The 70,045-nt window shown below is 41.8% G+C and overlaps 6 protein-coding genes, 2 long non-coding RNA genes and 1 other non-coding gene across 9 annotated transcripts; 6 read left to right on the forward strand and 3 right to left on the reverse strand.

The window, feature by feature from the left end:
- Window positions 1-9,498: 9,498 nt before the first annotated feature.
- LOC133893501 (uncharacterized) lies at window positions 9,499-13,956 on the reverse strand. Its single transcript, XR_009904523.1, has 5 exons — window positions 13,501-13,956; window positions 11,249-11,315; window positions 10,496-10,562; window positions 9,675-10,423; window positions 9,499-9,604 (listed from the first exon to the last, which is right to left on the reverse strand). It is a non-coding gene; the product is annotated as an uncharacterized LOC133893501 (long non-coding RNA).
- Window positions 13,957-14,219: 263 nt separating this feature from the next.
- On the forward strand, window positions 14,220-16,362 carry LOC133891947 (uncharacterized). Its single transcript, XM_062332668.1, has 3 exons — window positions 14,220-14,409; window positions 15,739-15,830; window positions 15,935-16,362. Exons 1-3 carry the CDS (start codon window positions 14,329-14,331, stop codon window positions 16,062-16,064), a joined length of 303 nt encoding a protein of 100 aa, XP_062188652.1. The 5' UTR covers window positions 14,220-14,328; the 3' UTR covers window positions 16,065-16,362.
- Window positions 16,363-26,654: 10,292 nt separating this feature from the next.
- Window positions 26,655-31,002, forward strand: LOC133892327 (CSC1-like protein ERD4). The gene is made up of 6 exons (XM_062333026.1): window positions 26,655-27,224; window positions 27,629-27,786; window positions 28,439-28,714; window positions 28,868-29,712; window positions 29,821-30,076; window positions 30,265-31,002. The coding sequence occupies exons 1-6, from the start codon at window positions 26,951-26,953 to the stop codon at window positions 30,643-30,645; spliced, it is 2,190 nt and encodes a 729-aa protein (XP_062189010.1). The 5' UTR covers window positions 26,655-26,950; the 3' UTR covers window positions 30,646-31,002.
- A 145-nt stretch (window positions 31,003-31,147) lies between these two features.
- Window positions 31,148-34,042, forward strand: LOC133892328 (pentatricopeptide repeat-containing protein At4g21065-like). Its single transcript, XM_062333027.1, has one exon. It carries the CDS (start codon window positions 31,417-31,419, stop codon window positions 33,193-33,195), a length of 1,779 nt encoding a protein of 592 aa, XP_062189011.1. The 5' UTR covers window positions 31,148-31,416; the 3' UTR covers window positions 33,196-34,042.
- A 786-nt stretch (window positions 34,043-34,828) lies between these two features.
- On the forward strand, window positions 34,829-36,461 carry LOC133892329 (glucan endo-1,3-beta-glucosidase 12-like). The gene is made up of 4 exons (XM_062333028.1): window positions 34,829-35,174; window positions 35,441-35,779; window positions 35,880-35,910; window positions 36,001-36,461. The coding sequence occupies exons 1-4, from the start codon at window positions 35,120-35,122 to the stop codon at window positions 36,092-36,094; spliced, it is 519 nt and encodes a 172-aa protein (XP_062189012.1). The 5' UTR covers window positions 34,829-35,119; the 3' UTR covers window positions 36,095-36,461.
- Window positions 36,462-36,670: 209 nt separating this feature from the next.
- Window positions 36,671-36,773, forward strand: LOC133894195 (U6 spliceosomal RNA). Its single transcript, XR_009905006.1, has one exon. It is a non-coding gene; the product is annotated as a U6 spliceosomal RNA (small nuclear RNA).
- A 927-nt stretch (window positions 36,774-37,700) lies between these two features.
- LOC133893476 (uncharacterized) lies at window positions 37,701-38,171 on the forward strand. The gene is made up of 2 exons (XR_009904518.1): window positions 37,701-37,784; window positions 37,840-38,171. It is a non-coding gene; the product is annotated as an uncharacterized LOC133893476 (long non-coding RNA).
- LOC133893475 (photosystem I reaction center subunit psaK, chloroplastic-like) lies at window positions 37,816-38,649 on the reverse strand. The gene is made up of 2 exons (XM_062334504.1): window positions 38,398-38,649; window positions 37,816-38,250 (listed from the first exon to the last, which is right to left on the reverse strand). The coding sequence occupies exons 1-2, from the start codon at window positions 38,563-38,565 to the stop codon at window positions 38,008-38,010; spliced, it is 411 nt and encodes a 136-aa protein (XP_062190488.1). The 5' UTR covers window positions 38,566-38,649; the 3' UTR covers window positions 37,816-38,007.
- A 609-nt stretch (window positions 38,650-39,258) lies between these two features.
- LOC133892898 (187-kDa microtubule-associated protein AIR9-like) lies at window positions 39,259-54,280 on the reverse strand. Its single transcript, XM_062333888.1, has 38 exons — window positions 54,119-54,280; window positions 52,658-53,433; window positions 52,499-52,564; window positions 52,239-52,304; window positions 52,035-52,106; window positions 51,888-51,953; window positions 51,733-51,795; window positions 51,589-51,654; window positions 50,977-51,076; window positions 50,430-50,531; window positions 49,785-50,008; window positions 49,075-49,189; window positions 48,627-48,747; window positions 48,320-48,495; window positions 47,646-47,778; window positions 46,864-46,964; window positions 46,719-46,766; window positions 46,426-46,610; window positions 46,177-46,294; window positions 45,525-45,652; window positions 45,177-45,345; window positions 44,664-44,782; window positions 44,377-44,545; window positions 44,123-44,207; window positions 43,961-44,034; window positions 43,738-43,857; window positions 43,217-43,403; window positions 43,005-43,126; window positions 42,711-42,918; window positions 42,179-42,252; window positions 41,951-42,089; window positions 41,696-41,877; window positions 40,992-41,147; window positions 40,702-40,833; window positions 40,477-40,535; window positions 40,106-40,138; window positions 39,877-40,008; window positions 39,259-39,779 (listed from the first exon to the last, which is right to left on the reverse strand). The coding sequence occupies exons 2-38, from the start codon at window positions 53,339-53,341 to the stop codon at window positions 39,603-39,605; spliced, it is 4,971 nt and encodes a 1,656-aa protein (XP_062189872.1). The 5' UTR covers window positions 53,342-53,433; window positions 54,119-54,280; the 3' UTR covers window positions 39,259-39,602.
- Between the last annotated feature and the right edge of the window lie 15,765 nt (window positions 54,281-70,045).

Below are 70,045 nucleotides of genomic sequence, written 5' to 3' on the forward strand. Positions count from 1 at the left end.
TTTGGCCAATATTTAGGTCCTGCTGCCACCTAGAACTGGTGGAGTTGTTCAATATATATCGTGGATCGAGATTTACATGATAGGTTGTCACTTTAAATTTTGGCCAACTTTTGGTGCACGACAATATGTCATTAGCATTGTATGTTTGCTGAAATAGACAAGGAGAATGACTTCTTGTTTTTAGCACACATTTTTGGCCTTCTACCACCACGAACTGGTGGAAGTGTTCATTATATGTTGTGGACAAAGAATTACATGATGTTTGGTGTCACATTATTTTTTGGTCAGTTTTTGGTGGGTGAAGCCTTGCCAGTAGCGTTAGATATGCGATGAAACAAGTGGTGCAAGATGTCTTGATGTATTCGGCCAACATTTAGGTCCTGCTGCCAGCCAGAACTGGTGGAGTTGTTCAATATATATCGTGGATCCTGATTTACATGATAGGTTGTGTCACCTTACATTTTGGCCAACTTTTGGTGCACGACAACATGTCGGTTGCCTTGTATATTCGCTAAAATAGACAAGTACGACGTCTTCTTGTTTTCGGTCGACATTTTTGGCCTTCTACCACCACGAATGGGTGGAAGTTTTCATTATATGTTGTGGATATAGAATTACATGATGGCTGCTGTCACCGTCTTTTTTGGCCAATTTTTGGTGGGTGAAGCTATGCTGGTAGCCTTGGATATGCGATGAAATAGGTGGTGCAAGATGTCTTGATATATTCGGCTAGCATTTAGGTCCTACTGCCACCAAAAACTGGTGGAGTTGTTCACTATATATCGTGGATCGAGATTTACGCGATAGGTTGTTACACCTTACATTTTAGCTAACTTTTAGTGAACGACAATATGTCGTTAGCCTTGTATATTCGCTGAAATAGACAAGCACGATGTCTTCTTATTTTCAGCAGACATTTTTGGCCTTCTACCACAACGAACCGGTGCAAGATGTCTTGATGTATTCGGCCAACATTTAGGTCCTGCTGCCACCCAGAACTGGTGGAGTTGTCCAATATATATCGTGGATCAAGATTTACATGTTAGGTTATGTCACATTACATTTTAGCCAACTTTTGGTGCACTACAACATGTCGGTTGCCTTGTATATTCGTTGAAATTGACAAGCACGACGTCTTCTTGTTTCCGGTAGACATTTTTGGCCTTCTACCACCACGAACTGGTGGATTGTTCATTATATGTTGTGGACATAGAATTCCTTGATGGTTGGTGTCACCTTATTTTTTTGGCTAGTTTTTTGAGGGTGAAGCCATGCCGGTAGCCTTGGATATGCGAGGAAACAGGTGGTGCAAGATGTCTTGATGTATTCGGCCAACATTTGGGTCCTGCTGCCACCAAGAACTGGTGGAGTTGTTCAATGTATATCGCGGATCAAGATTTACATGATAGGTTATGTCACCTTACATTTTGGCCAACTTTTGGTGCACGACAACATGTCATTAGCGTTGTATGTTCGCTGAAATAGACAAGGACAATGACTTCTTGTTTTTGGCAGGCATTTTTGGCCTTCTACCACCACGAACTGGTGGAAGTGTTCATTATATGTTGTAGACATAGAATTACATGATGGTTGGCGTTACCTTATTTTTTGGCCAGTTTTTAGTGGGTGAAGCAATGCCAGTAGCGTTAGATATGCGATGAAACAGGTGGTGCAAGATGTCTTGATGTACTTGGCCAAAATTTAGGTCATGCTGCCACCCAGAACTGGTGGAGTTGTTCAATACATATCGTGGATCGAGATTTACACCATAGGTTGTGTCACCTTACATTTTGGACAACTTTTGGTGCACGACAACATGTCGGTTGCCATGTATATTCGCTGAAATAGACAAGCACGACGTCTTCTTATTTTCGGCAAACATTCTTGGCCTTCTACCACCATGAACATGTGGAAGTGTTCATTATATGTTGTGACATAGAATTACATGATGGCTGCTGTTATCGTATTTTTTGGCCAATTTTTAGTGGGTGAAGCCATACCGGTAGCCTTGGATATGTGATGAAACAGGTGGTTCAAGATGTCTTGATATATTCGGCCAGCATTTAGGTCCTGCTACCACCCAGAACTGGTGGAGTTGTTCAATATATATTGTGGATCGAGATTTACACAATAGGTTGTGTCACCTTACATTTTAGCCAACTTTTGTTGCACGACAACGTGCCGTTAGCCTTGTATATTCGATGAAATAGACAAGCACGATGTCTTCTTATTTTCGGCAGACATTTTTGGCCTTCTACCACAATGAACTGGTTGAACTGTTTATTATATGCTGTGGACATAGAATTACATGATGGTTGGTGTCACTTATTTTTTGGGCAGTTTTTAGAGGGTGAAGCCATGCCGGTAGCCTTGGATATGCGATAAAACAGGTGGTGCATGATGTCTTGATATATTTAGCCAACATTTAGGTCTTGCTACCTCCCAGAATTGGTGGAGTTGTTCAATATATTTCGTGGATCGAGATTTACATGATATGTTGATACCCAACACCAGCTTGCTGATATCTTTACCAAGCCTCTTGATGCAACCAAATTTGTCTTTCTGAGTAGAGAGCTTGGAGTGTATCGTCCATATGGCATTATGTGAGGGGGAGTTGCCATCGTACATACTCTATCTTATTTTTGTTGCATTTGCATTACATAGCATCATGTAAGATAATCATAGTAGTTGAGCTTTGACTTGTATATCTTTAGCATTTCCTTTTGCTAGTCCTGAATTTGGATCAAGTTGAGTAGTTGTGCGGAGCAAACTCTTAAACTTAGGCTCCTCTTGATGCTTTGACATGAAATATTTCAAGCAAGCTAGCTTTTCTAAAGATAAAATTTGGCAATTTTATGAATCATGTAAACTATAAAATGCTATATTCTTGATCACCATGTTCGTAATTACTTTAGCTTAGTCAATGCTTGTGTTAAGTCTAGTTTGATGAATAATTTGCTCTAGGCTTCTTGGTTCAAGATAGTGGATTAGAGAACATTGCATTATATTTTTTGTCTTTGTCAAATGTTTAGCTCATGATAGAATCTTAGAGGAACATGTGTTCCTTGTGTCACAAAGACACTACTTGACTTGACCTAAGTGAAAACTTGATAATTTGTGCAATTTAAATTCTATTGAGCAATCAAGTGTCTTGTGCTAAATGTGATCCAATACGGTTGTCTTGATACTTCATGTGGTTTGCCAAAAAAAAGTAAACACATGGTTGCTAAAGTCAACTTGAGGATAAAATGAATTACAAACAAATGTGCATAAATGATCAATTTTGTTTTAATCACTTGATCTAACTAAGTCTTAGTTTCATATGTGAGCGTTTGCAAAGCCTACTGTCATGAATGCTTGTTTGCCTAATTTGAGATTGAAATTTGCTAGATCTTATTGCTTGTATTGCCTCGACACGAGTAGATGCTTATGTGGTGGTCACATTTAATATGATTCGGCTATGTGAATCTAAATACGCTAACAATTCTTCAGGTTTAGCTTGTGTAGTATCATGTTCTTATGACACTGTATCTTTTTGAGTCTTTGTACCATTGTGAGCTTCATATTCTACTCTTCCTTAACCCTTCGATACTTTTAGCTTTTGCAAATGCTTTATGGTATACTTGTGAAAGCTCACTAGGGTTGCATGTTCATGCATTGCATGATGCTTTATCCTTGATGTTTGCATTGCCAAAGGGGGAGAACACATGTATTATATCACAAAGATGAAGAATCTTGAAACCTATGCATTCTTCAAGTGGGAGTTTTTGCATTTGTGGCTTGTCTTTGCTTTGCTTCTCCTCGGGCTTATGCAATCTTCTTATGCCAAGTGACCTCGGTTTGCTCTTTCATTTGCTTTTGGTCACTTGGAAGAGCTTCTCTTGTTGTATTTCTTTAATCCATCATCTTTGTGCTTTAAGAGTTATCAATGCACTCATCAAGGGAGAGATTGAAAAACCAAGTTGAAATGTGCCTTAGTTTATATGTGATGAGTGATTGACTAAGTTGTTGTGTTGGTTTGATGATTTTAGGATTGCATAAGCATGTATATGTTTTGCAATTATGATCATGATTAACAAAAGTTGCAAAGAAAATGGAGTTAGCGTTTTTGTCTCTGAGTCCAGAAAAATTGTACACGCCGGATGGTCCAACATTGAAGAATTTGTACACGCTAGATGGTCCGACGATGAGACATTGTGAACGTCGGAGTATTTCAAGCCAGAAGCAAAAGATTGAAGTACACGCCAGATGGTCTAGCGTTGGGCATAATGAACACTGGAGCATTTCTTGTAGAGAGGTTGCAAATCGACTCTGGTAGACTTACATGCGCCGGATGGTCTGGAAATGCAAGATGTGAACGCTGGAGAGTTCACTGAAGCATTTCTTGCCAAGAGGTTGTAATCTGGCTGGTCTAGTGACTTGAACATGCCGGATGGTCCGACGCTTAGGAGGAGCGTACACCGGATCATCCGATGTTTACATTTTGTACTGAGTTGAGCCTTTTAACATGGATTTTGATTTTTACTAACTTGTGATGAAGTTATAGATGGTTTGGAGATACATGTTTGCTTCTCTTATATTGTGCAGGTGATAGATGCAACTTGGCGGTCGATGGCGGGATGATCGGGGCGATGCCGGACGATCGAGGAGGCTGGGTGGAGTCAGGGTGATTCTAGCTGTACATGTGGAGGACAAGCAAAGCGTGTGAAGGTGGATGAAGATGGTGTGTTGATAAAATCAAGCAAAGGGGATACCGGTGCAAATGACAAGACGGCCTAAAGGATCGGGAGCGGGAGAGACTTGTCGGCGGTCAAGATTGCAAGACGGAGTACATGTGTCGACATCGGAGCGTTTGTGTATGGTGTAAGCAAGTGGCGGTTTTCATAGTTTGACATCAAAACCGTAGAATGATAGAGTGCACGTGGTATCATCGTGAAGCTTACATTGAGGCGAAACTAAGTCATGAAGGCTCTACAGCCATCCGATGGACGAGAAAAAAGATGGACGAAAATACCCTCGACGGTATATAGGAGTGTATTGGAAAAGATGGGTTTTTTGGGAACAATCTAGGAAACTTAAGGGTCAAAAAACCTAGGTTATAAATAGAGGGTGAGGGCTGATTGAGGCCTTTGAGCCATCCATTTGAGAGCTTTGTGCTAGGGTTTTAGAGGAGGTGAAGATGGGATGTTTGCATATGTATTAGGTGAGTGTTTTGTGTGGAAAAACACTTTTTAATGCGCTGAAAATAGGACTATCCTTTGGAAGCAATGAGGTTTATGTTTTTCTCTATGCTTGTGCTCATTTCATTATAGTTTTTCTTTATTTGCTTCCTTACTTTGTTGTGAATTTTTTCTTTTTGGATGAGATTTTCATTTTGAGTTTTGAGCTGAATTTTCCCTACCTTGTGAAGTTGTTCTCCTTGTTGCTAGAGGTATAAAATTCACATACAAATATATATAAGTGGATCTTGAATTCTCTTATCTCTAGATCATCAACTTGGGGAGTTTCTTCTTCCGGTTATCTTCTTTGGATCAAAGCACTTCTTTCATCCAGTTGCAATCTTTTTATGGCGATGACTCGTAGTTTGAGTTTCAATGGAACCTAGAGTTTACATACAATCATGAGAGCCATGATTTTTTGTGCTATTTTGACTGCAACTTTTTTCTCTCTAGAGTTTGCTTTCACGTGAGTTTTTAACTGCATTGGGTGAAACGAAAGAGCAGACCATCCAATTCGAAAGAATTTGGTAAGATGCATATTCACTTCCTCTAGTCGCCATTTTCAGTCCGAAGTAATTAACATCAATTGATCCCACGAGTGCAGAATATTAGTGCAATACCTCTGCTCTCAGAAGTTCAAGCTTTTGTGGTACATGGGATCCTTTTTGGACCGCTCGTGGAACTCACAGAACCATCGGTCCAGGATGTCCATAGGAACCACCAGCTTGCCGCCGTCGACAACAGAAAGACAGCTTGCCACATTGTGTCAAACACATTGTGGGCATGTAACCCCTATCAGTGAAGATATGAATTGAACCAAGGTAGGTGTAGATGAGCAGCAGCACAAAGGCTAGATGTTGGGATTAAGCAGAGGTGGAGTGCACAACACATGGAGCAAGAGTGTGACCATGAAAAGCTGGTAGGAGGTAGATTATAGATTGTATAATGAAAGGAGGTTAGATTTTAAAAGGCAGATTGTACAATCTAATTATTTGTTGTAGCTTTGAATCCTGAAAAGTTGCCTCCCACACAAACTTTTTATCACAATCTATAAGCTGTCTCCCACCAACTTTTTACATATTATGACTATAGAAAAAATAGAAGTGTCTACACAAGCATTCTGTAATTACCCATCAATACTATCATTTTTCCCGAAATGTTTTTTTGGCGAGACCTACTTCCGCAAGTTCGAGCGGGGTCTGAGCGAGGACGACGCAAACGGCGGTGACGACGATGACAATGTGGTCGAGGAGGTCCCGCTGCCACCGGCGAGGTTTGTCTTCGGCGCCGTGACCAAGCGGCACCGGGGGTTGCCCGTCGCATCGTAGGTGAGAACCGCATCAAAATTGTCTCTTTTTCCTTTTTTTTTTCTTTTGTTTGTGTATCACGCTCTGTTTAGAAGGGCGAAAGATGCCTATTTTGGTCTGTTTCTTGAATCTCTTGTGGTGTTGTGGAGAGAATAGGGGTTCCATGAAGTTGCCACCAAATGGGGCATCCGGTACACTGCAACGAGGATCGATGGCTAGCTTGGAATTGCGTCTTAGCTTATGTTTTTTTCTTTGTTTGCACTTATCTTGACTGCTGCTGTCTCCTGACATGCAATATCTTGCGAATTTTAGGTACTATTGGTTGGTTGACTATGAAACCATATTTTCTGGTCTTTTAACAACCATATTATCATATATATGGTCTCTAGCATGTTAATTCTTCTGTAGTTAATTACGATATGCTCATGCAATTATTATTTATATTGCACAAAACTTTCAGTTTCCTATTCTGAATGTTTTGTTGAGATGAATTAATCGACAACCCTTGATGCAAATGGTGTGATTACTCCAAAGTCTGCTCAACGTGATGGACCTGCTGCCACCTCGGCAAAGCGCAGCCAGAAGAATCAGCAGGGGATCCACCAACGTCCCTAGGGCAAATGGGCAGCTGAAATCCGAGACCCTAGTAAGGGTGTCCCTGTTTGGCTTGGAACTTACAACACCGTTGAGGAGATGAAATGGAGATATGAATATTTTTCGTGATAATATTGTTGATGTTTTGTCTTTTATCAGATAGTAGATTGATAATTCGTATTGTACATGAGAAAATACGAGAGTAGATTACTCATTTGCTACTTTAAATTTTTTTATTATAAAATTTTGTATTTCTTATCTTGCTACAAGTTCAAAATATTATAGTTACAAATACATACATACCGCACAACTCAATTATCGTATAATTAGAATCAAATATGAAAAACAATGAAAGAAAATGTTAAATAGATATAAATATACACTCAAAAAAACTAAAGGTATCATGAACATTACGCAATCAAGACAAACATCTAATTCACCTTAGAATCCAGGATGTCAAACAACTCTCAATTTTTCAACTCTTAATTTTTTTACAATCTACTCTTTAAAATCTACAATTTAAAAATTACTTTTCAAAATCTAAAACAAAAACAAACATACCTTGATTAGAGTGCAATCCAACGGTCCTGACCAACGTGGCTCCACCACCGTACCGAGAACGCGACAGCATTTAGCCATTTAGGTATACTAGTTTTCTGCCCGTGCGCTGTAACGGGAGAAATAACAAAGGAAGAAAGAAAGCACAAGACGAGAACTTGAGGCGCGCGGCGAGGTGCGCCTGGCGGCGGCGAGGTGCACCTGAGAGGCTCCAAAGGCACACGAGCTCCTGCTGCAGGTCCTCCCAGTGGACACAGACGATGAGCGGACGAAGGAGCAAGTAGAACAAAAGGCTAACGATACATCTATTAGGGATTTTTTAAGTATGAGCAAAGAAAAGCTTTGAAATTCATGCGTGGATGTAGTGATTCCTTGTTACAGGTGTAGGATCTTATCACATCGCTGCATTTGTATCCACAAGTACTGAGGAGCAATCTAAGTCCAAAACGGCTGAAGCTTGGTACATGAGGTGCATCAGCGGTTTCGTCCGTATGCAATCCATGACCAATTTATAACTTCTCAATTGCGGAATGAAGCAAACATGTTATAGCATGATAACCTATTCTTGAAATTCAACTGGAGGTGGTCTTTTTTCAGTAAGTTTGCAAACAACACCAACTGACACAAAGTTGGCAAAGAATATTATCACTCGACGTGCAAAGATATACTTTTTCTAGTTCTTCTCAAATTGATACAACACAAGGGATTGTATTATTCTGAGACTGCTCAACTCAGGCCCCAATTGACAAGGCTCCGGATCCTAACTTTTACTCCTCCGAAATCCATTTCTCAGAAAAAGCAACTACACTAATAGATCGACATAGAAGAGAGTAATATGCAGTAGGTACGAGGAAAACAAAAATGATATTTTTCTGCTTTACCTAATGAGGAGCATGAGATATTGTATTATTGAGACTAATATGATGATGTGGTGAATAACAAAAAAGGGAAAAATCCAGAGAAGTACTATATTAAGGTAAACAGCATCCGAGATAACGTTTAACAAACGGTACAATAGTCATAATAAATAAAATAAACAGTAAACGGTATAATAGTCATAAGCAAAAAATAATAGCACAACTAATCTCTCATTTCGAAATGATACACTATCTGATGCGTTTAACAAATTCTCGTACAACTTCAGGGATGTTGTCTTTAGATTCATTCCCATTGTATGTCAGCAGGTCAACTAGGAATTTATTCCTTAGTTTGTCCACATCCTGTAAGCGCATTATATTTCATTGTACTTGTCAAAAGAAGTGCATAACCAGATGACCAATTGCTTAATGTGAACCACAATGCTGTTGAGAACACTCACAGTGCAAATCGGTGGCTTTAGTTGTTTACCATTCCACGCGCGCATGAAGTTAATAACAAAAAACCCCAATCAAACCTGCAGAAGAATAAATTGTTACATCTACGTGGATAATCTAATTGATAGAACCGATGTTGTAAGAAATTTACCAATCTTTTATCTTTGGAACACAATTTGGTAGTATACGACGCCAATCACATACGTCGTCAATCCACGGGGGGTTTGCTACTTCCAGAGCTAGATTCAATTTATTGGAAATTTTGAGAGTTTTCAACAGATAAAAGCATATGGGTTCATGTCCTTTAAACCAATCCGGTATAGGCAATGGGTCCAATATTGATACACTTCTAGCCATCATGTCGAATGCAAATAGTATGAAATGTCTGTGCTGACATGTCGGTAATAGAATCTGCAAACAATAGTCACTACTATTAGGAGAAACTAAACCACGACACAAATAAACAACGAAACAAAATATACCAACTTACACGTACCAACTTGCACTGTGAAATATTGTACTTCATCCCAGGCCACGTATCAAACGTTTTTGCCAATAATTAGACATCAAGCTTCCTTTTATATTTTGGATGTCATCCAAAGTCACACAACAACTATGATAATAAAGAGAGCTCGTAAGATTATGTGCAAACAGAATGATTACATGAATATAATTTATTGTACCTAGAACTGAAGGTCCATGCAGTGATATTGTTCGTCCATTAACAGGTTGATCTCGTCGCAAGTGAACATCCTCACACCCATATTGAAACAATCCTTGTCTATAGGCTTTTGCACATCTATTATTTCTTGGACCTTTTTTAGGCTTAAGCTAATCGGTTGAGGCTTAGAGCTCCGAATCCATTCTTTCCTATAAAACAATATATTGCATTAGGTTCAATAATAAATTAGAATAATGTATATAAACAATACATATTATATGGAATTAGATAGACATACTCCAAAATCTCAGCATGTTCTATAGATATGATAAATTCTAAAACAATCAAACAGATATCATATTGATTAGGGAAGTCATAGCAAAACAAATATATCCAATGCACTCAACAAAAGGAACAAAATAATGGTAGCTGATAACTATTCACAGTAACTAGCAATTGAATAATTGAATAGAGAAATTTGTAGCCTGAGTACTGGTCATGGCACTATCTTGACCCTGATTTGGCACAGGGATTTTTTGCCTCTCGTACATATCACTTATGTGCAACCAACCAGAATTTTCATCTGGGGCCATGTTTTCCTTGTTGGGCATTGTAGTTCAACATTTACAAGGGCGGCTTCAGCTTTTTTCCTGTGATACGCTTCACAACGCCTTTTTAGTAATTCATCTTTTTCTTCGACAGACATTTGCGCATACCGGACCCTTGCCATTTGCCTCTTACGTTCTCTAGGATCTATACTGTTTAGCCCATCTGAAAAAGTACAACTGTATTTAATTATGGAGGATCAAACGAGACCTTTAGACAAAAGTTGATTTGAATTACTTGTGCTGGTGGTGTTGGATATGTCTCTGAATGGAGTACGATCGTCATTCTGATTCAAAGATGACATCTGCGAGGAAGACAATCAATGATAAGTCCACATGATAATCATTTAAATGCCCAACTTTGACTTCAACGAACAGACCAATAGTGTCCAGAGTTGTAATCTCAGGGAATAGAGACTGAAAACAGGAACCATCACTAAAATGCACAGCGCACATAAGTATATTGCATGAGCTCAAGATAGAATGGAGACACATCAACATTTTGAAAAGTATCATTCACCCAACAAACTCTGATTCAAATGCATACAACAGGACCTTAACGATAGCACCTTGTATGTTCAACTTTTCATGCATACAACTAACTCTGAAGATGGAGAAGGAACTGTACAAAACAATGCTATGAAATCAGTGCATCAGTGAGCATGGGCTGATTTGGAATTATACAGCTGATTTTTCTTTTACTCTCAAAGTATGACAGGTTTTGCTGGAAGAGACTATGAGTGAAGAGCTTTGGCCTTTTAAAATTGATTTTCTTTTCTTTGCACTCTCAGAGTATAAAAAATTTCAGAGTTTAGGTAAGACCTATGATATTGAAATCTAACATGCCATTCAAGAAACTTACCTTTTTATTTGGTTGTTGGCCAAACTATTTATTTAGCACACATCACATCATAGAGAATAGTAGAACAGAAGAATCGCCCAAACATATATTAATCTGAACTGCCACTCAGTCACAATTTCAGAAGATTACCTTTTCCTTTGGTGGTTGCTGCAATATTCCCTCTTTGTAAAATTCGAACCTTTTACTATTATCTAGTCTGCATTATGGGAGAACATAAGGCATCATCAGGCAAATGGAACTTGACAGCACATTCTAAATTTTGAACTGCTCAATCAAAAGAAATGTCACTGTGATATAAATAAAGCATAGATCATTAGTGTTTTAGCTGTTCTGTTATAACCCATATTGTTCTTTATGTCTAAACGCAATTGAGTCTAAAAGTTTAGAGTAGATTCTATCTTTAAAGCCAAGTTTATCCTCTTCTTAATTTCTTCTAGTGTCCTATATTGAGATCTCTGGTCTCTTTCTCTGAAAGTTGTGATGCAAATATGGGCAGATCAATGCAGTAAATACAGACTGGCCCAATTATGTTTGCTTGCTCGAACGTTTACCAGGTTTGCTCCATAGTCCTTTTGTTCATTCTACAGGTCTTGTTGGTGATACATTACCTGATTCCAACCTCTTTAATTTGTGTTTTGTTCTTTTTCATTATCATACAGAATTGCCATGTAACCCCAATGTGAAAAACAAAGGGACGAAAGCTTATGAGCAGGTCACATTTTTCCGATTCTTTGTTACAGAAATATCTTTAATTGGTCATCATAGAATTCATATAGATATCAAGAAGAAATTTGACATTTATGTGATTTCATTTAAGCAGATGGTCAGACTGCTACTTTTCTGTTTATGGAACTACGAACATGTAATCTGGGAAAAGTACACTCTTCTTATTTCTATCTCTGCAGAACACCTGATTCTTGCATGATTCCTAATGCCAAAGACTAACGTCGACGGAAAAGTATGCTATCTAAACTAACAGTAGCATATCATGTTACTCAAGAATTCACTAAGGAACTCATGAATCTAGACATGGGCATTCTTCGCCTAGGTTTCAATTAACAACTCAACAAGAATAGAAACATCGGCGCGCTCAGCTTATAGGAGAATGTTTGAAGGATGCACTCGCTTCCGGGGTTTCACGCTACTTCGAAAAGCTTGGGCCCCACCTAAGGTTAAGTTCTTCATGTGGCTCACCCTTCATGGTAGGCTTTGGACCGCTGTCAGAAGGTTTCGGCATGGCTTACAGAACAATGATGCTTGTGCTCACTGCTTGCAAGAGGCGGAGACAATTGATCATCTGTTTCTGCACTGCTCCTTTGCCAGACAGGTATGGTGGCGCCTGTTGGCCACCTCCCCCCCCCCCCCCTCCTGCGGGTCTGTCCATCCTCGATTGGGGGTATCATCTCTACGCCCAGGAGGCAGGTCTGCGCACTAAAGGCATTGCCTCTCTCTTACTGCTGGTCTACTGGAGGATCTGGTTATCTCGGAACCGCTTGGTGTTCGACAATGGCCAAATCTCTTTGGAAGCTGTTATAAATGCCATTAAGGAAGACATCAGGTTGTGGTGCAACGCAGGTGCAACACATCTGGCAGCGCTCAGAGCGTGTAGGCATTCCCTTATGTGAGCTTGGGCTTCAGCGGCTTGGCTACTTTATGGTTGCTCCATCATGTAATTGATTTGTCTATTTTTTTGTTTCTTCTCCTTTTTTCCTTTGTAGGCAGCGGATTCGCTCCGACTGCTGTTGTACCGGATTATTTTTTTCTATCTTAATTCAAAATGCGCAGCTCTCCTGCGTATTCGAGAAAAAAAAAAGAATAGAAACATCGGTAAAAGTGTCTCAACGGTACCTTGCTATCTAGATGCTTGCTGCTTTTTCATTTAGATAGGAAGAGGTAAAACTGGATGGAGTATTTATTTTTGGGATTACTGTAGTGATACAATATTTAATCTATTTCTAACAAATTGCAAGCTCGAAATTCTCCCAAAAGGAAGAATTGTTTGTGTGCTTGGATTTCAACTATTATGTGCCCTCTCCACCAGAGAACTTTCAGATTAAAACTGCATGCTGCTTTCCCAAGGCTGAAGGAAGTGTCCTAGCTATCATCAGCATCCTCACATGGTTTTCAGGCCATAATAACTTCATATGCAAATTTTATCAGGCTAATTTTATCAACCCAATATATACATAAATTCCAAGCTATCATTATCCCAACAAATCAGAATGACAATCATAACAACAATGAGACAGTAATGAGCGAACCAAAAGATTATAATTCACAGCACGAAATCAATTAGAACTCCACGCTGTACATTTGAACCATATAATTTATCCTAAATGGCAATTGAACAAACAATGGGTGTGCATAAAGAGGCCACATACCTTGCTGATTTGGAGGAGGTCGCCGTCGGCAGAAGATCGCAGCCCTAGGCACGGGATGATTTCAGCAGCGCGACTACGGTGAGGTAATACCGCAATCCTCGTGATGGCCGAGGAGTCCTCCGCCTGTGGAGGCGCTCGCTATGTGGCAGCGACCAGCGGGGGAGACAGACGTCAGTGCGGACGTGAGAAGTTACGGCGCAGGTGCGTGCGGCCGGCGATGAAGCAGACGCGGCAGTGGGGAGGATGTGGCTGCGGTCCGAGCCAGGGAGCCAGCGGCGTAGACGAGGTTGTCGTGCGTCGATCGCGGCGCAGGTGCGGCAGGCAAACAACAGCACGGACGAGGCGACGCTGGGGAGGACGGGGTCGCGCGCTAAGCCAGAGAGAACCGAGCAGGGAAGGCCTGCCTATGCAGAAGACGAGGAAGAGTGGGAGGGGAGGAGAGAGCCCAGGGGAAGGCCGGGGGGACGGGGGAGGCAGCCGGGCTTGAGGGAAGGGACGGTGCCAGCGGCGGCCGGCCATGTGGAGGAGCGGGAGTGGGCTGCCGGGGGAGGGAGACAGGGGGACGGTGCGGGGAGGAGGAAGAGGGGGAGGGGAGGAAAGAGCCAGGGGATGGCCGGGGAGGCAGCAGCCGTGCGTGAGGGAAGGGGGCGGACGAACGAATTCCTTGCGAACATATATATATATATATATATATATATATATATATATTATAGAAAGGATCTCTCCGTTGCGGAGCAAAGGCAAAACCCAAGAAAGAAGCCAGACGAAGGCAAACCCTAGCCGCCGCGTACGCCGTCCTCCCCCAGATCCGGCCCATCCGTCGGTCCCATGGCGCTGCGCGCTCTGGTCGGCAAGCTGAGGGTCCTCCCTGGGCGGGCGGGGGCCTCTCGCGCCTTCACCTCCAAGATGGTTCGTTCGCAGTCTCGCTCCCTCCCTCAGTTGTAATAAGCTCGCAGGACATAGATCTAAGATCTGTGTGCATACATGTGTGTTTTTATTTGATGGTCATTCAATCAATTATTCTCCTGTTTGAATCGCCATCCTGCGTGTAATCAGGCTAATTTTCTTGGTGGTAGCAATTGCCTCTAGTGTTTCCTTAGGGTTTGTCTGGATGAGTGGGGATTAGGCTCAATTTCTCCAGGTTGCGACGGAAAATGAAGTAATTCCTTCATCAATCCCTGCCCTATCCAAATTATGCCCTTTCTATAATTTGAGCGTCCATACTATTACAAACTTAGCACTTAAACCATCCGAGCCGATAATTCTTTTCCAAGAAGCACAAACTAATTAAAGATGACGGCTATTCATGGTCATGCTCCCTTCAAATGCTTATTAGTTTGATACTTTTGCATATTGTTTCGGTGATACTTCATTGCATTTATATTTGTTTCCTTGTTTTCAGTTAATATTTCAAACTGGAACTTTAGTTTAGTTTATAACAGGCTACCACTTCCTTAACAGACGAATTCAGATATTGATTTCTCTGTTCTATCTTTCTCTCTTCACATCCCTGATGTAATGTGATACTGTTTATACTTGAAAGATACAGCTTTCAAGCTTGAGCTTCTTCTAACATACCTCAAAGATGAGTGTTCAGAAACTTTCCATGAGTCTCACATTCAGCTGCTCCTTGTACATGGTTGCTCTATCTTTGGCACCTCAAAATCGCGTCCTTGTACTTCATAGAAAATTAGAAACAGAAATTTGCACCTTTGTTTAGCTCGGGGATCATTTTGTTAAATAGAAAACAATCTGTCAACCTTGGTAGAATAGGTAATGACGGAACTATGTGGCAAGTTACATAACATATACTGTGTCAGTACTCTTTATTCGTCAAAGCGAAAGGGGAAAAGATTGAAGATGCCATTATCAATCCTACTTGCACATGGACACGGATCAGCAGTGGTGCTCTATAACAGCAGCAGCCATGTTTTCCTTGCTCAACTATATGCGAATCTTTCCCATGTCAATGGTTTCACATTTCGCACGACCACACTGGGAACCACAGTGGGTAAAATCAACAGGCTTGCATGCTTTGCTCTTTTTTGCCTGTCTCAATGAAGTAATTTGTTTAGTAACATGTTTATTTATGAAGCTAGCTAGCGCCCGATGAATATAATTACTAAAATTGCACATGCAAAGTTTAGTGAGACTATAAGACAGGTTAACATCTGTGTGGTCGGTTTACGTTCATGATGAGAACGGGACCTGTTCTTCTCTTTAACTTTCAATTTGTAGGATAAGCAATGCAGCGATACGTCTTCAGGGTTAGCAAGTTCTCTTGAAGAGAAGGTTCGAGCCATCGTGGAAAGCATGGAAGAACGCGTGCGGTAGAAGCCCTAAGATTCTTACTTAGCATCTGATATTCTGATTCTTCCAACTCGAGGTAAAACTAGCATGCATCCAGTGCCTTTTCCTTGTCTTTTTTCTGAAGGCTTGCTGAGCTAGAGTCTAAGAGGTACAGGAGGAAGAACTACATCGTTGCAGCGCTGACTGCTTCTACTGGTGTTGGCTTTGTGGCATACCTTGTGTCATCTTTTGTTGAAGTTCTTGCAGATGCCTAGGGGATGGGAGCACTGCAGCAGTAAATACTCCTATCAAGTTTGACTATCTCAGCCTATATATTACTGGTGATATGTTGAAGCACTCTATTTATGGTGTATTTTCCAAGCGTATGCTATGTCAATTTGTGTGCGGTGTGTCGTGTTGGATGTCATGTTTTGAGAAAGCAAGTGAAAAGTATCTATTATGTCTTGTGTTAGATCGGTTAGAATGATTTGGAACTTTGGAAGTTATGATCACCATTTGGATGCTTTTTAAAATTTTCTTACTGAGTCTATATGAAAGTATGGTTGTGGTCAATGGGCAATGTGTATTTCTTGATGAGGTACAATATGCTATTTTTTAGAAATGATGCCAGGGGTTCTCCTGTTTCACTTGAGAAGTAGGTGGGTGCCCAGGTTCGGACCCAGTCTTGTGTTGTGCTCGACGGCAACAGCATACTCTGCCAACCGAACAAGCGCTAGTGTTCTTTTTCGTACGTGGGCTTGCGTACATGTGCACAGCTAGATCAAGAAGTATCTGAATAGTTTAAGCAGAAATGGCAGAGCCGGAAAGGCGTACCCAAAGCAGGGAAGATTGGGCCACGTTCTGGGGATTCAGATGATGTTGTTTACTGTGTTGCAATGATAGTTCTGCCATGAGTTGTCTCCAAATCAAGGAGCATCCAGCATTGGCTAATTTGTTCGTCCATATTCCCTAATCAACTCATGGGTGATCTTTTCATCTGATTTGTTTAAGATCATTTGTTTTGAGTTTTATCTTTTTCCTTCTGAGACGTTCTCGAAGTTGGTTGTCTTTGACTTGAGCCATTTTTGTTTTGTTGGAGGCTCATGTACCGTTTTCATTTTTATCTGAATGCAATGATATGCAATCCTCGCACACTTAAAAAAAAAAAAAGCAGATGCCCTCTCATTTGGTTCGCCTGTATGAGCCACTTGAGCACGCCGACTTTTTAATTAAAAAAACCGTCATGATGTAATGTAGAAGGAGAAGAGAAAAGATTGCTTGATCAGTTAATTCACCGAATAACAATTTTGACATTTGAAATTGTGCCTCCAGGCTAGGTGACTGAGATTTTGCTTTAGTCTCATTCACTTTTCATAACCGCTGTAACATCTATGAAAAACTACTACAGCATAAAAATACTTATTGCAACATGTAAGAAAACATATCGGCTTCTCTAATGTTGCAACAAGGACTAAGAAACTGCAACAAACTAAGTAATCATTGCGACAAATAAGAACTATTACAACATATAAAAATACCTATCGCAGCAAATACAAAAATAAGAAAAACTATTGCAACATACAAAAATAACTATTGCGCCATAAACAAATTCGACTGGGAGATAAGTACAATCTTAAGCGATTGAGAACTAGCAAATCTGTTTGAAATTTTCCCAGATGCGTAATTGCAACTCCATACTTGAGAGGAAGCCAGTTTGCCAGTGCATTTGTTTTCCACAAGACATTTTCAACTAACCTGTAAGGATGATACTAACAAGCAATAACTCGATCCGTCGCAAGCTCGCAATACTTAACCGCGACGAGGAGAGGAAGATGAGAGGCAGCTGTAGGCTGTAGCCAGGGTTAACACATGGTTGGGCTTGAGCGTAAGTTTGGAAGGGAAAATATTGAGTGGAAACCACATCTTCGGTGGAATCATAAAAATCCCTCCCAAACATATATGCAGTGATTTTGAAAAACTCTAAAAAAGAATTGCACATGTAGATTACGTGATCTTTAAAGAAGAGTTTAAAAATCATAATGCTCTCATCCAAGGGTCCAATCGGATGTTTCGTGTCGGACGGGTGAAGCACCGTCGTTCACAAATCCAACAACTTGAAGTATATTTGATCCCATCGCCATCTAAAATGACGGGACCCGAAATCCCTTTCCACCACAACTCCACAGTCTGTCACAAGCTCACATCTCACCTCTCCCTCGAGTCACTTGCTCTCGTTTTCATCCCCTTGTATCTCTCTCCGCCTACCTCCTTCCATCTTCTCAGGCAATGAGAATCTTTTCCTCCACCACAACGGAGCTCTAGCGAGCCATCACCGGCTGAAATAAGGTGTCTGATGGTAGCGTTTGGATCGGATATCCAGACGCTAGCAATCATTACTACAGAAAATATTATCATCGTCAGTTCTAAAACTGATAGTGATTAGTCGGCAGTGATACTTGGTAGCATCACTACCAGTTTTAGAACTAAAAGGTTTATTTATTTATTTATTTGCACTCAATGAACCCCGTGACTATTGTGAGAGTCTAACATATGAATATATATAGAAAATTAAATGCACACGCAATTTGTCAGAGTTGAACTCGCGACATCAACTCTCACGTGAAGTTTTCTTATCATCTCACCTTACAATTTTAATTGATGGATATAGAGTAATTTATTCTTTTAATTTTTCCTATCCAAATATTTGGATAATTATTTGGGTATTTATATTTCTTCAAATGAAAACATTATCAATAACAAAGTTGTAGATCTCGTCAAGAGATACAATTTTTATATAAAATTTGTTTCTATCTGATTCTGTATAAAAAAAAGTTATAAATTTCCGAAGATGAAATATCTATCATTATCATTATCGGTTCATAATAAAAACTACCAGTGATACTCCCTCCACTGTTACTGCAGGTTCATAATATGAACTGGTAGTAAAAAATTTATTTTCACTATTGATTTTTGATATAAACCGACAATAATAATATTAGTGTTAGTTCTTAACATGAACTTTTTTTTTAAGTTCCTTTTGCAAAAAATTGTTCTTTAGTTCCTAACATGAACTGACAATAATAATTATTTTTATTGTCGGTTCTTCGTTGGATGGACATTTAAGTACCGATTGGCAGTTCTTGATAAAAACCGATAGGAATACAATATTATTGTTAATTATATCTGAACCCGTAGCGATAGGAGGGAAAGAAGAGTGTTTTTTGGAATGAGTGCCCATATGGATACCCCTAATTGTAAAAGCATCAGAAATAATAAAGTAGCGTCCCACCTACATCGTGTAGCTGTTCGTGTGGTTTTATCTACTATTCTTATTGTGTTGACAGATACTGTAGCATATATAATGTGATTTGTAACATCTGACACGAATGCCATGGTTTTTTTGTGACACCAGCAGTCCTGTTTTCCTTGCTCAAGTACGTGCAAAATATATTCTAAAAAACCAGCATGCCCTATTTCCTCTCTTCTCCTTGTGTCAAAGGAGTGCTTTGTTAGAAACGTGTATAGTTTATTGAGACGTTAAAAAAGACAGGGTAGCACCAGCGTTGGATCCATTTAATTTCACGATATATATGAGAAAGGCATATGATCATTTGTTTAACTTTGAGCTGCAGGATACGTCAGGGAGCGAACGATATAGACGTCTTATAGATCCTACCAAATATAAGAATATCGAAGAGCTGAGTCGAGCCATCAGGCCACTGATGGAACGAGAAATGAAGACCTGAGTCGAGCCATCGAGCCCTACTATCCTTTCTTGGCATCTGACAATCTGAATTTCCTATTCATCAACCATCCTAACATGCATCCATGCCCTTTCCTTGATCCTTTTTTGAAGGCGTGACTGGGAGGAGTTTCAGAAGCAGATGAAAGTCTACAGGAGGAATAATACGGTGCTGATCGCTATTACTAGCTTAGGTTCCCTGGGGTTCCTTGCTACACGCTGTGTTGTTTATCTTGTTGAAGAGTAGGGAAGGAGGGGAGCAACAAATACTCCTAACCAGTTTGACTGTCTAAGGCATATATAATGTGACTCTTATGTAAAAGAACTCTATATATGGTTTGTTTTCCAAGAGTATGTAGTGCTGACTGTCAGTTTATGTGCTATGCAATATTTATTTAATATGTTTTCCAAGGGTATGTAGTGCTGACTGTCAGTTTATGTGTTGTGCAATATTTATTTAATTTGTCTGTACTGGTTTGTGTTGAACGGTAAGAATGAATGAATCGGCTGTTATGATCGTCATATCGATGTTTTTCTCTGTTTTCTCCCTGAGTCTATATGAAAGTGTAGCTTAATTTGGTCAATGGGCATGCTTGTTGCTTCACTGGTTTGTGTTTAAAAATGGACAGGTTAGGCAGACCGAAAGAGTCGATGAGCACGATGTGCTTCAATTTCTTGCAATGGAGGTGAACATCCTGCATGCATGCCATGGCTGTCCTTTTGCCTGCTTAAGCCGCTCTTCTTTTCTATGGCCTTTGTGTGTGCAAAGCTAGATCGCAAGTGCTGATTAATCTGAACATGTGAAAGGGACAAGTTGACAACGCAAATTGAGAAATGGCAAAGGCAGCTGAAGATCCAAACAGATCGTTGACGGTTCCTTGAAGAGGAAAGGAAAATGGGGCCAGGTCTACTACACATTTGCAAAGATATTTTTCCTGCCGCCGCGAGTGGCCCTCAAATCAAGAAGCATTCGGCCATTGGCCAATTTAATTATTTGAACCTCGTGGTCCGGCGGTCCAAGCACGCCTTCAAATCAAGGGGCTTCCTGGCGAGGTGTCGGCAGCTGTGCTAGGCTCCGACAACCTGCCGGCGAGGTTCGAGCACTGCAGGTGGTTGCTGGCTGGGCTCATGTCCTCCAGGCGAAGGCGCTCGCTGCCGCTGCCGGGTTACGCACCGGCTGGTGCTCCTGTCGTCGCCCTGGTGGATTGTGTGCTCGTGCCTTCATGCACGTTTTGCAGGTGGATTGGCAGTGCGCGCGTTGCGGCACATCACACAGGTTTTCAGCGCGGAGGCGGTCGATGCTGGACAAGCTGTTTGCTGGCCTGTTCTACGCGCCAAGCATCCCAGTGGCACTACGTAGTGGCCCGGTGGCTGCCTCGGCAGCGTGGTAAGGCATATCGACGGCACGGTGGCGGGTCGGCACTGTGGTGGTGCTCTCTGTTGTGTTGGTCGGGACATCATCATTGCTTATGGTGCTATGTTGTGCATAACTTCGTGTGCTCCCCGTTTTGCAGTTGGAGGGTTCGCCGGCTGCTCCTCTCCAGTGCCCCATGGGATTGCAGTCGTCAGTCATCCCTGTCTCGCGGTGGCCACATCTGGGCCTCCCACTGCTACTTGCGCTTCTCCTTTTATTGGATTTATCTCCTTCCCCCAGATTCGTCCCGTGGGGAGCCCAATGTCGTGGTGATAGCTCAGGTGCGACGCTTGCAGGTGGGGATGGCGGCCGCTTTCTCGGTGGTTGGGTGGGGGGCTTCGGACGAAAGCCCTGCTCGGCTTTCTACCGACACCGATGACGGTGACGCCTTCAGGCGCCACTCTCCCTCCCTGGAGGCATTGTCAAGAACCCATCTGCCCTCCCACACTCGCACTCGAGGATTTGGACTCTCTGGGTGAAAACCCAGCTTCAAGCATATGGAGCGACGATGGTGGTGTCCTCGGACGTCATGCCCTCCTTGGTGACTTCGCTTTGGAGGTCGCTTCCTTAGTTCCGAGCGGTATTTCGGTTTTGGCGTGGACCTGGTCACTCTCGACGGCGGACTTCTAATGCTTGGAGTTTTTCTTTCTTCAATGAGTTGTTGCCTCAAACTGTATTGCTCTCCACCTCTAGGCACTCGGCTAATGTGTGTTAGGCTAGCTGTGTAGTGGTGAAGTTGGAGCTGTTGTGTCACCGATTCTACAGAGCTCGGCAACAATGACATGACGCACGGTTATCCCTGCGGAGGTATCAGTGGTGGCCTTTGGGGCATGGGTATGGCGAGTTTGAGATAGTTGTGATGATTTCGCTGTAGAAAGTCGGAGCTGCTCTTGCTTGGCAATGATAACCTATGGCGGACCCAAACAGTTGTCATCCTAACGTTTTGTCGTTTTCTCGATTTTCCCTCTAATTAACCAAGCAATTGTATAGCTTTTGGATCCGATTTTCCTCATAAACTAAGTCAATTCTCTTCTTCTAATATAATTTCAATAATACTACTGTCCTTTTGAAAAAATATGCCCAGCAAAGCACAACCTTGAGATTTGAAGTGTTGGCATAATTGCGAGTCCCTAAGCTACTTGAAAGCTAGGAAGACAATTAGCAGCTGGTGTGCCTTGCTTTATTCTCCATAAATTCTATATTTTCTCAACTTGCATGAAAGGAGGATGCATGCATGATTCCTAGTAGTGCTTTGCTTTCTTTTGTTGACAAGGGAGGAAGGAAAATATATCTCAGCTTGCATAGTTCATTATACACTGTATTCACTTATGATCAACTAAATTTAACAAATATTTTCATATGTGTCGCAAAATTTAAATCCATGCGAATTCTGCAATCATTCTCTAGCTGGCTCGTGTTCCAGCGGTACCGTTTCTTTAATTTTTGCCTGATCCGTCAGTAGTTGATTAATTAGTGGGTCGCACACAAGTAGCAATCGATCCTCTACTGATCCGACATTGAAGAAGCATCGATCCTATTCGCCAAATTAACGCTGCTGGCCTCGTCCGGCAAACTGCATACGGCAGGCAATGTGCCGATTCCTGAAATCCGGCCACTTGAAGGCAGACCAGCCCTCAACTGGCAGGAATGGAACATCTCGTGACGGAGCGAGTGGCACTACTATAAAAACTATTTCTTGACATATTTAGAGTAATTTTTTACAGACGGTTTATTTAAAAAACCGTTTGAACCATTGGCGAGGACCTCCTGCCATTACGGACCGCCTGTGAAAATATATTTTTACAGTCGATTTCTTATGTGAACCGCCTATGATAATAGATTATTATCACAGACAGTTCATATAAGAAACCGTCTGTAAAAATAGTCATTTTCATTCATTAAAAAATTTATAACTTTTGTATATGAAGTCGGATGATGAAAAAATCTATATGAAAATTGTAGCTCTCGATGAGATCTACAATTTTGTAGTTGATATTTTTTTTATTTGAAGTCATTTAGATATACAAATAATCATTTGAAGTTTCAAATGATTATTTAAATATTTAAATGACTTCAAATGAAAAAAAATTCACTGCAAAGTTGTACATCTCGTCGAAGGCTACAATTTTCATTAAACTTTATCCTCATCTAACTTCGTATAAAAAAGTTATGAATTTTTGAAGATAAATTATCATCTATTTATACAGGCGGTTTCTTATGTAAGGTCCGTTTAAGGAATCGCATGTGGAAATAAGTGATAGTTTATCTTTAAAAATTCATAACTTTTTCATACGAAGTTGGATGAGAATAAAATTTATATGAAAATTGTAGCTCTCGACGAGATCTACAACTTTGTAGTTGATTTTTTTTTATTTGAAGTCATTTAGATGCCCAAATAATCATTTAAAGTTTCGGATTGCAGATATCAAAAGAATTACATATGCTCATATGTTCAGTAGTCGTTCTCTGGTGTGATGGTGGGGAGGTTTCGCGCGACCCGATAGGTTTCGAGTTCGAGTGCCAAAAACCGCGTAGCGTGCGTATTTCGCGCGAAAGAACACGTGACTTGTGACTTGCGACTTCACGACCATGTGGGGTTCCTGGTCGGTCAAAAAAAATTGTTTTTTTTCGGTTCAAAAAATATCGATTGAGGAACCGATTATCGCAGGCGATCCGCTTAAAGAACCGCCTGTGGAAACCTATTTTCACAGGCGGTTCCTTAAGTGAACCGCCTGTGGTAATAGATTTCCACAGACGGTCACTTTTGCGCCTGTAGAAATCATTCATTTCTATAGACCTTCGATCGCAGGCGGGTGCACTAAACGCCTGTGAAAACGAGTTATCACCCGCCTCTATAAATAATTTTTGTAGTAGCGTGGCGTCGCGCCACATGTCAGCATGCTAGCAGCTGACAAAAGGATTTGTTCATATTTTTTATGGTCATTTATAAAAAATGTGATGATCATTTATGTTGATTTAAGTTTTAAAAATAAAGTGACAGAAGAAAATATAGTACGCTGCAATCAAGAAAGATGATCAAAGCTAATTTTTTCATATTATAGGAGAGAGGAAGGAACAGGGGATCAACTTTGATTATAGATTGGTTGATCGTGTAAGATGTACGGTGGAGATCATTTGAATTTATCATAACTCATCTATTTTATAGGAGTATAGATAAATAATAACTCGTGTGTATATATATAGAAGTCCAATACTCTCTCTCTTTGTCTCCTTTCACTTAATTTCTCTCTTCTTTCCTATATTATTCATGTGTATTCTTCCTACAACCATACACCACACCCCTAGCGACATATCATGTATGTTGATATCTTGTGAAAATTCAAATTCACATTGCATGTGATAGTATAAAACCACTAACAAAACTACTCTCTCTGATCCCAAATATATTCATTTAGATTGATGTAAGTCAAACTTTTTTATCGTTAACCTTCAATAGCTTAAAAATCACAGAGATTGGTACTATTAGGTTTATGTTGCTAGATTTATTATGAATGATGTATTCATAATATATAACTCCATATTTAAAATAAATAGTTTTATAGATATTATTAGTCAAAATAACATATTAGAGACTATATCGTTGTCTTAATAAACTTATATCTGGGATCGAAGGGAATAGCACTTAAATTAAATGAGGTATTCGTATAAAAAAAAACTAGCACCTGTGATTGATTTCCTTAAAGAAAAACACTAATGAAATGAAAACGATATCCGCACAAGTTGACAAAAAAGATTGAAGCAACCCATGAAACCATCAGTGAGGCCGCGCGACGGGCCCACCAACGACGGCGACGGACTTGGTGGTCGCTCTTGCGCGGCGCGCCCGGCGTGGTGTCCTCTCCGGCGCAGCCGCAGCGTCGAAACCGTTTCGCCCTCGTCGTCGCCACGTCGGCATGCAGCGGGGAGAGACACACGCGGGCTGTCGGCAGCAGAGGGCGTCCCCTCCACGTGGCGTGCAGCGAAAGCGGAAGCAGTACCATACCCGGGCCCACACGCCAGCGCCTTATCCACCGGGCCGTTTCAACCTCTCTCTCCGAAAATTGTTGGACAGAAATGCCCCTGCTCTCCTGCCACGTGGCCCGGCAGCCTAGGTTTCATCTCCTTCTGTTCCTCCCGTTTCTTTTTTGACGCATGAGTGCGACAAATCTTAGCTTTTTTAAAAAAACAGGCGTCTGGATTACGATACGAGCAAAGACACACGCTTATTAGAATGGGGAGAAATACTATAGTTAAAATTGAACGCATAAGTTGAAGGGGTAGCCAAATTGTTTCGCAGCAATTTTAAATTTGGTGCAATCTGAAACAAGGTGAATTTTGACCGAAATTTAGTTGTTCCCCGGGGGGGAAAGGAGACAAAGAAAGGTAGTTGTTTTTAGAAAAGCCCAATATACGCGATCATCAAATCGTCGGCTGAGTGCTACGCAATGGTCGAATTACCATGGTTGCTATTCATCACCGGCCGAAAATAAATAATATTGTTCAAATCCATCATGCAGCATTTAATGTGTAGCTAAAGTACTTGAGAGGGAATTATATTGATCAATTTTTTAAGTTGTACTACCGCTCTACGTCTATGTTAGTTATATCATGTTTTCAATGGTGTTCCTGTAAAGCATGCCAACATTACATGCCGCCAAAACCTGAAGTTATGCTCTCAGCTATCAGAATACTATAGAATTCTTTGCTTTCCGGCTGAAGCTACCTTCCAACTTTCAACTTAGGGATGGCAACGGATCTGATCGGATATGAGCGAAGCAGATCTATACTTAACTCGAGATCTAAACTTGGTTACCTGATTTGTACCGCAAAGCGTGACGGGTTTAATATTGTACTCGTGCCAATGCTTGCTGAGTACCCGATACGCGTGGGTTGTCACGAGTATTTTTTTTTGGAAGAAATTAACATAGTTTGAGCTAATCGAGAGATCATGCCTTGAAATTCTTTAGTTTTGTACATAGAAGTTGCAGATTCTTCTCGTCATCATTCGTTCACAGAACCTCAACCAAGTGTGTCATGAGAAGCTTTTTCTCAACAATATGACAAGCAAAAAGACAATATAAAATACTATTGACGGTTCTGAACAATGAATTGTTTTAAGTTCATAGTCTAATAGGAGGCAAAATCATAATACTATCTTAGATCAAATAAACATTATAATTAGAACTTGTCTTACGAAAAATTAGACAGTCATACATACAAGAAAAAAATTAAAGAGAAAAAATAGGATGTTAGGGGTGTGCTTCACCGGATACCCGTGGTCGGATTGTAAAACCCACATTCGACCCACGATTTTCACGAGTACCTGAATCGTTGTATCCATAGGTAAAATCTCAAACCCGTGTCTATACCCATAAGTACCCAAACCCATTGATAAAATTGCCATCCATGTTCCAAACAAATCTTACTCTCAACTTTTCAAGTTCTCGGTGCTTCATGTGGACATGCAAAAAAAAAAAAAAAAGCTCTAGTAAGTTGTAAACCCATCACGGATTGGAGGATAAATTTTTCACTCGATTAGGAAGTCAAAAGAGGATCCCGTTCCCCTTGCAAAAGCAAAAGTCTAATAAAAGCAACAATGCCTAAAACTAAAAAAGAAAAAGAAAAAAAAGAAAGACAGCGAAGCTTTGAACTCAAAAGAGAGGCATAAGGGCAATCTAGACATTTACACATCTCAACCCATTCTTCTTCTCCTTGTATCCTCCATCTAACGTAACGTCAGTGACATTTGTCGGAGGAACCGATTCCGTTCCTCCATTTGGCAACCTCCAAAGCTCATCACCGCGCCGCACCACGGCATCCAATGCTTTCCCTCCCTGCCTCCCTCCTTAATGCCCCTCGCTAATTACTCCCGCCACCACTAAACCCCCTTCCTAACCCTGCCGCAATCATAGTCCCCAGGGGTTTAAAGCCCAGAGCTCGCCGCTTGGAGAAGCAGCCGCAGGAGGGTAAGGAGGAGAGACCTCGTCGTCGTTGGCGGCGGCGAGATGGACCTCGCATCGCTCCTGACGTCGCTGGTGACGTCGTTCGTGATCTTCCTCGTGCTGGTGCTGGTGTTCACCTGGCTGTCGCGCTGCCCCGGGAACGCGCCGGTGTACTACCCGAGCCTCCTGCTCCGGGGGCTCGACCCGTGGGAGGGGCGGCGGCGCGGGACCCGGAGCCCCGTGGGGTGGGTCCGCGACGCGGTCACCGCGTCCGAGGCCGACGTCGTTGCTGCCGGAGGGGTCGACGCCGCCGTCTACCTCGTCTTCCTCTCCTCCGGTACGGCACCACCTACCGGCTGCTCAATTTCTTTTTCTTTTTACAGGAATTTCTTCTTTGCTCCCCATTACTTGGGGCCTTTTTTTCGTAAAAGACTTGGCAGTGGTTGTTTGGTTTTACAGTTCGTTAATTTGTCGGGTATGTAGGTGTTTTAGCTTTTTTGTTGTGGTGTTTTTTCTCCAAAAAGAACTTTTTTTTGGCAAAATTTGCTCCTTTTTTTCAAGTTGTTTCTTCTTATGTGGTTTTATCTTGTGATATGCCCCTATCCTAAATCTTGTTCTGTTTCAAAGATGCCGTTGCTTTCCCCAATTTTGTAAAGTTTTTGTAAAAAATTGTGTGTGTGTGTGTGTGTGTGTGTTGTCCCTATACTGAATCTTGTTCTTTTTTTGCGCTTGGTGTTCCAGTGTTGTCCATCTTGGTGTACTCTGGGATCGTGCTGCTTCCGGTTCTCCTCCCGGTTGCTGGAACTGATCATGCCCTGGAAACTGCTGCTGGCTTACCCAAAAACGAATCAGCTCAGGACTTCTCGCCGATTGAAAGACTAGCAATGGGCAATGTTCAAGTAGGTATTCATTTAATGATTTGCCTTTGTTGCATAAATGAGTAACACGGCATTAGTATTCTGGGAGATGGGCCCTTCCAAATCACCTACGGAAGCATTTCCTTCAAATTCAAAGCATGATCCAGACCATATAATCGGTAGGTTCATAATCATGTATATCGTAGCTATAATTATCAATACTAACAAATGCATTGTTCGATGGAACACCCTAATTATTGTCGTAGTAGAATCCTCTTGCTACTTACTCTTCTGTCAGGCCTATCACTTTTAAAGTTTTGTCGAGATGAATTCGAGCTGTGTGATTAGTTTTCCTCAAATCAGTACCAGATCAGTTTCAGCTTGATGTGTTTTAATCCTCTACTTCTTAAATGGCAGAGCTCCTTCCCTTTGTTAAAAAAAAGAAGTTATGTTTGCTCGAAAAAGAAGTTACAGCTTGATGGTCAATTCGCTTGTATCATTTTTTAAAAGCTTTTCACAAATTAACATTGTGGATTACTGATATGTGGAAACTCAAACAAAAAACTGGTGTTTTTTATTAAAAATGTCAATAAATGCCGTCTTTCCATGTTCTGGTTAAGGGTATCATTAGGTGTCTTGAATGTCATATATTCACAATACAACTGAACTATGCATGTCTTTACACTCTGTGCAGCAAGGAAGTATGAGGCTGTGGGCATTTCTGTTATCAGTCTATTGGGTTTCCTTTGTCACCTATTTCGTACTATGGAAATCCTACAAGCATGTGTCGAATTTGAGAGCTACTGTAAGATCAACACCAGATGTTAAACCCGAGGAGTTTGCGGTGTTGGTGAGAGATGTCCCTAGTCCGCCTCCAGATCAAACTATAAAGGATTCTGTAGACTCATATTTCCGAGCACTTCACCCTAACACCTTCTACAAATCAATGGTTGTGACAGATCACACAAAGGTACTTCTACTCTTGATGTCTATAGAGGAATGGTTGCCCCTTCGCTATGTTCTCCATCTGCTTGTGAGACATGTCTATAATAATCTAGAGAGAGATAGAGAAGAAAAAAGAGAAAGCTCTCTTCTGTTCTGATCACATCTCATTGCTTTGCAGGCTGATAAAATTTACCAAGAGATTGAAGGTCACAAAAAGAAAATTGCTCGGGCTGAAGTTGTCTATGCAGAGTCGAAAACAGCAAACAAACCTGAGGGCACTAAGCCTACTCATAGGACTGGATTCCTTGGTCTTATTGGTAAAAAGGTTGACACAATTGAATACTGTAGTGAGCAGATTAAGGAATTACTGCCCAAACTGGAGGCCGAACAGAAGATTACCCTTCGTGAGAAACAGCAGCGGGCTGCTATTGTCTTCTTCAATAGAAGATCTGCCGCAGCTTCTGCATCTCAGACTCTCCATGCTCAGGTGTTTGATAAGTGGAGAGTTATGGAAGCTCCTGAACCACGTCAGATAATATGGCCCAATCTTCCGATGAAAATATATGACAGGCAAATCAGACAGGCTGTGGTCTATTTCATTGCCTTTCTCATTGTGCTTTTCTATATTATTCCTATTACCGCTATCTCTGCTGTTACGACTCTGGAAAACCTGAGGGAGAAGCTGCCCTTTCTGAAGGTGTTGGTGGACCAAAAAGAAATCAAGACTGTCTTGGAGGCTTACCTGCCACAGATTGCACTCATTGTGTTCCTCGCCTTGCTGCCTACTCTTCTTATGTTTCTCTCAAAATCAGAGGGGATCCCTTCGCAGAGCCATGTAGTTAGGGCGGCATCGGGAAAATATTTCTACTTCATTGTCTTCAACGTCTTCCTTGGCTATACAATTGGAAACACATTGCTCAGCTCTTTGACAACCATTATCAATCACCCTGCTGAGATTGTGGATATGCTTGCCAAGAGCCTGCCTAAAAGTGCAACATTCTTCCTCACATTCGTTGCACTGAAGTAATTCCTCTGTCACACTTTTGAAATTACCTCCATTTTTCTAATCTGCACATGTCTGAGTTTTGTTGCATGTATAAAATATAACTCTTTGATTGTTGATCTTGACAGATTCTTTGTTGGATATGGGCTTGAGCTCTCTCGCTTGGTTCCTCTCATCATTTTCCACCTGAAAAGGAAGTACCTATGCAAGACTGAGGATGAAGTGAAAGCTGCATGGGCTCCAGGAGACCTGGGATATAACACCAGGGTTCCAAATGACATGCTCATCGCAACAGTTGTGTTTTGCTACTCGGTCATTGCACCTTTGATTATTCCATTCGGCGTTGCATACTTTGCTCTTGGATGGCTTATAGCGAAAAATCAGGTGAGCCAAGTGTTATATAGTTTAACCGAAGTATAGCATATCGGTGTTGCATACTTTGCTACTTGGTTAATGCTGTAATTTTCTGTGCTAATTTGGGGAAAAAATTCTTCTACTAGGGGGTCTCATTTTGTTAAGCGGTTGTCTGGTGAAGTTGGTCATTGATTTATCCTACTTTTCTTCCTATGCAGATTATGAGAGTTTATGTTCCTAGCTACGAGAGCAACGGGCGAATGTGGCCACACATGCACACAAGGATCGTGGGAGCTCTGCTGGTTTACCAGATCACCATGATCGGCGTCATCCCCCTGAAAAAGTTCTATTATGCGCCTATCCTTGTGCCCCTCATCCCAATGAGCTTCATCTTCGCCTACATCTGTCAGATGCGCTTTTACCCTGCATTCGCCAAGACTCCTCTAGAGGTGACGCAGCATGAGCTGAAGGAAATGCCGAACATGGATACCATCTACAGCGCATACATTCCTCCTTGCTTGAAGCCCGATAAGCTCGAGGATTTGGGTGTCTTTGAAGATGCTCAGTCGCACGCCACCTCCAGAACCCCGTCCATTTAGTCCCGGATTCCCATCCATCGCAAAAGCACCGAAGATCTCTGTACACTTATTGTCTAATTCATGCAGAATTTCCGATGAATTTCCACGCTTCCACGTGAACCCTCTGAAGTTGATGTGTTTCAGGATAGGAAACCGACGTGAAATGTACATACATACTCGCCCTATTGCCTGCTGAACATGTGTGATTTATTTTAGGTAGCTGCTGTGGATATTTGGGTCTTTTAAGTTTCTCTTGGTTGTTATCCATGTGTGTGTGATTAATGTAGACTCTATGTGAATCTGTGAGTCAGTTTGCTTGATGCTCTGTAACTCCATTTAACAAAACCACTCCTCTGTTATTGTTGTCTGTTGCTGAAAGTTTATGCTGTCGAATGGGCTATCTTGGTTGACTCCTTGGTTCCAGATTTCGAGTGCAAGAGTGTCCTGTTAGTCAGTGTTGGCTCTTGGATTGTTTGATGCTTTGGTGTCCATGAGAGTTAAAAAATTTGCACCACCAAAACGCTGGAAATGTCAGCTAGATTTTGCCATTATTTGGTTGAATGCTGAAATATTTTCGGGAGCAAATTGTGTTTAACTAGATTTTTTCTAGGTTTACTTTTTAAGCGGTCTAAAAAAAGGTGCACTTTTTAAGCCAAATTTGGTCAAATTTTGATCAACCAAATCGGGTTTGAACACAGCAATTTGAAGTACAAACGTGAAAACACGGAGCAACGACTCGCGCCTTTGTCTCCGCAACCGCACGGAGCCCGAGCGGCGCGGCGCCACCGCCCCATGCTCGACGCGGCCGGCCGGACGCCTTCCACGCACCCGGCGCTGCGGCATTGCGTCGCGCTCCTCCGCCTCCACCTCGCGTCGCCCTCCCTCCCCGCGGCCAAGCAGATCCACGGGCGAGCGCTCCGCGCCGGGGTGCCGCCCGCCCACCCGCTGCTTGCCAAGCACCTCCTCTTCCACCTCGCCTCCCTCCGCGCCCCGCCGCTCCGCTACGCCGTCGCCGTCCTCTCCCGCATCCTCCCCAACCCGGACCCCTTCTCGCTCAACACCGTCCTCCGCATCGCCGCGTCCTCGCCCCGCCCGCGCCTCGCGCTGGCGCTCCACCGCCGCGGCCTCGCGCCGCCCGACACGCACACCTACCCGCCGCTGCTCCAGGCGTGCGCGCGCCTCCTCGCGCTCCGCGACGGGGAGCGCCTCCACGCCGAGGCCGCCAAGAACGGGCTCGCCGCGCTCGTCTACGTCAAGAACTCGCTCGTCCACCTCTACGGCGCGTGCGGCCTGTTCGAGAGCGCGCACAGGGTGTTCGACGAAATACCCGTGCGCGAGCGCAACCTCGTCTCCTGGAACTCGATGCTCAACGGGTTCGCTGCCAATGGCCGCCCCAACGAGGTGCTCACCGTCTTCCGGGAGATGTTGGATGTCGACTTCAAGCCGGATGGATTCACTATGGTGAGTGTGTTGACAGCATGCGCTGAGATCGGGGCACTCACTCTTGGAAGGAGGTTGCACGTGTACCTGTCAAAGGTTGGATTGGTGGGGAACTCTCATGTTGGCAACGCCTTGATTGATTTGTACGCCAAATGCGGTGGCGTCGAGGATGCAAGGAGGTTGTTTGAGGAGATGGGGATAGAGCGGACCATCGTCTCATGGACGTCATTGATTGTGGGCTTGGCAGTGAATGGTTTTGGGAAGGAGGCACTTGAGTTGTTCAGTGTGATGGAGAGGGAGAAGCTTGTGCCAACTGAAATCACGATGGTAGGAGTGTTGTATGCTTGCAGCCACTGCGGGCTGGTTGATGATGGGTTTATGTATTTTGATAGGATGAAGGAATACGGCATTGCACCGAGGATTGAGCATTTGGGATGTATGGTGGATCTATTGGGTAGAGCTGGTAAAGTCGAGGAAGCTTACGACTATATCATCACCATGCCGCTGGAGCCCAATGCTGTCGTGTGGAGAACCTTGCTGGGTGCTTGTGCAATGCACAAGAAGTTAGAACTTGGGGTGGCTGCTTGGTCACGCCTGGTTGAGCTTGACCCTGGACATAGCGGAGACTATGTTCTCCTCTCGAACCTTTACGCTGCTGTTGGAAGGTGGGCGGATGTTCATGTGCTTAGGAAAACAATGGTTAAGGATGGAGTGAGGAAGAATCCTGGGCGCAGCTTTGTGGAGCTCCGCAACTCTGTGTATGAGTTTGTTATGGGTGATAGGTCGCATCCTGAGAGTGAACAGATATACCAAATACTTGCCGAGATAGCTGAGAGATTGAGACGTGAAGGTTACATCCCTCGCACAAGCAATGTATTGGCAGATATAGAGGAGGAAGAGAAAGAGACTGCCTTGAACTACCATAGTGAGAGGCTGGCCATTGCATTTGCCTTGCTGAAGTCTCTTCCTGGTACTCCTATCAGGGTAGTGAAGAACTTGAGGGTGTGTGGGGACTGTCATATGGCAATTAAGCTAATATCAAAGGTTTATGATCGTGAGATTATTGTGAGGGATCGTAGTAGGTTCCACCATTTCAAAGGCGGGTCATGTTCATGTAAAGATTATTGGTAGTAGATTAGTGATGGATTGACCATGTCCTATGATCAGATAAGTTGTGCTGAATTCTGAGTTCTGTAGAAGTTCATCTGTGATAACTGACAAGTCATATATGGATTCAGCCACCACATCCAATTTTTGATGCACTGGAGGGGAAATGTTGAGGCAGTCTCAGATATTATATGTTTGTTCCGTTCACGTCAGAACAGACGTTTCCATATAGCAAAAACGAGGTTCAGAACTGGGTTTGAAAAGCTGCACGTCTCACAATTCCATACTTCCTTACTCTGTAAAATGGTCGATGTTAAAGCAAAATTTAATTTTCATTCTTATTTTATCCCTTTCACTGATCAAATAAATCTGGAATCTGGCTGTTTCAATCCTCGACTCCCATTCTGATTCCAAAACATGTACTTGCTAGCTTCCCTTGTGTTGATGAGTAAAACGTTTGCACTTATGTCCACCGGTTTGATACAGATTTGAATCCTGATAGACTGATAGTAGGTCTGCATGAAATGATCAGGCCATGCTTTCGCAACTTCCTTTCCAACATCAATGCAAGACCCTTACAACCTTCTAAAGCTTGTGGAGAGCAAGGTTAAAATATAACTGCTTTCTTCGTGACACCACCAAATGTTAGCTTAATGTTACACATTCTCTTTAACCATTTTTAATGGATGTTGCTTTGCTCCATCTGTTTCAACTCATTGGGATTACTACTTATATTTACTGCACTACTTTCCTTTCCTTTTTTTTTGTTTTTGGTAGTTCTCCCGGTGCCATCGACATGTCCTTATTTTTCATCCTTCCCTTTCAGAATGCCAGTTTTGTCCCCATTGTAGCTCAGGCAAAAAAAATAAAAGGTTTTTCCCTGTGATCCTGTTCACGGAACCACCTTCATTAGGCTTCAGTCTTCGTAAAGTGAAGGCTCTTCCTTACTGCACTGGTTTCCTTCCCTTTTTTTTTTTGGGAACTTTTTTCAGCACCACCGACAAGACATTATTTTGCCTTCTATTTGGAAATTCCAGTTTTGTTCCCAGTGCAGCTCAGGCTAAATTCCTTAGCTTTTTTCCTTATAGTCCTGTTCACAAAACCCCCTTCATTAGGCTTCAGTCTTTGTAAAGTGAAGGTTCTTCCCTTAATATACAAGGAAAGCTCTTCCTCATTAAGCTCCAACATATGCTACCATGAAAGAACAAAGAAAAAGAATGAGAACATGCACTTGGCCCCTTCAAATCTCATGGAATCTACTGCTGAAGTTTTCTTTTGTCCCTTTAGAAATCATGCCCATGCATGCATATCAGCAGAAGAATCCCATGGTTTCCTGGCCTTCAAGTCATTCTCCTCAATATTCTATTGTATTCATAAAGGCCCCAGTTTTGGTAATACAATCTAAGAACTGAGTGCAGATGCTGGTATAATCTAAGAACTGTGCTTCAGGCATGTTGCAATAACTGCAATACCACCTTAGTAAACAATCTGCATGCATGATTCTTAAGCATGATAAAGTTCACTAATTTCTTTTTATTCAATGGCATGAGCATCGAATGATAGTAGTAAATTGTGTTAATTAGAGCCAAGTTAGTCAAAGTGAGACCGTATGGCCTGAGGATCCAATACTTCTGTAGGTTCAAAATGCATCTCTCTCTCTGGACACTGGACATTTGGGCCACTTTCCATGCCTTCTCCGTGGCTCCCTGCCACGGCCATAAATATGCACCATATAGTGAGCACCCGGGGGACTTTCTAGGTTCACGTCTTGCTTAGTGGTCCGAGTGAAATCCAGCCCTTTTCCCATGAACAATGGCTTCTTTCCTGTCGATACATCTTTTCTTCACTCATACTCTCGTTATATTCCCTAGACACTCACACACGGGTGAGGAGTGCTGAGTGAAAAGCAGGAACTGTTGTATAGTTCTGTAAGTTCTCTGTTTCAACCATGAACAGAAAGGAGCTGATCGTGCACGGCCTTTTGATTCTTGGATGGTTCATAGGTTGGTTATACTCGTATTAAGATCTTGTTCTTTGCCCGTGTCCTCTCAACCGCGATTCTCATATGCTCAAGCTTTTTAGAGTGTGTTTATGTTGATCTGTCAGTAAACTTGTACTGACAGTGCAATTTGTATATGCATGATATCAGAACAAGCATAGTAAATGGTTAACTGTATCTGTAAAAAAAAATCTGCCCTTTCATGGTAATGTTTGATCACAGAGTCATGTCTCTGATTTGATCTTACTTTGTGGTTTCCTGTGTGCTCAGCCTCTGCGGCCGGCGTTGCACAAGAGGAGAAGGCGGAGTCGGTGACGCCGATCCCGATGCTGTCTCCACCGGAAGGCAACATGACGTTCATCGACGGCGTGACGTGGTGCGTGGCCCGGCCGGGCGCCCCCCAGGAGGACCTCCAGAACGCGCTGGACTGGGCGTGCGGCCCCGGCGGCGCCGACTGCTCCCAGCTGCAGCCCGGCGGCCGGTGCTACCAGCCGGACACGCTCCTCACCCACGCCTCCTACGCCTTCAACATCTTCTACCAGCAGAACGGCAACTCCGACATCGCCTGCAACTTCGGCGGCGCCGGAGCCATCGTCAAGCGGGACCCGAGTACGTAAAAAAACTACGCCTCGTGCTCCATCGATCGGGGCAAGTTTTCATTATCGCGATGTTCAGTGATCTGATGCTATGTCCTTCGTGTTCTTGGCAGGTTTCGGCTCATGCAAGTTCCTGGCATCTGAGTAAGTGTGATCCACTGCAAAAGTTTTCTTTTACCCCTCGCCCGTGGTAAACGATTCTATGACGGGTAAATCTTTGCTGGGATGGTGCAGGACTTCTGCTGCTTTCTCACCGACGTTGGGAAGGGCGTGGATGGCCATGGTCGCTGCATCACTGAATTTGATCGCGCTTCGGCTGAGAGTTTAGAAATTCTCGCTTCTGTGATCCTTCGTCTCATCGAGCACTGGATGCTACGGAAGAGCGTGATGTATTGAAGTGGCTTAGTTTTGTACTCCTGTAAGGAACGGTCCTATTTTTATTTTATTTTTGGGAAAATTGATTATATGTCCAAAAGTTGATCGTCCCAAGTTGATCATCATTTATCATATATCTCACATAAACTATTTTGTTACAAAATTTCGTATTAGACAAGAAAGGTTGAAGGCTAAATTTTGTTACATATATAATCAAATGATGATCAACTTCGGATATATTATCATAAAAGTTGATCAACTTTGGAATATATAATCAAATTTTCCTTTTTTTCGTGTAAATTTCGTCGAAGAGTATCAGCTGTGTTTAGCTATTACGTGTTTTATTTGCCAAGATTTGTCACAGAAAGACCATGGAGAAAAACAGCCCATGGCCCAATAAGAGGAACTGCGCTAAAGCCCACTCCGCCCCTGTCTGGACGCGCAGGGTAAGAAGCCAACTATTAGTACCACCTCGGCCAGCCAAGGAGAGAAAGCACAGCTTAAAGCCCGAGACGGTGCGCTCTGCTTTGTCTCTTCGGAGACATCCGATAAAATTGGAACGATACAGAGAAGATTAGCATGGCCCCTGCGCAAGGATGACACGCACAAATCGAGAAATGGTCCAAATTTTTTTGCGGATTTCCGCGCTGGTCCCTGGCGCTCCCGATTTCTCTTGCAGATATGTCCTTGGGGCTATCTTTTTGGCCCTTCCGCCCCGGTTTTCTTCACAACTTAGTCCCCCAAAGCCCTCCGACAGATGTAATCATCCGTTGTCACTTGCACTTGAGCCCTTGAATATGACTTTTGTCTTACAATTGAGCCCTCAAATCTTTCTTCTAACCCCCTTTGCTCTGCTATTTCGTAGCAACCGAGTCCAATTGGCCCATCGGGCAAGGTCCTTTGTGCTCACATACTCGAGTAGTTGCTTTGAATGACGGGTCATGTGATTGATGCGTTGAGTTTAACCTCTTGCCATCTCATAATACTTGATTTTTTGTTGTTAGATAACCTCCATCTTCCTGCCTCAAATAAATTCAACTTTCATGCATATTTATTGAGTCTCAACTGCGCCCGTACCGATCCCAGCCCCTTCATCACAGCATTATATCTTTGCGAGTTCTTGTGGTCAAGTACTTTGTTTTTGCCATGCTGCCTTATTTTGCTTGACGCCTAGCAAACAAAAATTGTGTTGACGTATGTGATTTCTTAAAAACTAGTGTCAATTCGAAGCCTCTTGTTGTTGTTGTTCTACCAAGTTAGCAAAATTTGTGCAGCGGAAATAGCATAGCCAGGAATTAAAATTTCGGCGCGAATTTCGGAAGGGAACGAAATACCTAATTTCGGAATTTTCTTTCACCGGTATTTGGGACCTATAGATCAGAGGACGAAAAATAATCAAAATTTTACAAATTTTGGTCTTTTTGCTGGTGAACGAAAAAAATTGTAAAACGAAATTGAAATCACTTAGCATGACAAGAAAGGCGGGCTTTATTGGGAACACGAGAATTTCCACCGAATTGTGTTGGAATTAAACTGTTTTCTTGAAAATTATGTAATCTAAATTGAAATCACTTAGCATGACAAGAAAGGCGGGCTTTATTGGGAACACGAGAATTTCCACCGAATTGTGTTGGAATTAAACTGTTTTCTTGAAAATTATGTAATCTTCTTTAAAAATAGATCCCGCATTCGAAGAAGGTCCACGACTGATCCTTTACGTCTTAAGCTCTGAGGTGATAATAATAAATCCGGCATTCCAAAAAGACCAAGAAGAAGCTATGTCCATTGGAACAAGATGCATGGACGCACAATCAATGTACACACGTTACATAGGCACCATTAGCTTAGCAGCTCAGGCTACTGGATCTAGCCGATGATCTGGTCGAGTGCACCGGTGTTCTTGAGGCCGAGGACAATGCCGACGCCCAGGATGTGGCCGACGGCGCCGCACGCCAGCGTGTCGGCGAGCGTGAACCCGGCCGGGTCGCCGGTCTGCAGGCCGGAGTCGCGCGCCTCCAGCTTCAGCCCCGCCGTCGCCTTCCGGTTCGCCGACGGCGCCAGCCCGAACCGCCCCGCGAACAGCATCAGCGTCGTCGTCGTCACCATGATCTGCCATGCGCCATGCATCACCCCAACCATTATATTACAGATCAAAGATCATCAATCACTCACCACCAATTAATTAAACTGCGTGCACGTCGATGATATGCGAGTCAAGCATGCACAACATAGAGATCAGTAGCAAGTTGTTCGTACCAGGTTGGTGGCTGAGCCGATGTAGTCGCACCGGACGCCCTGCGACCTCTTCCTGCCCACCCTCACCGGCGGCAACGCCACCGCGGACCGAGGCGAGGCGTAGCCCCGGAGGCCGTGGAACTGCGGCACGCCGGCCATGGCCGCGGCGGCGGAGAGCTGGGAGGCCATGGCACCTGTCGTCTGGGTTGTTGCCTGATCTCTGAGTGCAGAATGCTATGGTCGTCGTTCAAGCTCGACGGTAATGGAGTGTGCGTGTCTTAAAGCTTGGACATGGGAGCCACAAGGGGAGCTTGTGGCCTGCAGTGGATAGGATCCGGATCCTTGCTGCTGACGTGGCGTCCCCTGTTAGAGCAGAGAGGCTGCCACGTCGGAAGGGATAAGATACTGCTCCCATGTTTGCTACCTGAGACTGAGAAGAGATACAATCGCAAGTGTTGGTGACTCGGTGATGTGATGCTCAACAAGAATGGCGAACAAGACCTGTGTAAAAGTAAATTTCTCTGCCATTTCCACCCACAAAAAATTAAGCCTTGTTTCGCAATGTATGAAAAATAAATCAGTCCAATCTGTAAATGCGCATGAAAGACGACTTTACTTTTCGTTGCCCTAGTTTTTATTCGCAAAAGAAGGAATGGGTTAAGTGAGTTTATAGTCGCAGCATAACAGGGATAAATTTGCATGTGGATCGTTTTCTGATGAACCATAGTGTCACAAGTTGTTACCCTACATAATGGCAATAGAACTTGGTAGCGTTCTAGGAGTACTGAGCAAGTAGACAAGCAATCTGACCGGCATTCGTCCAAGTTTCTAGCTTAAACCTGTGTACTGTGAACAAGTACGACAAGCCGAGGATCACCGAGAAAAATAAGCCAAAGCTACTTCATTAGCAATGCCTTAATATGAGAATGACATACACAACCTGTCTACGAATTAATACAGCACCAACACCACTCTCTTTCTCACTCTGACACCCCTTTGTACATTTCATGGCTCGAGTCAGAGGAGCAACCAGCTCCTGATTTGAGAAAACAAACTGAAAAACTGTAATGTAACACGCTCAGCCATCCCGCACAAATACACACAAGCTGCCACACTACAAATCCTACTCAATATACGCACTCTAATCATAGTTAGAACATCGGTATCAAAGAAATTCTCTAGTTGGTTTTACATTGTCAGGTATATCAGGTAGGTATCCCGGTTTTTCATGCCTCGTTCTTGAGAAGCGTGTTGAGGGAGGTGCTGTTGAACTTTTGGGCAAGACCTCGGATCACAAGAATGATGACGTCTCGTATATGCCGTGTTTGCACCATCAAGTCAACTTCATTCTCACCGTCTACGACAATCTTGAAGCGGTGCTGATCATTGCGATACAGCTCAACCTGCAAGTTCAATTCACTGTTAGCATCGTATCTACATGTAAGAGCTCCGTAGTATTAACTGCTAATTCTATCTGCTGAATTCAGATGAAGAACTCACATGGAAGGGTGGAGCATATGTTCCTCGTGCTTCAGTAGTCGGGAATGATGTCTTGGATCCGGGCTTTACAACTTTAATTCTCTTCCTGTTGACTTCCAAAATTCTCCGCTCCAAATGTCCCATTACTTGTGCCTGAATTTTTTTTTTCAAAAAGTAATCGTTAGTGCTTATTGTGCTGATGAATTGCTGAAGTCCAGGGCGAGCAGGCCACGCTGTGGCATGGGGGTACCTTTTTGGGTGTTCGATCCTTGTCACACAAAACCTGTTCACGGCAAACAAAGAATAAATTGCATTGAACATAACAAGATGTATAGCACTACTTTGAAAATAGCACAAAATGGATGTTATTAGGCTTCAAATTATTGCTTATGCAAGAAAGTCACTCTGCTGTGAAATTTATCAGCACTCGATTTGGAAAGGGAAATAGCCTACTAAGAAGCTTATTTCTCAGCAACAGAAGTGGAAGTATCTATGAAAACAAGATTCTTCTAAGTTCTAACGGTTTCATTTATTGAATATTCTCGTCATGATGAATATTAGCTTGCCATTATAGTTCTAAAATACCAGAAAATAAAGCATTGTAGATGAAATCCGCATCACCTCAAATTTGACTGAACCATCATCAAGCTTCTGTTTCACTTCCCTGTAAATTTCAGGCTCTGCATAAGATGAAAGCAGCAGTTAGTACAACATGATAAAGGGTGTAAGAGAATAGTGACTAATGGCCAAGAGAGCATAATTTAATGCTTAAAGCAAATAAAATTGCAGGGATCAACAATAAGAGCACATCAATAGAAAAAAGTACAGTAGGTGATTTGACTGTACCAACTGCAATCGGCTCTGTTGAAACAGAAACGGGCTGTCCCTCAACTCCATCCTCTCTCACAGGTGTATAGATTGCAACAAGTCTATACCCTACATCGTCAACGTTAGCTTCATACATTCTTCCAACTTCGCCTGCACAATAAGTTGGTACAGTTAAAAGATAATTTCAAAGTACATGTATAGAAGCACCATAAATTGGGCAACATTCATGTACATCAGGAGTTAAACGTTAGAACACTTTAAAAGTTCATACACGTCGATAACATTACAGATTTGCGAAATAATCGTACCAGGTATTGAGATAAGATCAGGGCTTCCGACCATCGACCTGAGCCATTGGATTTTACTCTTGCCTTCTTTGCCTCCACTGTAGGTACCCCGTACAGCATATAGGTTAGTGTGGAAACCTCTTCCTTCAATTTCCAGTTTTTCAATTTTAGGTGTTCCTGTTAAAAACAAATGACAACTGTTTACAGATCTTGCATATTTCACCATTATGTGTGAAAAGAGACAGTGAAACAATCATCAGGAACTGCAATTTGACCTTCAAGTCGGAGTTCAACATTGCATTCTACATTAAGCCAACAGTATAAAAGAAGACAGAAGCATACATATTTTGAACCAACAAAATCAAAATGCAAACCAAGCCCCCACAGTAACAAGAACTTTGATGAAGATGAAAGGAGTACACAAATGTTGAACTAACGAAAAGACAATGCATCCCAAATGTCAACAGGTAATCAAGGATTCAGTGGTATGAGCCTATAAAACAGATCCTATTTGGAGTCAATTGCAAGTCTTTAAATTCCATATCATATTAATCTCACAAAAATAGAACTCTTTTTATGGAAATACAGAGTTACAGTAGTTTGCTGATTGTTGAAATAGCAATAACTTTCATGAGTTATAATATGCAAGTTTGGTGTGTGTGTGTGTGTGTGTACTTGTATATCTTTATATATATTGAAAAGGCATAAGCGGGAGAAAAAAAGACCTGGCAAAATAGGAGCAGTCACAGCTGATACCAGTTCACTGGATCGTCCAAATACATCAGTAACAAAGCATTCACATTTCAGGCAACGACCAATATCTTCAAAGAGTACTTTGTATGAACGAGAGCACTGGATAGCCAATGGTTCAAAAGACTGATACACTCCTGATCCATTGGAGACGAACCTGCATCCAGAGATCCACAGTAAGTGCTATGTACGTTTTAACCAGAGTAACAAAACAGATTCTCTTTTATTACCATTGATACTTCATCTCTTTCTTATAGTTATTCCATATATGTTGTTGAAACTCATTCCTTGGAATTTGTTCAACAGCAGTCAGTGTTTCTCTCTCAACCTGCTTTCCTTTGAAAACAAGCGTCTCCATTTTGAGTAGTTCTGAAAGGAAAGTGAAAAGGAGTACATTTGATTACGTAAAATTGCACACATAAAGCAATATCCAATAGGTTCAGAGAGTTACAACTTACCTGGAAAAATTACATCAGATGGTTCAGACAGTTTTTCTTCACCAATGATCCCATCTGAACGAACAGGAGTATATCTGCCAATGACAAAATCACGTATTAAGCATCCAATAAGAATGTTCTACTATTTTTTACCAAATTATTCATCAGATCATGAACAATTCAAGTATATCTATAATATATGCATTGTACAACCCAAGAAGAATGACTACTAAACAAGCTTCTACAGTTTGTTATATATGACATATGTGACAAGTGAGACTTAAATATAAAACAGCAGTAACATTCTGCAGATAAATCCTTCGGAAAGAGGTAAAGAGTTTCTTCATGAATTTTTAATCATGATGTATTTGAGTAAAAAGAAAAAAATCAATATAATAGCTTGGAAAATAATGTACATAACAAAAATACTTAGGACGGCCTCCTGATGTTTAGAGTGGACAATTTATCTTACACCACGAAATGAAACAACGCAACCGAGTCGTATCAGAAGTGCGCAAATACTATATCAAAATAAACTATTGAAATAGTTTACCCAAACAATAGACGGCAGCTGTAATCTGCGTCTGTCACTTCGTATGTAACTGAATCAGCACCATCTATATGAAGCCTGGTTCCATCACTAGGTTCCCTGTACCACCTATACAAGCTTGATCCCTCATATCCACCATAATAGATGCCTAGTCCACAGTATACATCTAAACTTTTCTGCTCCAAGTGAACATCCGAAACAGATGGAAAAGCTGAAAGCACCAGGACAAGAGTAAGGATCCACAGGCAGTGGATTGAAAATGCTATAATGTCAAGTAGGAACATATCAGGGGGAAACCTGCCATGACTGGTTCATCAGTGATAGCCATCAATGGATCGCCAGTCTTTCCATCAAATCGCGTAGGAACCCAATAAAGAACCAGGTAGGAACCAACATCATCCAATGAAGTCTTGTACTTTCTGTTACAAATTCCATTATTTCAAGGGATTAGTTCCTTATATGAATTATTCAACACTAACAAACTTGATACAACCAGTAAAAGAACGTACAAGGCTTCTCCAACAACTTCTGAAGATGCAGCTACCAGATCAGGTTCCAAGTTATCAAGTTTCTCTTTATTCCGAAACCATGTATATTTCCCAGTGCCTTCCTTACCACCGAAGTAGGTTTTGATGGGAGAAATTTCATTGTCCTCAAAACACTCAGGTAGAATAAGATTGACACCCTTGGGCTCCCCTGTGTGAAACAATGGGTTAACATATTGTCAATGCATAGATTGGTTGAAGAATATTACATATTACATTCTGCACACACTATGCTCAAAACTATGTTTGTCTTATATTCTCATCAGGATTGTACAAGATACAGACTTGTATCTTTGTATCACATAAAATGGTCACTAATGCATAATCTTTAGTGTTCCTACTACCAGCAACAAAAAACATAAGAAAGTACTAGTTGTCAGGGCTTTTGTAATGAACAATACAAATGACTAGCCATATTTTACATAACGAGATTAAGGCTTCTCCAGCAAATGGAATCAATAACAAATTTGTGAGGAAACACTAACCAGGTATGATTGTATCCGAAATAGCACTCCTAGGTGACCCCTGTAATCCGTCTTCTCGTATAGGTGTATACATAAATTCAACCCGGCAATTGACATCATCTAGATTAAGATCTAGACATTCTATCATGAGAAACAGTTAACAGTTAGTTCTGCTAAGAGAAAACCAAACATTGGAGCGGTATGTGATAATATAGGCATCAGTCATAACACTACATATACTGACCATCAGCAGTCAACTTCTCCTTGCGACCATCACCATGTAATCTGAACCATTCTTGGATGCAACTTCCCTTCACACTAGAATGAGAAGGAGAACCAAAAAAAAAAAAATCAGCAAGTATATAACTTCAGAGGTAATCTGGAACAGCAGTAGTGTATCTCTCACCCTCCAGTATACTCAGCATGAAAGGTCAAACGGCCACCTTCAACCATAGAGCCAACTAGTTCAAGAGATTGACATGCTGGTGGCCCTGCAAACAAGTAAATTACAGAAATATGTTGGTATGTTTACCCAGTGTTACTACATCATGTTAAAACAAAATGCCCACACATGCAAGTGCATATGTGCACAGAGCTACGCACAGACAGTGAAGAAAAATGGTTGTTTTATAACGAGATAACAATTGTCAATTTATCTACCAGGTATAATAGGACCGATCACTTCTGTTGACACCAAAGAACCATGAACTCCGTCATTTCTAACAGGCTCGCACAAGACAGATATGTAGAGGCCAATATCATCGCATTTCAAGGTGTACGATGAATTTGATGCGCCTTCAATTTCTTTCTGAGCTCCATCAGAACTTGCCTACAAGCAAAAGCATATATACGGAGGATGTAATTGGTCTAGGTATAACAAGGCTATTAGTAATTACTAGTCATTACCATGTAAAAAGAGAAAGTATTATTTAAGAACAGCAACCTACCAATATCCAGCGGAATATTGTGTCCCCTTCTTCTCCTCCCCAATATATTTTATTGGCAACCATAGTTGTTCCTTCAATGGCCTCACCAATTAGTTCAAGAGAAAGTAGTGTCGGCATTCCTGTCAGCAGTGCAATGAAATTGAAACGAAGTTGTTATGTATGAAGAAATTTATTTTAATCATATGAATCCAGAACATATCACAACAGCAAACAAGGAAAGATATCTGGATATCATATATATAAACGAAAAAACAGCTGAAGCAGGCAGGAGAAAAGGAATTTAGCAGCATAATACAATTATTGTAGTTCTTTTATTTTTTTTTACATCTTATAACACCATGGATCATATTGCGAAAGCACATGTATTTATACAGAATATAGGTTCATTTACCAGTAAGTTTTTAAACACCTATCTTCCAGCCAAGAAAGAAAATAAATAGAGTTCTTGCGTGAAATCAAATAATTTCTTATATTTCATAAAATTGTTTGAGGCAAAAAAGAAAACAGAAGCACCTGGAGTAACTCTGTCCTTTCCTAAGAAAACTCTCGGCTCACCAACGGTACCATCATCCCTGATAGGTGTGCACTTGAAAGAAACAAACTTTCCAACAGCTTCCTTTGTAACACGGTACTGTAGCAAACTGGATGCCTCCGAAACTGGAGTGCCTTCATCATCTTCAGTCTGTCAAACTTTATATAAGTGAGGCAGCAGTGGCTAAAGAACATGCAATGCTGCCCATAACAATGGCAGCCAGTAATTATTATGTATCTCTAGAATCATAATATACAATCAGTGATATTTTATTGAGTAATCAGTATCGGTAGGAATTGATTTATAACCAAAATAAATACAACACATACCTCATGAAGATGCCAACTATATAAACTAGTTCCTTCATGCCCCCCAATGTACCCGTACGATGCTGTTAATATCTGACCCTCGGAGAATTCACCTGTGACTGTTAAGAAGTTCAGGCTGGGTGGCAGTGCTGCAACAGAGGAAAAAGGTCATCACGTTATTTAAACAAAGAAATGGCAACAGGACTGTGAACAAAGAGGCAACCACAAGTTTGTGCTACACTAAATAAAAAGTTAAAAACGAAAGGATTGCCCATCACTTCTAAAAAAGAAGATTGCTTATATTACTTAACATATCTTCAGAGAGTTTCACTTATTTTAAATCTTGCAAAAACGTGAGCCGTAAAATTCTTGATTCATCCAATTCCCAGTGTTTCAACAATATCCAAGGCCAAATTACGGCCCAGAAATTTATGGAAATACTCTGGTAGAAGAATGAGCACCATCATTTACCCCCTTCTAGGCAGTCAACCAAATGATGTAATCGGGACAGCTGCCACTGTTTAGTGGAGTATGGGCAGATAGTGGAATGGTGGACAGAACTATGCATAGCCATTGGGCGGACTTATGACTTGAACAATCATGATTGCCCAGAATGGGCACTCAAAAGAAGCTTTTTAGCACAAATAATAAAGGTGACTAACATAGCACTTACTTTCCACGACATCATCTGATATAGCGTAGGCTGGTTCACCGGTTTCACCATCAGATGCCACAGGAGTAAACTTTGCAACAATATAATATCCAACAGCACCAAGAGGAATGCGGAACATCTAATGCAGAACCAAAAGAAGAATGCAATTCAGCTCTATCACCTTAAACAAAATATAACAAAATAAACAATGACTAGAGTTATGAGCAGTGCTTCAACGGAAATATTAGTAGAGAACAAAATTGATCATACCTTAGCAACTTTTGATGTACTGAGGACTTCAAGCTCATGTTCGTTCTTAAATTCAGAGGAAGATGCCTTGTACCATTGAACCCTGCTCGACCCTTCAGTTCCACCTATAACAGTAGCACTAGCAGATACCTTGCTTCCTTCCCTTGCTTCCCCAACAATCCTCAAATTGAAGACTTTTGGAGGGGCTGACCAAACAACGAGGGTAAAGCAAAGTAATCATACATCAATTCACAGTTTTATCCCAAAAAGGGTAAAAGTATGACACAATTGGCAAAAACGTGAAGCATTACTACCTTTCTTAACGACATCTGTTATGGCGCAAGCAGATTCACCCTCCTGACCTGGAGAAGTCATCAATATATATTGTTAGTGGAACAGAATATTTGAGCAAACAAGCTGTGGGCATGTTACGGGCTGATGCCTGACAGTTCAACAAACCTTCAAGGTTCATCGGGGTATATACAAATTTGAGGCGCCTCCCCACGTCCTCCTTAGTTAGTGTGTACTCCATGCTATTTGCAAGCACTAGAAGAAATTCACTGCATACAAATAAATAACTGTCCATTACCATAAAATATATGTGTCCATCATCATTCTACAGGAATTTATATGGATTACTTCTGGTTTTGCACTTGTTTTCATCTAGTTCTCTAGCAGTTTAGATTAAACGTTCTAGTTCATGGTGTTTTTCATTTCCTATTCAGTTTACAAATCAGTATTCAGCAGACCGGAAGTTGACTTCAGTTGTCAAAAGTTGCTCCTTAAAATCATGTAGCAACCAAAGTTCAGTCAACAGATACTGCTTGATGTATCTATCCACCAACTTGGATAACTACAACAATAGATATTGTTTTAACATGATGGGTGTCGTAAGAAATCTTCTCAAATGAAATCATATGGCTGATTCCTTAACAATATTAAGCTCCAGTATTTTTTTCAGTAGTACAACAGAAAATAAATTGATCAAGTGTTCTTGGTCATTATTATTCAACCATTACAGACTTTCTAGAACTGCATAAATATATAGGAAAGAGTTAGACTTCACTGCATAAGCAGGATCAATGGTTCAAGAAGCATGGAAATGTGTAGTTTCAATGGCATGCCTCAGACTATCATTGATTCCTTGTATCTCATATTGCCAATAATTTTAAGAACTGTGATGCTTGCTAGTGATGAAAATCTAGCCAACAAACCACAAGTTTTTCCTTAATGGTGCATACCCATTGTCCTTCTCTCTGAACCACTGGAATTTGCTTAGTCCCTCTCTGCCACCAAAGTATTTTCCCTTCCCTTTGATAATGTTATCTTCAACAATATCTCCCAGAACATTTACATTGCTGACTGATGGCGACGCTGAAACAGTGTCATAGGCAAACAGCTATAACATTAGAAAGGAGAAAAATAGACCCTATGAACAGCTTTCATGAACTTATAAATTGAGATTGACATGAGTACTCAAAACGACAGAATCAAATATTTAAACAATTTCTATGAAAATTTGACTACTGTAACCAGATGAACCATCATCAGATACTTTTCAACTGCCAAGGCTGAATCTGAAATTATACACATTTTTAAATACATGCTTTCTAGATAAATTTTCTAAGAAAGAAATAGGCAAAAAAAAATCCGTCAACAGGAATTCGAGCATATATGTCATGTGAAAGTATTTATTCAACCCCATAGCCCAAAATTGAATGCATTGCTACCCCTTCACAAACATGGTATAACAGAAGCTTTCAAATATTTTACCCAAACGAACACGTGATAGTGTGATACACATGTTAAGTTCAACAGGGAAAAAACTTCTAGAAAGTAAAGAGTAGCGGAGTACTATCATAAAGAGAGGAAGGGTTCTAAATTCTAAAATAATTGCAGGAACAGACTACTTTACCGGCCTTTACAAAGTCTGTCATTGTACACTGCGGCTCTCCCTTGACACCTTCATCTGTAACAGGGGTGTACATAAATACCAAACTTGAATTGATGTCATCAACAGTCAGCTGGTATTCCATCCCCTCAGCTCCATCTATTACTACAGCGTTGCCGTTCCATCTCCGCCTTAACCAACTAGACTCAATAGGAGGTTTAACAAAATCAGTGGCATTTCTTAAATACAAAATTTGCCAGAAGTGGAATTGACTGCATTTAGAATGTTCATTTGGCCGAGAAAGATATGGTAGTAAATAGGGTAAACAAACCTTGCAACACCTTTCCCTGGTATCCCACCACACCAGGCAATTTCAGGAACTCCACTGAGTATGTTTCCTTCCACTAGTTCACCATTGACTTTCAGATTGATGACCTTTGGACATCCAGTACCTGGTAAAAAAAAAAGTGATTGAGGAACATATAGCCCCACTTTACAGTTTCGATTTTAACTGAATAGATGATATCAATTAGACTAGGTGGTTTCATTAGCAGCAGGACAGTAAACCAGTTACCACCCATAAGACTGCCAAATCACCCCTCTAACAAGAATGGGACAGCAAATGAACTTTCTGAGAACTTTTACTGAAAGGGTTTCATAATTTTACAATGTGCATTTTATCTGCATCTACAACATGAAAAATTGGCCTCTATCAAACAACTATCCAAACAAATCTGACATACCAAATACTGTTAATATAAGATGAGTTTTCAATGTACCTGGAGAAACAGGTAAAGATACAGCGAAAATGGGTGGAAATTCAGCATCATTCAGTATTGGAGTGCATTCAACTTTCAAACATCTTCCAACATCCTCGCGCTTTGGCCAGTACACCTTATGTTTAGAAATAGCAGGGATTTAGAGCTTGCAAAAAAGTGGCATAACATCAAAATGGTGCGACAATGACGACAGGGACTAAGAACTTGCAAAAGATAATAACAGCACCATAAAGTACAAGTGTTTGTATCTGATAATACTAAAAATGCCAATTACACGAGATAAAATGCACACTAGAGGCTGGAGCTTTTATAAGCCAGTAATATTGTCTCGATTTCATGTGATCGAATTGTGACTTGAATCTCTGATCCAAACACATATAATAGTAATTAATCACTGAACTTAGGTATTTCTGGTGAACCAAGGGACCAAACGACAAAAGTGGCCTTACTGCTGGGGTCAATTATCTATAACCATCTTAGTGAGTACTCACAATATCAAGGTTATTTTTTTGTCTTTTCAACCTCATCCAATAGATGTTGGTCAAATAGAAGAAGCAGGCTGCAATTGTTATGGGTACAATACAACTAATGCTAATTACTTAAAGGAGTAATTGTTATGGGTCCTTAGAAATTATAGGAGGCATAGATGACAGTATAAAAGTCTAAAGCATGGTTTTGTCTGATGCAAATTACTTAAAGGAGTATTGTACCTCGCTCAATGCTTCAGGAATAGGCACAAAATCGGTTGGTGTTTTTCCACCCAGAAACCATTGGTATTTGAGGACTAGTTCGCCCTCACTACCAAGATTTGTGAAGCTAAAATGGCAATGGCACGGATCTTCTTCAAATGGATGGTCAACATAAGCTTTCTTCACAAGGTAATCTTGAGGCAACTTATTCTTCCATTGCTCAAGTAGGAAGGAAAATGTTGAATCTGTCCAAACGACATAATTGCGCACTTAGAACTCTCAAGAAGTCAAGGATACTTAAAAATCAGGTCAAAGTAGATTTAAACCTTAACTTTAGTCCATGCAATGACTTCAAGCTTTGGCATGTGATGCTTTTTGTTTTGATTCATGAGAAGAAAAATTAAAGGAAGACAAGAACCAGCATTTTTCAAAAGGAAAAACAGCATGCATGCGTGCTGACCTCTACATGGATATGAAATTCTTATCTGTATAACATAATTATCTTAAAACCTTGAGAAATAACCGGTTAACTACTACCTGCCTCACACCATTTGTGTCAGAATGAAAACAGCTCTAACCAAAACATGTTTTTGAAGTGATGCAACAGTAGGATCTGTCTTGATGATACAAAGATCAGCAAATAGTATTTTTCCAGTAAAACCATACCAGCAGCAAGTTCAGGGGAGCAAAATTCCCAGCCATCACGAATGCAAATAGCTGTATGAGCAGGATACTGCTTCGCTACCTCAGCCTTGTTGGGGTCCAGGTCTGCATCAGATACCAACTTTAGAAATAAGAAAGATATCAGAGTAATTAGATATGCCGTTCTGGTTGCACCAAACAATTTAGTGTATACCTATATTACAACAAGTAGTAAACTAGCAACTTTGCATGTAGTTTTAGCTTTAGAGTAGACATTATTAATGCTCATAGTCATATACATGCAGATGAACCATTGAAATCGAGCTCCCTCTTTTCTCGGCATTTTAGAAAACCACAATAATTTTGTGTGACCTTTCTTTTGGAAATATAAAGCTGGGTTATCTGGAAATATCTCAGTTATCATCTTTTATCCCCACCAGTACCAATCTGAATTGGATGATGTGCATAATAACCAAATTTTTAGTGCATTAAGATGAATATTTCTCTCTACAAAGTCAGCCAATCAAACAATGTGAAGGACACTGAAAACACTAAACATGTTTGGAAATACCTCGGTCATTGAACTTCTTCAAATTAGGACCTATAAGCAGGATAGAAGCAGCTTCCAAGTGTGGCATTTCAAGCAGTGGATTCTCCTCGACACGTAAATGCTGCAATCAGTTCAAGATCTACAGGTGAGCGTATTGTGCCAAGCTAGTATCACAGAAAATTCTGACTGTGGCCCATAATTGAATGGTAACATCTAATCATGGATAATGTGAATTGTTCCTTTCATCCATATAAGTTGTCCATAAGAATTTATTCTAGGGTTTTTGATAATCCATGATTAACCTCTTTTTATAATACTCCCTACCCCCAGGGGAAGTCGTCTTTGCTCAATGGGTACAAAATATCAACCTCTTTTTCTTCTTGTTCCCAATTCACTACACCGCGGTTGTTATCCGTTCCAATTAGTGGACTACCTAATATCTGTATTCAAATCTTTCATGCTTTGTTAAGCAACAACAGTAAGATGTGGTATTCATGAGTTCCCTTGCTATAACAGAGGGATAAATAGATGTAAAAGGCCAGCATCTAAGAGATTTCTATACTTGTGGAAATAGCAGTTCAATAGCGAGATAAGAAATGTAAATAGTTCATGACTACAGAAAGGAAAACAGACCTCCAGAGAAGGCAAATGCGGAAATCCCTTCAAAGTTGATATTTTGTTTCTGCTGGCCGCTAACACCTGTACAAAAAGAAACACCAGTTAGGTATTCATGAAAGATTCCAATATGTTCAAGGCAAGGGATATCAGCATACTCACTTGCAGTCGAGGCTGACGAGCCATACAGAGTGACTTTAGCCTGTTTTGAGCAACAGAAAGGAACTGGTGCAGCAAGAGAGATAAGCGGAAGATATTTATCCATGTCAAAGTAAGTAAAGATCAACTGCTAAGACCAGATGGAAATAGCGGCATACCTCCAAGTTAGGAAGTTCGGGAAGGCTAGCAAGTGAGGTTATTTGATTTCCAGCAAGATAAAGTTGCTACATGGTACGATAAACAAAAAAATTAGTGCATGTAAACCTTCTATAAGCTCAATCAAATATGGCGGGGAAAGCACAAACCTGGAGGACTTTGCAATTTCCGAGAGGGTCAAAGCCAGGGAGCTTAAAATCGTTAAAGCTCAAATCAAGAACCTGCAAATATTATGACAGAAATAAGCAGCTAAACCAGAATCAACAAGCAATTAGCATAGGTATGGCACGTAGTGGAAAAGGAACAAAAAGATAAGCTCCCGATGAATCAAAGAAAAGATAAGCAAGGAATACCTTTGCCCCCTTGAGAATCTCAACGCCCTCCAAACTTGATAAAAGGTTGTCCCTGAGATAGACAAACTAGAAACAACAAAGTTAGTCAGCAGCCATTCCTACATTATTCTGGTTGTTTACATTACTGCATGCTTCCTAGACTATGCAACTTGCAATCTTGCATAAAACCAGCAACCTTGTAATGTTTAGTTATCACCAAAGCACGGAAAGCAGACTTAACCGGGGAACAAAAGAGAAAACAAGAGGCTGAATAAGCTTACCTCGAGGGCAGGTGATAGTCTCAACTGCTTTAGACTGCGCACCCGATGACCTCTTGAATCCAGTCTCTGCAGTAGCAGAAAAGTTGTTAAATGGACACAAATCATCAAATCATGCGATCATCTGGATTATTCGTAAAAATGCAGAAGAACTGCACTAACCACTTCATCACTAGCCTTCAAATCCACCTGTGGCAGCATCATGAACCTGGAATCACGGCTATCAGCAGTTGAGCTCTTCCTCCGAATAGAGACAGAACCTTTGTCTGCCGATGATGCCTGAGAACCCAATTTCTTTGTGACACTGCTTGAAACTGAAGGTGAACGTGGTGAGTGCAGAGAAGTGTTTGAGGCCACTCTCCTGGTGCTGCCACTGCTGCCATTGGAGCTCTCCGTCTTGGACTGAACCTTCTTCAGTGTTGAAGTTGGGGATGCCTTAACAGCAGGTTTCTTCGTTAAATCCACCTTGGTCCTCTCAGACGTCAAGGAAGTTTTCCTTTCCACTGCCGGCTTTGAGCTAACAATGGGGGCTGACACCGGCTTACTTTTCTTCGCCCCATCTGATAGCGTAGGACTAGCCTTCTTAGCAACAGCTGAGCTCCCATTGTCCTGTTGCTTCCCGAAACTTCCAGTGCTGCTTCTTCTCTGCACCGAACTGGCATTCACCGACGAGGTAGACTTTGTCAGGGAAGACAGGGACACACCCAACTCCGTTGAAGCGCCACCGTCAGCCCGCTTTTTAATTGATGAAGCAGTCCCCAACGTGAACCTGCCGGTGGGCGCAGCTGGCCGTGGCTTCACCAGTTTAGCATCAGCCGGCTTCGGGGCCTCTGCCGGAGCTTCCATTCCCTCTAACAACAACGGAAGCCCCAAGCAATTCGCCCGATGCGTTCTAGTCAAGCCCAGAATCTCTTGACGGTAGTAGATGCATGAGCGACCTGATTACCAAAAAAAATGCACCTGAGTTAGTGACATGGAGATGAATTATTTGGAAACCACTCAACATTATGCAGCAACCGCAAACTTCCAGGAATCAAACACTTGTCTATAATTTGAAATTGCCCACAGAATTCGTCAACGCGTCGATGGAAATTATCACCGATTGGACGGGGTGATGCAACCGTGCAAGCACGATGTCGCTATCTATGGCCCGTGCGAAAATATGCGAAAACATTAAAGCTTACCAAAAAACGCACAAAATGATTTTTTTGTACAGGGAAAAAAAACAGAGCAGCAACCGTAAGTTTTGGAGTCGGAATTCAAAACGAAAACAAACAAAATTCGCCGTGACGATCCAAACCACAAAGGGAACTGGGGTAGCATCGAAACCAAGCTCAAATCAGCCCCGAAAACGCGAATTCACTCTCCTAAAACCCTAGCACCCAGCGCATAAACCTCCGGCATTCGGCGAGAACCGAACCGAAATCCTCGACGGAACCACCACGGCGAGACCCGAGCCCACCCGACCCGGACGAATCCCGAGGCACCCGCACGGCACATCTCGGAGCACCAGCCACTCAGGAAATGCGGCACCAAACCCGACCCCGTAAAACCCGCCAAAAATTTCCGAGCGAGAAACCACCCCGCCCGACGAAACAGCACGGCCACCACGAGGGTCCTCACCTCTCCGGCCACCGCCGAGTTACAGCCCTGGCCTGCTACTCCCCCGCCGCCCCCGAAGACCGGTGATGCAACCACCGAGAGCGCGAGCAGCGTGAGCGAAGCGGAACAGAGTGGGAGAGGAGAGCGGGGTGGTGGAGAGGAAAAGGGAAACGCCCGGCACGGGAGGGGTGGGGGGGGGGGGGAGTATCCGAGGGGCAAGGGTTGGAAAGCAATATCTGTGTGGTTCAGGGGGGTGAACGCATAAACGCGAAAGACTAGACCGGTCGGGTCCCGCGGTTCGATCTGGGCCCGCCCGGGGGTTGGGGTTTGATTTCCTGCTGTGCAAGTACGCATTTGCCCCTTGGTCTCTTCCTTCCCTCCAGGGGCCCACGTGTCAGCGGAGGCCGTGGCGAGCGAGCCAGTGGGAAATGCCGCCGACACGGTGCTGTCTGCTCGTATATTTATGCGCGGCAGATTGTTGGATTAGGATAAGCGCCAACCAATCTGCTAAATAATGACACTTGTTAAGAACTTTACTCCTACCTTGCACGCATTAATGTTCCTTGATTAGGGGTCTAATCATGCAAGATTTATACTAGTAGTACATCTACTTATTTCTCTGTTGTCTCGTGTCTAGCAAGGAGCGATGATTTGTCTGAAATTTAAGAGATGTACTTAGGCGCGACGTCTTTCCGGTAGTAGTTTCTAGCTGGTGTTGATTTGGCAAGACTTCCTTTGTCGCGAGGCTTAGAGGTTCGCAGGAGGAAGGGGCCTAGCGAAGGAGGCGGACACGGGTGGTGCCTAGGCAGGGTGAGTAGGAAGCGGAGGAACGTGTCACCGGTGCGTCGGAGAAGAAGAGGAGGTAGGAGGTGATGGAGTAGAAGAAAAATGTTAGCGTGTTTCGGATGCTGTTGGATGAAGATCGAGGAGCTCATATTCGTCATTAAACAAAAGCTAAATTTCGAGCATCTAATAAATAGCAACAATTACATGTGGAAGGGGAAGAGAAATACTAGAACCACAGAACAGATGGATCGTTGAATGCATTGCATGCTGCAAATCATCTGGAACTTTTCGGTCGTTGAATAATTGTAAACAATTACGATAATTTTATTAGTTTGATGAAATAAAACTCTCTTTATTAAAAAATTATAACAATTACATAAACATTCTGTTCTCCTTGTTTTTTTTTCAAAAAAAACACACCAGCTATGTTCTCCTTCATTTTAGAGGAAGATAACGTTCATATGAATTTTATGCGAAACAATATAAATCGTTGAGACCAAGAGAAATCATAAGAGTGCGCTTGGTTGCCTGAATTTACTCCAGTCTGGCTCGATGGATATGTATAATCTTAGGGGGAAAATATGCTTAGTTACTCGTATCTATTGTTCTAGTCTGATCCGGCAGATGCAAATATACGTAGCTAGTGTGCTATAATACAAGCATATATTTGTAGAATCTACTTTTAAAATCTAACCGTTTATTTACAGAATTCACAATCTAGACCAAATAAACAGGACCTAAATACTCTTCTTTCAATATATGACTCAATTTATATATATGGTCTATACTAACAAGACCTGCAACCAATCACACTTTTAGTGAGCAAGTTAGCAAAGAGCCAAAAGCAGGGCAGCGCACTACTACTGTTGCATGCAAAAGGAGCCACTCCATGATGCATGAAGCCGAATTGGATTCCATATATTTTTGTCCATTTTGTAATTTCCTAACTTACTTGTAATGCATGCGATGGTGCGGCAACCTCTTCTGGAGCACACGCTAGATACATAATATATATATGTATCCCTCTAATGTGTGTTTTTTCTTTGAAAGGACAGCATAAGATTTGCCAAGATTTATTATGAGGGAAAAAAAGTTCAGCACAATAAGAAACAAAGCCGATCCACACCACCTAGTGTGGGAAACAACTAGCTCAAGGGGGGCAACCTGACAGCTCGGACAACAACCAAAAGAATTTTGAAAACAACCGAGGAGATGCTTCTAACCTAAATCGATATTGCACTACTGAATTCCCCAAAGGCCAACTTCCTTTGAACTATTTTTTCCTTTGCCACGGTCGCCACTTGGAAGGGATTTAACTCTTTTGATCGGAAAATTCTTCGATTTCTTTCCTTCCATATATTCCACCAAAAGGAAAGCATGACATCATTGAAATCTCTTCGTTGCGCTTTGTCAATCTTCGCTCTCGCCTTACGCCACCACAATTTGTAGCTTATCCCTTATGCTAGACTTGATAGTTGCGGCCATTGGTTCCATTGTACCATGAACGTCCAAGTTTTGTTGGGTGAACTAACACTCCTTGGCTAGGTGCCTCGGCGTTTCCATCACAGATTTGCAGAGTTGGCATGTTGGATCATTAGGCCAATTACTTTTTTGTAAGTTGTTAGCTGTGAGGATCTTTCCTTGCATCAGGACCCAAGCGAAAAATTTGCATTTTAGTTCTGCTTTTGCCATCCATACGGGGTGCATGCTGTATTTTTTTAAACAGCGCCTATGAATTGGATGTTGTATGCACTCTTTATTGTGTACACTCCATTTGATGTCCAACGCCATATGATGATGTCTTGCTTAGTCTGGTTGAGTGTCACGTCCTGCAACTGCGTCCAAAGTTCAATGAACTGGACTAGTTCTTCACGAGTTGTTAATTTCCGCAACCACTTTATCCAGTTGTCTGAATCAAGCTTTGCCTTGACTGTCCTATGCTTTCTTTTAGCCAATTTGTAGAGGTTAGGTGTGATGACTCTTGGCGCAAGGCCATTCAGCCAGCTATCCTGCCAAAAGCGCGCTCCCTCCCCTCCCTCCCTTCCGATGATCACCCTTGTCGAGGCCATAAAGAGACCCTTATCTATTTGATCACACGACAATTGCATACATAACCATGGTCTTTCCTCTTTGGTCCATTGGTACCACAACCATCTTAGCCTCAAGGCCCTCGAAAACTTTTCCAAGTCCATGATACCAAGCCCTCCTAACTATTTCAGTTTGCAGCTGGCTAGCTAACTAAGCAATGCCCTCCATTTAATTTTTCTGGATCATCACCTCTCCATAGGAATGCTCTTTTAATTTGGTCGATTTTCTTTTGTAGCCACTTTTCACAGGAAACACCGTCAAATGGTAAATCAGATGTGAGGATAAGCCAGTTTTGACTAAAGTTTCGCGTCCCGCTTGTGAGAAAAGCCTACCCTTCCACCCTGGTAAATAGTCTCCGATCTTATCAATAATCGGATGTAGTTGTTCTCTCCTTAATTTCCTAGTATGTAGTGGGAGCTCAAGATATTTGCATGGGAAAGCTTTTACATTTGCCGGGAACACCTCAGTTAGCTCTTCCATTTATATGTCACTACATATGATCGGGTAGATTTCCGTCTTGTTATGGTTTGTAAGGAGTCTTGAGACCTTGCCAAAAAAGTCAAGGATGTCACGAAGGGCTTGCAGCTCATTTTTGTCTAGGTTTGCGAATATGGTTGCATCATCTACATAGAGAGAGCATCTTAGGTGTCTCAATGACGGCATGATCAGTTTTAGAATCCCTTTCTCGGTAGCCAGGTCAATGATCCTTTCTAGTGGGTCAATTGCCAGGATAAATAACATCGGTGAGAGTGGATCACCTTGCCTTAACCCCCTTGCATGTTGGATTGGTCTTCTAGGCTCACCATTGAGAAGGATACTGGATGTTGCCAAGGATAGCAGGCATGAAATCCAATCCCTCCATCTTTGATCGAAACCCAAAGCTTGTAGAACTTCCATCAGGTATGACCAATTAACCAAATCGAATGCTTTTGCTATATCCAATTTCACAAAGAGGGCCAACCTCTTCTGTTGCTGTAGTTTCATTGCCGTGCTTTGAACATATAGGAAATTATCGTGGATGCATCTTTTCTTTATGAAGGCGCTTTGGTTTCTTGAAATTAGTTGGTTGAGCTTTGGTGCCAACCTATTGGCCAGGATCTTTGTGACTATCTTGGAGAAGTTGTTTATTAGATTGATCGGCCTATAGTCACCCACAGCATTGGCATCAGTTTTCTTTGGCAACAGTAGGATGTTCGCATGGTTGACCAGATGAAATGTCCGCACCTTTAGACTATAAAAATCCGCCATTGTTGCCTAAAGATCCTCTTTGATGGACCAACATCTCTTGTGGAAGAGGTCTATATATCCATCCGGGCCAGGTGCCCTTTCGAAAGACAGTATATACATCTTAAAAAATAGTATATATATCTCAGAAAATAATATATACTTTAGTTATAATAGGATCATCTATGGATCAAACCAGAAGTATGTACTCTCGGGAATACATACTAGTTTTGTCTCTCTATATATATACATATATATATATTGTATACCTATTTTGTAGGTACACGTAGCGTACCTGTATAATACGCACAGGTCGCGTGCGTGCCTGACCGAGCAGTCAACCAGGCTCTAACGGGCACGCCAACCCCACCTGCTTCCACCCACCTACCCTGCGAGCCCACTGGATGATCGAGCGTGTTCCCACCTCGTGAGCAGCGATTGCGATCAGTTGCAACTACGTGCATAGAGTGATTATAACTATAAGCATAGAGTGATTGTAACTACCTATTGCAAATATAGACATAGAGCGGTTACAACTATATGCATAGTGAGATTGCAACTTACCTGTCCAAGCTGACTGATTGTAACTAATTATGACCATATTACAATCGGCAATGTTGTAACTATATTATTCAATATGATGTAACTAGAGTATCTATCATATTGTAACTAGTCCACACTCGATCATGCATGTTGTAACTAGATTATCTACCATGTTGTAACTATATTGTTCAGTATGTTGTAACTAGAGTGTCTACTATGTTGTAACTAGTCCACACTTGATCATGCATATCATAACTAGATTGTCTACTATGTTGTAACTAGAGTGTTCACCATATTGTAACTAAAGTTTTTATCATGTTGTAATTAGTACTCACTCGATAATGCATTATCGTAACTATAGTGTCTACCATATTGTAATTATGTTATCGTAACTAGAGTGTCTATCTTGCTGTAACTATATTGTTCAACATGTTGTAACTCGAATGTTTCTGAATCACAACTACAATCTAAGTTGTAACTGCAGTATAGCACAAAATGTAACTAGGTGATTTACATAGATGTAACTCTGTTATGATCTTAAAACTTCATCAAAATACAACTTTCATGGATCTCATTTTGTTAAGCATAATTTTTTTCAACAATATGCTTCAAATAGATAAAAGTCGGATATATGGTTCTAGAGATATTAGATTTTAATGATTGAAATCAACAAAATATTTGCAGCATACAAGCTTATCTGGTGGGTGATATGATAGTTGATGTGGTATAAGCTGGTTTACTAGCTCTTTTATTTTGAACACGTTGGAGGTGAAAAAAAAAGTAGGTGCTGCACCTAACTTGTGCATAACTAGGGGTAGAGCTAGCCAAGAAGACCGCCGAGGTCATCATTTTTGCACGACGGAATAAATAACACCGATGACAATAAAAACAGTAATTTCCATATAATTCACAAAATTCCATCAGAATCACGTGACTCGATGACAAAAGCTAGCTTCGCCACTATACGTAGCGTGAGTCTATTATGTGTATACTAGACTCGTGAGCTGGCCCCTAAAAAAACTAACGGAAAGAGAGTGCCTCGATCGGCAACTAGACGGTTTGTTATTCATCACTTATTCTAGGGTGGATTAGAACCTTTGTTTGTTGGACGGTCAAGCTCACAAGGCCCATCCAAAAACGATATCTTCTCTGCTGGCCCTTAGAAGCTACTATTTTCATGTGTTGTGCTGATGGTTACTAGCTTCCTACCGCCCCTTTGCAACTTTGCCTACTTTTCTTTTTTTAGGGTAATTATTTAATCAATTGATCACACTTTCTCTGTCCCCTTCACCTTTGTCTCTCTTTGCTTCTGGCCCTGACAATCTCTTTCTCGCTCTATCTCCAAAGCTAGGGAAATCTTGTGAGTAGATTTATTTGACTCATTTCTTTTCCTCCTCTGTTTGGGGCCTTTACCTTTATGCATGCTTGATGCTGCTGCGCGCATTTGTGTGTGTGTGTGGCCTTTTTGAGCTGCTGCTCATCAGTGGATTCTTGCACTTGAAGGCCAACTTTAGCCTTTCGTCATCACGAGACATTGTTTGGTTCGATATATCAGAAAATATAATTATTGCACCTAAAATTGCATAGGCATAGTGTCTTTTATCTGCCACAGGCACACGCATCATCCGTTCATCCTAGCAGGAGCTCTTTAACAAGGCATCCGTAGCTATGCAAAAAGATAATCGTAAGACAAAAAGGTGGTCTTAAGACCCTGTCTTATACCTTACAAAAGGGAACATTAAGGTCAACATTACCATAATCGATTTTAAGTTTGAAGTTAAGCCTTAAGTAGTAAAATATTATTTCTATATCGATTCTACTGTCTTCTACTACCTTCTACTACTACCTGTCAACTAACACCAACCGGAGCTCTTTGTGAAGAATTTTTTATTTTCAAATACAACCTACCTTAAAGCACGTATAAGAGCCATCTTAAATCTTATTGAGACCTTAAACGCTAGTGATGTGCGGTAAGGTTCCCCGCTTGTTGGACCCTCTCCATCTGGAAAACGATGGCGATCTCTCGTCCGTACTCTCAAAGATCGCTACTCATCACAAGGTTAGCGTCGTTACCCTTTTTTAGAAAGACGAATTTTTTATTTATATATTTTATTTTTTTAATATTTATAAAATTACATGACTGTTTCAATAAATTATAAAAATAGGCTACCATTATTGGTTCATAAGACGAGATCCAAGGCCTGTGAGCTTCATCGATTAGAAGATTAAAAAATATAACAAATACGGTCAATCCACGTCTCACCCATTTAGCCTTACTCTCGCTCACTGAACAGCCAGCGGCACATCCGAGCCTGCTAGCTTGCGTTGTGTTTGTATATGTATTACTTTTTTTTTATTTAACTCTCGATTTTATTTGAGAGTACACGAGTGGTTTAAAAATTGTAAATATTTTTATAAGCAAATTAGAGCTCACTAGCTACACATTTTAATTAGTTTGATAAAAAAATCCTAAGCCAATATTTAACTAATTTTTTTTAAAGAAACCTGCTTTTATAACTTCTAGCAATTTTTAATGCATCAAATAAATTCTCACAAATCAGAAAAAATTCACTAATATTCTTCTAATGTGATATACTAATTTATAAAAATATTTCCAACCTTATGTTATTTGGTGAAAAAAATAAATTCCTTTGTAATACTTCATTTATATGTATTTTTACCATTTTCATGTGATATTCTTTTAGTGAATTTATCCTAGGTTATTTGATCATCATAAAAAAGATCACCACTACCTTGATCTCACCCGGTGAAAAAAAGAACAAGGGCATGTGCTTCATTGGCATAATAATAGCTCGCACAAGCTTTAAGTTATTGATTAAATTTTGGCTATAATTCGAATATAGCTTTCGTAGGTAGTAAGATTGCTCTGAACCATAGCAAGGAGCTTACATATTATTCATATAATTATATTTATAGCTTATCATATGCTATATATCTATCTTATTTGACATTTAGTCCAAATCATTTAAGTTGTTTTATTGTTGTTATTTTATTTAGCTTTTTTCTTTCAGTTATTCATTTAAATTATAGTATAAGCTATCCCTATCATACATTGCAAACTTGTGATTTATGAAACCATATCATTTATCTTTTATGATTATACTTTTTTAAATATATGTATATTAGGTACCTACCTCAACTTTCTATATCAATTTATATCACATTGCACCGATGATCTTTCAGTGAACTTACCTTAGGTTATTTGGTGCAATTTTTTATAATAATCTTTTAGTGAACTTACCCCTTATTATTTAGCATTTGGATGAATTTGTGCATGATTGAATTCAAATTGAATTAAAAAGAGAATATCACATTAAATGATAAAAATACATATAATATTAGTGAAAGATACATATATAAATACATATAATATTAATGAAATGATAAAAATACATATAATACAAAGGAACTCACTTTTCACCAAATAACTTAGGGTTGAAAATATTTTTTATAAATTAGTACATCACATGAGAAGAATATTAGTTAATTTTGTCTAGATTTTGGGAATTTATTTGAGGCATTAAAATTGGTAGAAGTTGTAAAAATAGGTTTCTTTGAAGAATTTTAATTAAATATTGGCTTAGCATTTTTGGATCAAACTAATTAAAATGGGCTGCTACTAAGCTCTAGTTTACTCATAATTTTTTCTAGAATTTTTGAACCACTTTTATACTTTTAAATAAAATTAAAAGTTAAATAAAAAAATAAATACACATGTACAAACACAACACAAGCCAACGGGCTCGGACGTGTTGCTCACTCGATCAGTGGGCGAGAGTAAGGTTTCACCTGTGTATTTTTTAATCTTTTGATTGGTGGAACTCATAAAATCTCACCCAATAAACATAGGATGATAACATATTCTTGTAGTTCGTTGGAACGGTAGTGTAATTTTGTAAATATTAAAAAAATAAAATATATAAATAAAAAATTCAGAGAGAGGAAGGCGTCGGTAGCTGGTAGCCCACGCGTTAGGATGGAGGCCAAGATTCAATCAAGTCTAAAAAGGCCCATCCAATGCAGGCCCACTTACAAGATGGAAATTACAAGTAAATTTTGTCCGAATCCGTGTCATCGCTCGCTCGCTTATATAGCTGTTTACGTCTCTTCCTTGTCCGATGCGGTTTCGTTGCCGTCGTGCGGCCCCTCTCGCGCGATCGAGGCGCGACCTTCCGAATTTTTTTAACTAATATTATTTTATTATAAAATTGTAAAAATAATATTTAAAATAAGAAAGTCGTAGAAATATATGTTAGTCGGTACTTTAATTGTCGACTAGTTACCTATGGATAATCGGAGTACCGACTAGTCGCTTATCGGTAACCGAATAGTTGATATGTAATTACTTATAGACCATCCGTAATTCATGTATCCTACAGATGATATTAAAAAAATTATAATTTTTTCATATGATATTAGATGTAGATATTCTTTATATAAAAATTGTATCTATTAATGATATCTACAATTTTGCATTTGAACATATTTCATTTGAATCCGTTTAGATACCAAAAATTAGTTATAAATTTGAGATTAAAAAACTAGGTCTAGAATTTCTAGCCACTTTTTGGGTATCTAAACAGATTTAAATAGAAAAATATTCAACTGTAAAATTATAGATATCATCAGTAAATATAATTTTTATATAAAGATCATCTCCATCCAAGAGCATATAAAAAATTATGATTTTTTTAATATCATCTGCGGGATATATTGTCTGTCAACAATTAGAGTGCCAATATGTATCCACGTGTGTACCAAAATGAGATGTTAACACTTTGATTGCCGTGGCCAGTCGGTAATTTTTTAATAGGTGCCGATAGATTGCCGATAGTCGGCAATTTGAAATGGCGACTAGCATATATTTCTGTAATTTTTTATTTAAAATAATATTTTTGTAATTTTTAATAAAATAATATTATTTTAAAAATCATTGGACTTTCCTTCGTTCATTCCCAGATCCCACATAACTCGCTAGCTGCAATGGCACGTTGTAGGCGTGCACTATGCAGCGTAGCCGTTGCCGCCATCCGTCACCCCTTGGACCTTAACAGCCATTAAACCCGTATGTCATTGCACTTTGACGCATTGCTGCTCTAACCCTCTCCGTGCGGCACCCTGTCAGGGCTGGCAATGAGTCAGGTCGGGTCCAAGTGGAGCAAAATCATACTTAACCCGAAACCTGCCAGCCCCAACTCGACCTAAACTCGAATTACCTAACAGGCTAAAATTGAAATCCGAACCCAAACCCATCGAGCGCCCATCGAGTTTCGAGCGCCCATCAGGTTTAGTTCAACAGCAACATAACAACACCTTTCAACACAACAACAACACCATTGCATCACCACTCGACATTGAATCTATCGTGCATGAGCACAGATCCGCCCCAACTGAGCCTCAAATCACGAAGAGGATGTTCGTGTGAGGCGTTTACCTTTGTTTTTCGCACGAATACTGGTCGAACTGAGCTCCGCACACCTTCTTCCTTAGCGTCGACAAGCTTCACCACCATACCAATGAACCACCACTTGCAAGCCCTCCTCCTTCCAATCCGAGTCACGGTGAGCATCTCCCCACCTCATACATGCTCCTGCTCCAAATCTAGCAGTCCCGCTTGGCTGCCAACCTTCAGCGCTTGCGTGCACCAATACCATGTGCACCCACCGTCCGTGACACCATGTGCACCGGCACCGCGAGCTACTACCACCTGCAACATCGCGTGCTCTTGCCACTCGCGGCACAATGCGCTCCCGCTGAACGTGACACAGCCGACGACCGCACGTTCCACCGCCCCCACAGCACGCTCGGCCCAACCGCGCACCTCGGCCCGTGCTGCCACCGCCACCTGCTCCCGAAGATGCCCCAGCGCCTTGCCATTTTCACCGATCGCCACGGCCGTGTGGGGCCCACCCATCAGAGCCGTCTTCTCCAACTCAGACACATCCGATCGCCTCCGTATCTGTCGGTGTTTCAGGAACCGGGGGTCCCCGAATCCCGAGGCCAAGCCAATAATCCGCCACATGGCACCATTCCGCGAAGTCTCTCCCCAGGGGTGAAAAAGATCGAGTCCCGAGAGAGGGCGCTCGGGGCCACAGTCTGTGACCCCCGAGTACCCCAGTTCTCCGATAATCCGCGAAATCTAAGTACCGGAAAGAAAGTGCTCAGGAGGGTGTACGGTGACCTCCGAGCACCCTAGTCCCCCGGCGACCAGGAGGGCATTCTCGGGAGAGAGTGCTCGGGGAGGTGAACAGCACCCCCGAGCACTCGGTCCTCCGAAGGCAAGAAAGGGCGTTCTCGGGAGAGAGTGCTCGGGGAGGTGAACAGTACCCCCGAGCACTCGATACCCCGACGACCCAGAAAGCCCCCTGGTGGAGGCCCCCCAGGGGCCCACCGATGAGGTGTCAGCCAGTCAAAGGCCCGAGACCGCATTTGAAGAGCGTGCGTGGCCTGTCACCTCCAACTGCTCCCGCCGCGCTCGGCGTCAGTTCCTGCCACGTTCTGGCAGAGAGGCGTGGGGTTATTAATTGCACGGGTCCCGTCCCGTGCCATCCGGCCCGTCTCAGGATAACGTCGTGGGGGCCGAGGCGTTCCGTCTGCCGCGCTGCTGTGGCAGGGGAACAAGACAGGACGGGCACGCCGGGCCGACCTGCGGCTGCCCGGTGGGCCCTCTCCACGGCGCCCGTTGCCAGGCCATTTATGGTGACGGATGACCGGGCGTGTGCCGCTTTTTCCACCCCCGGTCACGTCGCCCAGAGGAAATGATGACGCCCATTCCATTTGTGGCGCCTTGGAGTTCGCGCCCTCCCGTGCGGGGCGTATCGCTGTTGGTAGGTATTTGAAGGAGCCGGCGGCACAGCAGAAAAAGGGAAGAGAAAAAGAAAAAAAAGAGAGAGGACAATAAAGGAAAGAAGAGGCAACGGATAGAAAGAACAAGAGAAGGGAAGACCAGAGAAAGCTGAGCCCAGTCCCAGCCGAAGAACAAGGAGCCCTAGGCTTTAGAATAGGAGATCCTCCTTGTAACCAGCAACATCCTTGAGGGACTTCCTGGAGACATTCATAGAGTTCATACAGGAGTAGGGTGTTACGCCCCCGTGCGGCCCGAACCTGTCTAAATTCCGGTGCATTTACTTTTTTTTGCACTAGGTCACTCCACCACCACCGGCAGTTGCATTCATTTCCATTTATTTCTCCGACGAACATATTCAGGATCATCCCCCCGCCGAATCTCTAAAAAGGGGTCTCTCGGGATCCCTGCGACTGGAGTTAATCTTCCGACAGTATCCGAGTCCAACTCAAAGTTACCTCCGCTGTAGAGTCCCTGGTCTCCCCGAGAGTCCCGAGCCCGCCTATATATGTGCTCGATCCTCCTCGTGCTTTCCCATCACCAAATCCGTCGAGTTCCATCGCGAATCCGCCGAGATCTGTCTACCGTCACCGCCCTTAGTGCCGCCACGGTCGAGCTTGCCACCGCACCGCTCTCATGCCATGTCAGCAACCATACCATGTTACCCTGCCACGTGTGCGCCATGTCAGCGTTTTGTCCTACGTGTCAAGCCACCTCAGCAAGGAGTGCCTAATCAACATTTTCTTTTCTTTTAATAGTTTTAATTATTTTGATGACATCATAATAGGTATATATTACGCAATAAATAGTTTTCAGTATAAAAAATAATTCTAAAAAATAATAATCAATAGGAAATTAATTTATGAAAATGTATTATAATGTTTTATACATTTATTTAATTCTTTTTAATGGTTTTAAATAGTTTATAATTCAAATAAATGCTAGAAAATTTCAGAAAAATCCCAGAAAAATCATAGATGACTTTGAAAAATTCGTAGAAAATTTCTAGCAACATAAATTCATTTATAGATAATATTTTAGTCCTGTTCTAACCTTTGAAAAATCATAACTTGTAAACCATAGCTCCGTTTTAACCCGTTCTTTCGTTAAATTGTCCGAAATAGTGTAATCTTGTGATGATGATGTTTGTTATGTGATGTTTGGTTATTTTTGGATCTTGGTGTTTATATTTTGTTATTTTTCTGCATATGTTGCTTGTAGACGCCAACGTTTCGTAGGAACTAGAAGGTCTCCAGGATAAAGATTTTGAATACCCAACTGTCGGAGGATGAACTCCACAAGCGGAGATCCGGATGGACCTCCTTTGAGATTCGGCCCAGGGGATGATTCTGAATCTACCTCGTACATGAAATAAATGGGAGTAAATGAGATGCAGGTGGGTTGGATGATCAGATGCAGGAGGAAATAAATGCTCTGGTGATTTTAGACAGGTTCGGGCCACACGGAGCGTAATACTCTACTCCTGTGTGTATGCTATAAATGCTCTATAAATGCCTCTCTGAGGATCTCTCATGTTACAAAGGTTTTTGTCTAAGCATAGAGCTTCGTGCTTCTTGTTCTTCGTCGTGAAGAAGCCGTTGTCTTCTGTGTGGTCTATACCTTGTTCTTGCCGTCGGGATGCACCGCCTCTTTTATACCATCGGAGGGGATTTGGCGTGCCCAGAAAGGAAGGCGCGAGTTCCAAGGCGCTATAAATGGAAAGCAACCATCATGGGCTGTAGTTTGATGTGACGGGGGATTGAAAATGTGCCCCCGTCCGGTCCTGTCGTCATCATCCCACTTTTCAGCGGGTGCGGCGGGGAGGGCCCACCGGGCAGCCACCGAGCAGCCCCACGTGCCCGCCCGGTCAGAGTGAGCCTGACACAGTAGAGCAGCAGGCGATATGCCTTGAGCCCTGCGACGTTATCCCGAGGCACGCCGGATGACGCGCGATGGGGCCCACCGCATTAAATGTCCCCACGCCTCCCTGCCAGGGAGTGGCAGGGGCTGACAGCAGGCGTGGGGGGAGTGGTTGGAAGTGATAGGCCACACGCCCTCTTAAATGCAGCATCGGGCCTCTCACCAATTGACACCTCACCGCTGAGCCCTTGTGGGGACCATTGGCGAAGGACTTCTCAAGTCCTCGGGGAACTGTGAGTACTCGGGGACTACTGTTCATAGCCCCGAGCACTCTCTCCCGGATATGCCCTTTCTTGGTCCTCGGGGATCTCGGATGATTGGAGATCACTGTTTATGGCCCTGAGCACCCTCTCCCGGAACTTGATCTTCTCGGGTCATCGGGGAACTCAGGTGCTCGGGGACTTCTGTTCATGGCCCCGAGCACCCTCTCCCGGAACTTGGTCTTCTCGGATCCTCGGGAAACTCGGGTACTCGGGGACCACTGTTCATGGCCTTGAGCACCCTCTCTCGGAACTGTGACTGCTCGGGTCATCGTGAAACTCGGGTACTCGGGGACTACTGTTCATAGCCCCGAGCACCCTCTCCTAGAACTTGGTCTTCTCGGACCTCGGGAAGATAATCCCCGAGGGAGGGCGCCATGTGGCACTCTGCTGTCCTGGCCTCAGGACTTGGGGACCCCCGGTTCCCATGTCACCAACACCAACTGAGTTCAGTGAATGCAAGTTATGTTCTTGATCATTTTTATCCCAGTTTTATAAATGTTTTATTTTATAAACATGCATGCTAACAAATTGTTGGGAATTCCAAGAGTTACGTTTTACCCTAGTTTTCCCTTATCATCCTTGTTGCCTTAGCATGGTTTTGGGTTATGGATGAGTAGATGATGCTTAGCCTTGCTTTGAGATGGTAAACATGATTAATGCTCTGCGAACTTGGTCCTATACAACAATGATAAAATATGATGGCATAACTTTTATAGCAACATGGTATAGGATTTGAGCATGCGGTATGATGGGATGTATGGTTTGAATAGTGGTAGTGTTGCTCAAATCTAAGGACCAGTCCGTGAGGTGACATTTTTGTATTTATAGTACAACCACAAGCCTAGAATGAAACGGATCTAATCAAGTAATTTGCTTACTCTCAGCATAGTGTAGATCACGTAGAAGAGCGGTGAATGGACAATGTCTTGGGATCCGAAAGGCGCAAGAGGGGGCTTTTGTTGTTGAGGTGAAATCACGCGACAGTAAAACCTTAGTGGGTAGACATATGCTGAGAGGGGACATTGTAAATGCTTTGTAGTGGATTTATAGCGCACACCTCGGTAGTGTGTAAGAGTTATCCGTCGGCCAACGGATGCTCGACAAAACGGGATGATACGTCTTGCAGGTAAAGTACAACCTCTATAGAGTTAAAACTGAATATTCAGCCGTGCTCACGGTCATGAGCAGTACTGAAAAACTACCATGATTATAACTGAATATTTTGGTTAGTCAGATCAATTGTTATGGTGGGAATCATATTTGAGGGTGGTCAACCATAGTGGTAGGAACTATGATTGAGTGTTTAACCTTAGTGGATGTAACTTTAGTTGGTGTGTTGGTTAGTGGATTAAGTCAAGATGGATGGAGATCTTGAGGTGGTTGGTTATTCACTTAATTATATTTGGTTTTCAAATGTTTTACTTAAATGTTGATTTATGCAAGTGAGCCATATAGCCTTATTCTTGTCAAGCCTTCATATGCATAATATTTCCGTCACAACTTACTGAGTATGACAAGTGCTCACTCTTGCTATCCCCAAACACTCAGTTGAAGAAGGTATTAAGGAGTACATTGAAGGTGGATCGTTCTAAGATGCTTTCTGCGTCGATGATGCCTGTGGGAGAGTCATAAAGGATTAGAGTTTTCGTAGTTCGTTTAGTTCCGCTGCAGTTTATTTGGTTTTTCGATCCTTGAAGGTCACTTTTATAAGACGGTTAATTCGATTAAGTATGGATATTGTAATGATTATCATCAATGAAGTCACTATGTGTTGGGATCGATTTCTGTGCTTAACACATAGATGAGATTGGTTTATTTCTTGAACCGGTCTCGACAGAGGCTCATTCAAGTATTGAATTGCATCAGGAAAGGACTCACTGATTATGACATCATGGGTTTAAGCATGTTGATTAATTACCAAGTTCACTCGAAATTAAAACCTTTTATGATTAATTAAGGTAATTAAAGTCAAGGGAGTACATGTGTATGTATGTATGTGTATACCAGTATGTATACATTCATATGTGTGTTAAGGGTGTCAAGTTGAATAGGTATTCCAAAAATACACTAGAAATCAATTTCAAAATAATCTCTGCTTAAATATGGATAATATGCATTAGTTGAGATTTTTATGGTTCTTTGTGTGAAGATTTGAAATTGAATGTCTCTCAATTTCAATTCTACTCGTAGATTCTATTTCAGCACAAATCCAAATTCGAGTTCGGATCCTTTGATTCAAATCATCTTAGAAAGTCTCGA

Source organism: Phragmites australis, chromosome 15, assembly GCF_958298935.1.
Source record: "Phragmites australis chromosome 15, lpPhrAust1.1, whole genome shotgun sequence".
In the NCBI taxonomy this organism is placed as follows: domain Eukaryota; kingdom Viridiplantae; phylum Streptophyta; class Magnoliopsida; order Poales; family Poaceae; genus Phragmites; species Phragmites australis.

Coding starts and splice junctions, on each gene's coding strand:
- LOC133893475 (XM_062334504.1), bottom strand. CDS start 38,565: ATGGCCTCCCAGCTCTCCGCCGCCGCGGCCATGGCCGGCGTGCCGCAG. Junction 38,251..38,397: donor TCGGCTCAGCCACCAACCTG/GTACGAACAACT, acceptor GGCGCATGGCAG/ATCATGGTGACGACGACGAC.
- LOC133892329 (XM_062333028.1), top strand. CDS start 35,120: ATGAACAGAAAGGAGCTGATCGTGCACGGCCTTTTGATTCTTGGATGG. Junction 35,175..35,440: donor GATTCTTGGATGGTTCATAG/GTTGGTTATACT, acceptor CTGTGTGCTCAG/CCTCTGCGGCCGGCGTTGCA. Junction 35,911..36,000: donor TGCAAGTTCCTGGCATCTGA/GTAAGTGTGATC, acceptor GGGATGGTGCAG/GACTTCTGCTGCTTTCTCAC.
- LOC133892327 (XM_062333026.1), top strand. CDS start 26,951: ATGGACCTCGCATCGCTCCTGACGTCGCTGGTGACGTCGTTCGTGATC. Junction 27,225..27,628: donor CCTCGTCTTCCTCTCCTCCG/GTACGGCACCAC, acceptor TTGGTGTTCCAG/TGTTGTCCATCTTGGTGTAC. Junction 27,787..28,438: donor TAGCAATGGGCAATGTTCAA/GTAGGTATTCAT, acceptor CACTCTGTGCAG/CAAGGAAGTATGAGGCTGTG.
- LOC133892898 (XM_062333888.1), bottom strand. CDS start 53,341: ATGGAAGCTCCGGCAGAGGCCCCGAAGCCGGCTGATGCTAAACTGGTG. Junction 51,796..51,887: donor CCGAACTTCCTAACTTGGAG/GTATGCCGCTAT, acceptor TTGCTGCACCAG/TTCCTTTCTGTTGCTCAAAA. Junction 45,346..45,524: donor ATAGTTGGCATCTTCATGAG/GTATGTGTTGTA, acceptor AAAGTTTGACAG/ACTGAAGATGATGAAGGCAC.
- LOC133891947 (XM_062332668.1), top strand. CDS start 14,329: ATGGCGCTGCGCGCTCTGGTCGGCAAGCTGAGGGTCCTCCCTGGGCGG. Junction 14,410..15,738: donor GCGCCTTCACCTCCAAGATG/GTTCGTTCGCAG, acceptor TTCAATTTGTAG/GATAAGCAATGCAGCGATAC. Junction 15,831..15,934: donor AGCATGGAAGAACGCGTGCG/GTAGAAGCCCTA, acceptor TTTTTTCTGAAG/GCTTGCTGAGCTAGAGTCTA.
- LOC133892328 (XM_062333027.1), top strand. CDS start 31,417: ATGCTCGACGCGGCCGGCCGGACGCCTTCCACGCACCCGGCGCTGCGG.